The sequence below is a fragment of the Andrographis paniculata genome, unplaced genomic scaffold (genome assembly GCF_009805555.1).
Source record: "Andrographis paniculata isolate CXL003 unplaced genomic scaffold, ASM980555v1 Contig60END, whole genome shotgun sequence".
Lineage (NCBI taxonomy): Eukaryota > Viridiplantae > Streptophyta > Magnoliopsida > Lamiales > Acanthaceae > Andrographis > Andrographis paniculata.
In genome coordinates, this window is record NW_026137596.1 from 5,234,150 (window position 1) to 5,306,238 (window position 72,089).

At 31.5% G+C, this 72,089-nt stretch overlaps 6 protein-coding genes across 6 annotated transcripts; 1 reads left to right on the plus strand and 5 right to left on the minus strand.

The window, feature by feature from the left end:
• The first annotated feature begins 12,213 nt into the window (after positions 1–12,213).
• Positions 12,214–17,145, plus strand: LOC127259913 (uricase). Its single transcript, XM_051287529.1, has 8 exons — positions 12,214–12,536; positions 13,206–13,298; positions 13,903–13,978; positions 14,156–14,265; positions 15,761–15,852; positions 16,021–16,194; positions 16,305–16,398; positions 16,929–17,145. Exons 1-8 carry the CDS (start codon positions 12,345–12,347, stop codon positions 17,016–17,018), a joined length of 921 nt encoding a protein of 306 aa, XP_051143486.1. The 5' UTR covers positions 12,214–12,344; the 3' UTR covers positions 17,019–17,145.
• A 1,421-nt stretch (positions 17,146–18,566) lies between these two features.
• Positions 18,567–21,415, minus strand: LOC127260019 (uncharacterized). Its single transcript, XM_051287652.1, has 3 exons — positions 20,987–21,415; positions 20,436–20,597; positions 18,567–20,310 (listed from the first exon to the last, which is right to left on the minus strand). The coding sequence occupies exons 1-3, from the start codon at positions 21,332–21,334 to the stop codon at positions 18,670–18,672; spliced, it is 2,151 nt and encodes a 716-aa protein (XP_051143609.1). The 5' UTR covers positions 21,335–21,415; the 3' UTR covers positions 18,567–18,669.
• A 4,805-nt stretch (positions 21,416–26,220) lies between these two features.
• Positions 26,221–31,743, minus strand: LOC127259251 (mitochondrial acidic protein mam33). Its single transcript, XM_051286446.1, has 3 exons — positions 31,480–31,743; positions 30,335–30,663; positions 26,221–26,575 (listed from the first exon to the last, which is right to left on the minus strand). The coding sequence occupies exons 1-3, from the start codon at positions 31,654–31,656 to the stop codon at positions 26,389–26,391; spliced, it is 693 nt and encodes a 230-aa protein (XP_051142403.1). The 5' UTR covers positions 31,657–31,743; the 3' UTR covers positions 26,221–26,388.
• A 4,257-nt stretch (positions 31,744–36,000) lies between these two features.
• LOC127259530 (uncharacterized) lies at positions 36,001–36,780 on the minus strand. Its single transcript, XM_051286909.1, has one exon. It carries the CDS (start codon positions 36,778–36,780, stop codon positions 36,001–36,003), a length of 780 nt encoding a protein of 259 aa, XP_051142866.1.
• Positions 36,781–39,707: 2,927 nt separating this feature from the next.
• LOC127259436 (nuclear pore complex protein NUP1) lies at positions 39,708–48,067 on the minus strand. The gene is made up of 9 exons (XM_051286783.1): positions 47,673–48,067; positions 46,932–46,978; positions 45,314–45,426; positions 44,520–44,709; positions 44,099–44,398; positions 43,901–43,999; positions 43,123–43,821; positions 42,462–42,790; positions 39,708–41,704 (listed from the first exon to the last, which is right to left on the minus strand). The coding sequence occupies exons 1-9, from the start codon at positions 47,968–47,970 to the stop codon at positions 39,991–39,993; spliced, it is 3,789 nt and encodes a 1,262-aa protein (XP_051142740.1). The 5' UTR covers positions 47,971–48,067; the 3' UTR covers positions 39,708–39,990.
• Positions 48,068–63,309: 15,242 nt separating this feature from the next.
• Positions 63,310–68,181, minus strand: LOC127259567 (calcium-dependent protein kinase 1-like). Its single transcript, XM_051286958.1, has 7 exons — positions 66,439–68,181; positions 65,267–65,410; positions 64,995–65,147; positions 64,464–64,579; positions 64,169–64,336; positions 63,769–63,993; positions 63,310–63,644 (listed from the first exon to the last, which is right to left on the minus strand). Exons 1-7 carry the CDS (start codon positions 67,271–67,273, stop codon positions 63,519–63,521), a joined length of 1,767 nt encoding a protein of 588 aa, XP_051142915.1. The 5' UTR covers positions 67,274–68,181; the 3' UTR covers positions 63,310–63,518.
• Positions 68,182–72,089: the final 3,908 nt, after the last annotated feature.

The following is a 72,089-nucleotide window of genomic DNA, read 5'->3' on the forward strand; positions in this document are numbered from 1 at the left end:
ATTTAGCGATCCTAATATTAATCTATAATTATTTATATTATATCATAATTTTTTTTATTAATATACTTTTTAATTACTTACTAATTATATAATATTTAAAACTCTGTGCCTCAGCTGAGGTGGACAAATTTTTACAAATTTTTTGGGACGAAGGGAGTAATATTTTTATATAATATATATAGATAAGTGTATAATTCATTAATACTATTTTTAAAGAATGATTTAATAATTTATGCTAACCCTTGTGTGTTTGTGGTAGGTTTTTATAGATTTTTTTATTATTATTTCTATAAATTTTTTTATAATAAAAATATTAAATCAAATATATACTTTTAATTTATACTCTATATGTCCTTCAATTTTATCAACGATTTTTTTTTTTTATTTATTTATATAGAAACTAAGCATAAAATTGACGGATAAAAAGAGAATATTATATTAAAATTTAATTTAGTGTCGTAATATTACATAAATTTAAGAAAAAATTATTTATTTTAATATTTTTGATAGAAAAATTTGGGTAAATGATAAGAGATCATATGAAAACCTACAACCAAACACAATTAATAATTTACCTTTTTTATATAACATAAATTTATAATTAAGATATTATCAATAAATAATTAATGTACTGAATTAATATTTAAACTATTAAAATAAAATTTATTTTTAAATTTAATTAATATACTCATATATGGGAACTCATATATATACAATTTATTTTTATATCCAAATAATGAACTCATGGTATATGTATATAATATAATTTGCTTCCTCGTAGAAATATTTTTGTCACCTCGTATAATTGATATTTTTGTTCTTAAGTTGCCTTACTAAATGAATGTTTAACGGTCATTATAATGACTTTTTTCCTCAAATAAAAATACAAACAAAAAATGAGTTTAGACTTAGTAACCATATCATATAATCTATAATAAAGGCTCAAATTTAAAATGAATATTCCATAATAAATTTCTATTATTGTAATAATAAAATTTTAACTATTTGCATTACACCAATTTTTTTTAGAAATAAATTAAAATTTTAATATATTACACAAACGTCAATCAAACTCAACTCTCCCAAATATCCTTAAAGTGTCCTCAACGTTCTCTAATTTTTTTTCCTCCCCCCCCTCTCTTGCTTCATGGTCTGACGATGATGTCGAAATTTATTTTGGTCACCCTCTCTTACTGGTCAATTGTAAGTAGTACTGAAGCTGTTAGCCAAATAAAAAAATAAAAATTCTTGTCACCCTATTTAAAAGAAAACTATTGGAAGAAAACACATTATCAATCTTTTCTTTAGCAAGATCAATTAAGGGTGTGTTCGTTTGTAAGATTTGTGCAAAATTTTACTATTTATCCAATTTTTTTCCCCCAAAAACATCAAATCAAACACTTATTTTTCATTTTTTATATTATACTAAAAATCAATTTTACATTCAAAACATCACATCAACACCTATTTATATCACATCGTACAACTATTCAAATTCAAAATTTTTACTATTCAAATCCCAACTCAAAATCTAAACCCCAAACAAACGCACCCTAACTTTATCAAACAAACCTCATAAAAGAATAAACAAATTTAATTAGTAGAAGCAAAATTTGAGAAGCAAAATTTGAATAATAAGGATCAAATTAAACCAAATCCAATTAAAATGAGTTTATCAATTAGTACTGTAAAGAAATCTAGAAATTAGGAATGCCTAACAAACTTGACCTTTCTTCAACTAAGAAATTTGTCTTTCTGTTCGTCATTAATTTAAAATTGGGGAAGAATGACGAACAATGATTTCTGTCGACAAAATCAGATGAGTGACGGACTCCAACCGAAGACGAAGCAACACCAGCGAAGGTAGCAGTCGACGGCGCCTCCAGACAACAGGGGTGACAATTATTTTCCGAAGTACACATAGCACATCCAGAAAACTTCTCAATTCCCTATGTACTTTGTTGGGAGTGTCTTCACCTATGCAGGTACATTTACAGTAAATCCTTTGAGGGTGTGTTTGTCTGGGGGATTGGATTGAATTTACACTATTTATCTCATTTTTTCCCCCCAAAAACATCAAATCAAATATCTATTTTTTTATTTTTTATATTATACTAAAAATCAATTTTACATTCAAAACATCACATCAACACCTATTTATATCATATCATACAACTGTTCAAATTCAAAATTTTTACTATTCAAATCCCAACTCAAAATCTAAATTCCCAAACAAACACAACCTGAGTGTTACTGAGTGGATAATGGACACAGGTGCCTCTTGTCATCTGTGTTCCAATCTGTCCATCATGACAGATACAAAGCTTGTTGATACATCTAATGATATACTTTTGCCAGATGGTTCATCTAAAATGCCAACACTTACTGAACATATTTAGTTGAACTCATTTGTGAGGCTTGCAGGGGTGTTTTAAATGTCTGATTTGGTTTTAAATATGGTATCTATCAACAAACTTATTATGGATCTTAAATGTAAAGCGATATTTGAATCAAAGCATTGTTTATTGCAGGACTTGAAGACTAAACAAACTCTCTACATTTCACTTTATATCTCTATGATACAATTCTACGTACATTCTTCTTGGAAGGTTATGAAATATATTGAAATTTATTTGTCTTCTACTAAACTTGTATTCCATGTGATACTTGTTTTTGTTCAAAATTTCATATATTACCTTTTAATGAGTGTGAATCTCATGCTAGTGAATTATTTGATCTAGTGCATATGGATCTTTAGGGTCATGTTTCTCATCCCAATACTACAAATTTTACTTATATGCTTACCATTGTTGATGAGTATTTCAGAGGACTTTGGGTGTATCTCTCTAACTACAAATATAAAACAACAACCACTCTCACCAAGTTCTTTACTCACGTTGAAACTTAGTTCTCCAGAAATGTTAAGGTGGTGAGGACAGACAATGGGATAGAATTTTGCAATCATAATTGTGAAGAACTCTTTCATCAATTGAGAATTCTTCATCAACAGACATGTGTTTATACATCTCAACAAAATGGCAGGGTTGAGAAGAAATATAGACACCTTATTGAAGTGGCTAGAAGCTTGTTGTATCATTCCAAGATTCCAAAATTTTACTGGAATAAAGCCATCTTGACAACAGTATATCTCATCAATAGAACTCCTTCCAGAAAACTGGGGTGAAAATAATCTTATTCTTTGATTTACAACAAAGACCCTGATGTATTCAATCTACATGACTTTGGTTGTTTGTATTATATGAAAGATTTCAGTTCCAAGTTGGGAAAACTAGATTCTAGAGGTGTTACAGGGATCTTCTTGGGTTACAACAACACCTAAAGGGGATATAAGATTCTTGATTGGATCTCTCATAAGATATGTATTTCAACATATATGCTATTTCATAATTCAATTTATCCTTTCCTGAGTTCTTCTTCAGACGTGGCTTCCACTCTCAAATCTCCTATAACGCTAAGGTTCTTTTTCCAATAATACCTCTTAACCTTCATGAATCAGTCTCTTTTCCTATTGCAGCAGGATCTTCTCCCATGGTTGTTGATTGTGTTGCACCATCACTTGATTTTATATATGGTTCTTCCTCAGTCAGTCAATCAGATCTTTCTCCATCTGCTAAAGATCAGGAACCATTGTGAAAACCTATACCGACAAAAAAATTACCTACAAAATTTTCAAATTATGTAATACAGGCTTTCCAACTTGCCCTGCCCCAAAGTTACAATAACAAATGTAAATATGTTGTTTGGTAGCAAGAAATGAATGAAGAGCTTTTAATACCCTTGTCTCTAATCACACTTGGGATTTGCTTGACACTTTTGGATCCAAGAAACAAATTGGTTGTCGATGGATTTACAGAATTAAATTATGGAGAAGATTTCCATGAGTCCTTCGCTCTTGTTGCCAATATGTTACGATCATATTAATTATTTCTCTTGCAATAGCCTTGAAGTGGAACCTACACCAATTGGATGTTAACAATTCATTTTTACGCAGTGACATTAATGAGGAACTCTACATATACGGTCCTTCTGGTCTATTTTCTTCTTCTAGTCAAGTTTGCAAATTGAGGAAGTCCATATATGAACTCAAGTAAGCGCCTAGACAATGGTACAAAATCTTAACTGATTTTGTTTATACTATTGGTTTTACTCGAACTCCCTATGATCAAAGCCTCTTTGTGAAGTTTACCAATGTTGATACCACAATTATGGTTGTCTATGTGGATGATAATCTTCTATAGGCGTTTGCAGCCATAGTCATAATATATTAAATAAAAATAAAATTATATTATAATTATACTATTCATAATTGCTCTGTAAATATAAATAATTCTTTAATATAATTAAATTCTTAAAAAAATTTATGTATAATGTTTTGGATTTTATATTATCATTTTATTTCGAGTTTAATTAATAAATAAAAAATTTAAATTTAATTTATTTGTTTAAAATATATTGAATACTATTTAAAATCAATTAATTTTTTTGATTGATATGACTATTTATTCATAAAAATAAATTATGATATAATATTTTATAAAAAAAATAATATAATTTTAGTGAAAATATATTTGTTGATTTTGATTTAAAATACTAAAAATCAGAAAAATGTATAAATATTATAAATATATGTACACGTATGCAGCACACATGCAAACAATATGCATAGTGCATACATCGCCAACATGTGGATGCCTAATATTCTTTAATTGTGTCTGTATACAAGACTATGTAATTTGAGTTGAATATATAGAAATGAAATCAATCACACTCATTCTGGTCTCTCTCTCTCTCCGCTTCGAATTCTTTATCTATCTATGTATTACTTATATTTATCCATAATCATCATTACAATTTCTATATGTATACTAACACACAATATCCATATATGTGGGAATGGTTAGGGTATTGAATTAAAAAAATCAGCACCTTTAACATATACAAATAGCACACATTTTTAATGTGTATAATAAAGACATGTATTGTTGATTCATAATTATAAGTGTCATAAGTGTGTTGTATAACAATATATGGTGTCCTAAAATCAACTATTTGTATTGTGTAAAACTATAGCATGTATTATTAGTTTATGTGTTGTGTTTGTGTTGTTGATTCATAATTACAAGTGTAATGTATAACAATATGTGGTGTGCTGTAATCAAATATTATTTGTGTTATATAAGACTATAGTATCTGCTGTTAGTTTATTTGTTGTGTTTGTGTTGTTGATTCATAATTACAAGTGTAATGTATAACAGTATGTGGTGTGCTGAAATCAAATATTATTTGTGTTGTATAAGACTATAACATGTGTTGTTAGTTTATGTGTTGTATTTGTATTATATGAATGCACATGGTGTGTTGCTTGTAGCAATACCGTGTATTGCAGTGTGCTGTCAGCATGGTGCTGAATTTTAAAGTTCAGCACCGTAGCCGCCGCCCCATATATATATATATATATTACATATTATATTATATTATATTGTATACAATATATAAAATAGTGGTTAGTGGTATAAATAATTAATATTTCTATTGGGTAATTCTATATTAATATTACAACACGTTATCAACACAATTGTATATTTTAATTTTCGCAGGGTAATATTTTATACTTTATTTGTTTATTATGAATAACCTTGTTTAACATAAATTTCTCTCTCTTCTTGTTTCTGGCTAAAATTATATGGTATGGGCTTGCGATGTTAAAATAAGTCTAACATCCATGGGCTTGGAAAATACTATTGCCCGGGATAAAAATTTTGCGAGCCAAGATTGTGCAAATGCCATGATCTTTTTGTGTCATTACATCGATGATGCATTGAAAATGCAATATGTGACGTTGGAATCTCCACTTGAATTGTGGGAGAGATAGAAAGAAATATACGATCACATGAGGCTGACTTTGTTGCTAAGGGCGCGAAGCGAATGACAAACCCTTCGACTTCAAGACTTTAAAACAATATAAGGATATAATTCTGTCATATTTAAAATAACATCACAGCTGCGAAACTGTAGCGAAAATATATCTAAACTGATATGATGGAGAAAATTTTCTCCACTTTTCTTGCCTCTAACATGGTTATGCAATAGAAGTATTGCAAAAGAGACTTCTAGAAATATTTTTAGTTGATCACCTATATTTTGTTGGCCGAACAAAATAATGATTTGATGTTGAAAAATGATCTCTAACTCTACTATTGCTATCAATAGAAGAAATCAAAATGGAACTTGAGGATTGGGATTCCCCACATCAGGCACCTGTGGGTGGTAGATGGAATGACATGCCAGGAATCAAAGAATTGATCTCGATTGAAATTGGAATCACGGATAGGTCCATGCTAACTCAAACAGTCACAATAATTACCAAAATATGCGCCATTATGTGCCGAATCGGCATTATAATGATAGACGGTCGTATAGAGCTCAATAAAGGTTTAACACCAAGAGAAACATAAACAATGATGAGGAATGCACCCGGTGTGGAATCAAATGTCATTGGGCCCATGTTTGTTGCACAACCAGTCACTTTATTGAAATGTATCGGGCCCAAAAAGAAAGACAGGGAAGAGTTTCCGCCAAATCAAATCACGCTATCCATGATGACACATTCGATGATGTGCTTAATGAAAATATAATGCACCTGGATGCTGATGATCTGCTTGATATAGCTAATGATGTTAAATGATAAAATATTCTTATATATTTTTTTTTGTTATTTTGATGTTTTTTGCCATATCTTTGTAATATCCCATATAATATAAGTCTATTTTGATTATATTATTAATACACGTATTTTATTATTTTTATATTCTTCCAAATATATGGATGCCAAATATTTTGGAGCCGATGACAATATATGTCTTATCAACAGTGCTACGTCTCACAACATTTTGAAAAACAAAAATTATTTATCCGATATGAATATGAAAAAGACCACTATTGTTACTATCAGTAGTGCATTGAAAATGATTAACGGCTTAGGAAAAGCTACTGTATTTCTCCCTAAAGGGTCAAAAATGATATTTTAAAATGTGTTGTTCTCGAGCAAAGGTCGAAGGAATTTACTGAGCTTCAATGATATTTGGAAAAATGAGCATAACATTGAAACATTGAATGAATTGAATGAGACAGAAAATGAGTATTTCCTGATAATTCATATTGTAAATGGCAATAGAATTGTGTATTTTTATTGGAAACACCGAATCTACCAAGTTTTTTGCACTGTTGCTGGGGATTGACGTTTGATTTATGTCGTATTTTGTCATTTAATTATATTATATATTATATATTTCAATTGTTTATGCTCCTTTCTTTTTGCACAAGAAATTAAATGTACGAAACTGATTCGCATGATCTTTCTCGCTAGAAAAATACACAAATATATTAGGTAAAATTGTTTATAACTCTCATGTGGTTTCGAAATTCAGCGTAAAATCTCCCTATACTTTAAAAATTGCATTGTACCCCCTTATACTTTAAAAAATGTTGCATGAAACCCCACTACCAAGAAACTTTTCTCATGTGATAAAAAGATGATTTCCTATCTATATGTTTTGCATGACAGAGGGATTTCATGCAATATTTTTGAAAGTATAAGGGAGCGTCATGCAATTCTTTAAAATAAAGTGGGGATTTATGCTAAGTTTCGAAACCACAGAGTGGTTTCATGCAACATCTTTTAAAGTATAAGGCGGCGTCATGCAATTTTTAAAGTAGAGGGGAGATTTAAACTGAGTTTAGAAACCACAAAGGAGTTATGGACAATTTTGCCAATATATTATTGATGAAAACTACAACAAACTTATCTAAATATGGTTTGAAGACTCCATTCATCAATTCTGTGAAGGAATGAGAGCATTCGTCAACCCAAATGACATCACCATAAACTCATAGAGCCCTTAACAAGTTTAAAATATTGTTATCGGAATATCACCATCTGAAATATGAAACTGATGGTATTCCTATCTCAAATCTATTTTAAAAAACATAAAAATCTTGTTTTTTTTAGTTGATAAAAAAAGTCGTCAATCCTTGGGAGATGATACTTTTTCTTAATAGTAACTTGATTCGATAATCAATTTTTTAAAAATATTATTTCTTCTGTCTTAACTCAAAGTATTATTTTTACCATTTTCGTATATTCGATTTAAAATATCTATTTCATAGTTTAGTAAAAGTAATTATTATCCACCAAAATTAAAATGAAAACCCAAAAGCATTCAATGGTCAAAATAGTAGGAGAGACATAGAAAGCTACGTGGAAAGAAAAATTGTCATCATTGTCTTCCAGCTTGTACTACTCAAAAGTCAGTTTCGTTGAAATATATTACCTAGTAGGCCAAATGACTACTAGCAAATTTAAAACTTGGGATGATCGACTTGGACATTCTGGCAATGTAATGGTGAGACGAATTGTTGAAAATTCCAATGACCACTTATTGAAAAATAAAAATATTTTTAGTTCAAATAAATTTGCTTGTGTTGTCTATTTCCAAGGGAAGTTAATAATTAGGTCACTCCAACAAATGTTGGAACTAAATCCCTATGAGAAGAATTTAGGGTGATATTTGTGGACTCATAGATCCACTATGTGGATCATTCAAGTACTTTATGGTACCTATTGACGCGTCAACGCGATAGTCACATGTACGCTTGTTATCTACTCACAATCTAGCTTTTGCTAAACTACTTGCACAAATAATTATATTGTGAGCACAATTTCTCGATCACCCGATAACGAAAATACGTTTAGATAATACTTGAGAGTATTCATCACGTATATTTGATGATTACTGCATGTCAATTGAGATTACTATGGAACATCTTATTCCCTATGTACATACACAAAATGGCATGACTAAGTCCCTTATCAAAAGAAACAATTAATCGCTAGACCATTGTTAATGAGGTCTAAGCTTCTCGTATCAACTTGGGGACATGCTATATTACTTGCAGCACCCTCGTGAAAATAAGACCGACTAGTTATTACTATTATTCCACTACACAATTGGTATCTGACAATATACAAAATATATCTCACATGCGAATTTTGGGGTGTGCTGTTTATGTGTCAATTGCGCCACCGCAATGCATGAAAACGATACCTCAAAGAAGGTTGGGCATATATGTCGGGTATGAATCACCATCGATTGCAAAATATCTTGAACAAAAAACGGGTGATTTATTTACTGCAAGATTTACAAACTGTTATTTTGATAAATCTCATTTTCCTACATTAGGGGGAGAAATAATCAACTGAAAAAATAAATTTCGTGGAAATACCACTTGACTTTGGTGATCTTCGTACGAAACATAGTGAACTTGAAGTTCAAATAATTGTGCATTTGCAGAAAACTGCAAATTAGTTGTCTGCTATTTTTAATGATGTTGCTAGAGTCACAAAATCATATATTGCAACAGTAAATGCATCAGCTAAAATAAATATCTCAAAATGGAAACTACCGAGTTCTAGTGTACATACTGCCCGCGTAAAACGTGACAAACCGTTAGGTTCTAAGAATAAAAATCCACAAAAGAAGAAAATTGTTAGTATTGGTGAAGAGATCAATAATGATCAAATACTTGAAAAGGTTAGTACAACCCCTAAAAATATTGATACTAAAAATTCTAATGAAAGTGAAAATGAAGTCATTGAAACTTCTGTTAATTATACCACCAGTGGAAAATATTGGAACCGAAAGATATAAATATTGATAATGTATTTCCATATTCTGTAGCACTCGATATAATAAAAAAGTACGAGGATTATGAACCAAAATTAGTTGATGAATGCCGGAAAAGAGATGACTCAGCAAAATAGAAAGACGCAATTCATTCTAAATTGGACCCATTAAACGAAAAGTATTTGGCCTTATAGTCCAAATACCTGAAAATGCGAAACCTATCAACTACAGGTAGATGTTTGTGAGAAAAATAAATGAAAATAATGATATCACAATATATAAAGTAATACCTGTAGCCCAGGGTTTTTCTCAAAGACCGGACATTGATTTTGAAGAAACATATTCACCGATCATGGTGGAATAACATTCAGGTATTTGGTGAACTTGACAGTACGAGAAAATCTTGATATGTGATTAATTGATGTGGTTACTGTCTATCTTTATAACTCTTTAGACAATGATGTCTACATGAAAATTCCAAAAGGGTTTAACATACTCTAATCATACAAATTAAAACTAAAAGAATCATATTCCATCAAATTACAAAAATCTTTGTATAGACTGAAGCAATAATGCCGAATATGGTACAATTGTCTCAGCGAAAGCCTAACAAAAGAAAGTTATATAAATGACCCTATTTGTCCATGTGTTTTTATAAAGAAAATTGAGTTAGAATTTGTAATCATCGTTGTATATATTGATAATCTCAATTTATTTAGAACTCCTAATGAAATCTAGAAAGTTGTTGAATATCTGAAAAACGAGTTTGAGGTAAAAGATTTTGGAAAAGGCAAATTTTGCATCGGTTTGCAAATTGAACATTTGAAATGTGAAATCTTTATCCACAAACCAAATTATACCAAAATAGTACCGAAATTATTTTTTTATGGATAATCACATCCGCTAAGTACTCCAATGATCGTCAGAGCACTCGATCCAATAAAGAATCCATTTAAATCAAAAGAGAAAAATAAAGGAACACTTGGCTCAAAAGTGTCATATATAAGTGTCATATGCACATTAATGTACCTTGCCAACAGCACTCGATCTAACATATTATTTGCAGTAAATTTATTGTCAAGATTCAGTTTATCGCTTACTCGACAATATTGGAATGTGATTAAACACAATTTACGCTATCACCAATGAACAATTGATCTCAGGTTATTTTACTCGAAAGATTTTCGACATGAATTGATTAGTTTTGCCGATGCAGGATATTTATTTGATCTTTATAAAGCCAAGTCTCAAACTGGCTATATATTTACTTATGGCGAGACTGTGATCTTTTGGAGATCAATGAAACAAAATTTAACTGTCACTTATTCAAATCATGTTGAAATATTTACAATATATAAAGCTAGTCGAGAATGTGTTTGGTTGAGGTCGATGACTTATATTTTGAAACATTGCGGGTTAATACCTGACGAAAAAATTTCTCCAACTACATTGCATGAAGATAATATAACTTGTATAGCCTAATTGAAAGAGAGTTACATTAAAGGAGATAGAACAAAATATATTTCACAAAAAAAAAAATTCACTCATAATTCTCAACAAAATAGTTGAATCAATGTGCAACAAATTCGATCAGATAATATTTTGACGGATATATTAACCTAGGCATTACCAATTGCAACATTTGAAAAATTGGTAAAAAAATTGAAATTGGTTAAGGATCTCAAATAATGCTCAGATTATGGTAACAAATTAATACTCCCTCTATCCCAACTAAATTGTCTCATTTAGCTTAGGCACGGATTTTAAGAATTGTATTAGTAAAAATAATAATGATTTAATAAAAATAATTATAGATTAGGATAGATGACTAAATAGTTTAATTAACATAAAAAAAATTATAAATTATGAATTTTAAAATATGATTAAAATGTATAATTATATTTTTTTAAAAAATGACAAATTAGGTAAAACGAATAGAAATAGAATAATAGAACAAATTAAGTGAGACGGAAGAGTTTAAAAATATTATACTTTTTTTTTTCACTATATATGTTTTTTCTTACAAAATTTTTTCCTTTCGTAAAATTTTAACCACATGCACATTCTTTATATAAAGCATAAAGGAGAAGGGCTATAGATATATTCAGCTTATACTCTCTCCGTCCGTCTCTAACGTCACATTTATGTTTTAGGTCATTGTACTTAATATTAAAAATATCTTTATATTTGTATAATTTTTTTTAGATATCCTTTTATTAGTATTATAAGATATATATTTACAATTTTTTTCTTAATTTATACTATATTTTATATTTTAATATAATAATTAATATTTAAATATTAATACTTAAAAAATAAATGGTACTCGTAGAGTCGAAGATAATATAATACGACATACAAACAATGCGAAGAGTACATAAGGTCGACAACTTATGAATACCTAATGTTCATTTATTACCTAATACCTTGAATTGAGCTAAGGCTATGTAATACTATTATTAATAAATAAATATACAACAATAAATACATTAATAAATAAAATTAGCTCTATATGGATTTTCTAAACCACGTAATCACCCATTTAATCACAGTCGCATTCCTTGTCACCGCGATTCTGAATCGGTGGTGATTCAGTCTAGATTAGAGCAGAGCTACTTGGAGAAGAAGAGCTGAGCAGCTATGGATGGGCTGAAGTTGGAGCAGAGGCACGGCAAGGGGAGGGTCAGGGTAGGGAGGGTGTGGAGGGAGCCCAGCGGACGGCATCATATCGTCGAGTGGAACGTCAGCATCAGCCTTCTCTCCGATTGTCTGACCGCTTACACACATGGAGATAATTCCGATATTGTTGCTACGGATACCATGAAAAATACGGTGAGCGGGATTATTAATGTTTGATGGCTTTTAATCGGTGTGTTAAGCTCTGATTCAAGGAGTTTTTGAGGTTTAAGGCGTGCGGATGGATCTGTTGATGTGTTTACTTGTGCTTCGATTATGCTGCTGCTGAAATGATTCTTCTTCTTCTTCTTCTTTTTGCCTAAAGTCATGGGGTATCTTATCTTGAAGAATTTCTGGTGCTGTAATTTCTTTGTCGAGACCCTTTTTTTATTTGTTGCTATTTAACATATTCATCGAAAGTTGGTTGGTTCGTTAGATAACTGCAGAAGATGACCTTTATTTTAATTTCCGGATCTGATGTGTTGCATTATTAGTTTTCCCCTGAAATTTCGTAGTACTTTTCTGTTTAGTCTCATGAAATACTTTCAACATACCGTGAGAAAATTCACAGTTTATGGGCTATTCATGAGTGTTCCAAAATAAGTATTTCTGAATGGTCGGATAGGTGAATTTGTAGCGTTACCAGTTCGTGTGTGTTTGGCATATTAAGTGTGCATTTAACTTGTAATCTTGGTTTAATGTAAACCCACAATCTTGTGATAGCTAATGGGTGGTGTAATTTCATGTTTCATAATGGCTGTCATGTCTTGTCTTGATTGGTGTCACCTGAATCCTGTTCATTGACATTGGTTGGGTTTGGTGCAGGTGTATGCTAAAGCTAAAGAATGTAAGGTTCCACTCTCAGTAGAGGATTTTGCCATCATTCTTGGCAGGCACTTCACATCATTTTATCCAAAGGTAATAGTTTAAGTATTGTGGGAATCATGCGGTTGGGTGTTTGAGGTTAAACATAGCATAGCTTAAATTGAAGTAACCTCACTAAAAATTTATAAGTATTTGGAAAACCTTATATTGCTTTCAATGGCTAAGGATTCAATCTACAGGGTAAAGAAAAATTGAACAAATTTGTTGCCTGTCACATTGAGGATACCAACTATCAATCTACAGGGGAAGAAAACTGCATCAAAGACTGTGGAACTGATATCTGAATTATCTCTTTAAGTTTCTCTCTATCTTCTTATTGATGTCGTTAATGTTAGTGTGATGAATGAGTTTGCTGGTTTTCTACCCTTTAACATATATTTAATGGAGGACAAGTTGACGTTTATAATTTAAGGTAGCTTATTTGATCTACCAACTTAGACCTATGGTGTAACTCTTACTTTTATTTAGTGAAAAAGTGGTTTACATGTTTCTAATTGATAACACACTAAGTTAGGTTCATTGGTACAAAGTGAGTTGAATAATAAACTGAATTTCTACTTGCTTGTCCCAAGGGATTCTACCTTGTTTTTATTAGCAACTATGGTAAGCGAACATTGATTTCATTATCCCTTCTTAGGTTACTGCTGCAATAATCAATATAGTTGAGAAACCATGGGAGCGTATTCACATGAATGATCGACCACATGACCATGGTAACTGCGTATCACCCTTTGTATTCTGAATTATTCTTGACTGATAACTTCTTGTTTTGAATGATGTTGTCACTTTGTTCTTCATCTTTCTGGGTTGTTTGAGCCAGGGGGATTGTTGTTGACAAGAGGTGAAGTAGATTGTGTGATTTCTTACAATGATTCTTATGTCCTCTAAAGGTTTCAAGCTTGGAACTGAGAAGCACACAACTGAAGTCACAGTGCAGAAATCTGGAGGTCTGAAGATTCTATCGGGTGTTGAAGGATTGGCAGTGCTGAAGACAACCCAAGTTAGTTGATGCTAAATTCTCTGATTCTTTTTTTGTTACTTGTAGATCATTCTGGCATCGTTTTGCTTGAGCTGGTCTTGTCAGTTTATGACTTTATCTACTTGAGTATTTTTCTATCTATAGGCATATCAATGCCCGCATTTCCATACACTCCAGAAGGCACCATTGAGACAGCTCAATGTCTTTCTCATCTCTTTTGTAATTCATTTGAGTTTCATATCAATTATGTTGGTGTTTGCAATTTGTGGGTTTTGAAGTTAAGTTGATTTTTTAGATTATTAAGGGTTTGTTTGTTTAGTGATTTGGTTTGAGGTATATATTTTTATGTGAGGTGTATGAAATTGTGTAAGTAATATAAAAAATAATATTTTAGATTGAGTGTTGATTTTTTGTGAGATGATAAATATAGTATGTTATATATATATTGAGAATCGTGTCGAGGAAGAAATGGTGGAAGAACAAAGCCCTAAGTTCTTCATGTCCTTTTCTTATCCCTATAGGGGACTGGTCTTGCAAATTGCTTCAGTTTGTCTGAAAGGCTGTTCTCAATTAATTAATTTTTTATCTTATATTTTGAAGAAAAAAATGATGACTTCTTAGGACCAAAATTTATATCAATGCAGTAATAATGTGTTCCTTTCAACACATATGCCAAGCGTCCTTCAAAGTAAGTATATTTCAGAGCTAGTGGCATTATTTTATTTATGTAAGGTATATAACTAGGCAGCATAAGAATGGTATTTAAATAGTTTAATGGAGCCCAACATAGTGCAAGAAGTACGCGGAGTGGCCTTAGTACATTTTATGATAGCATGTCACTTGTCTTCAATCTGGATTGCCTAAGGCATATGCTAGTGCCTTTTCCATTGGCACTGTGGCATGCCAGATTGAAGAACAAAGCTTTATGTTCCTTGCTTACAAGAAAAGGCAGCACTTTTTCTTGAAGGAGAGAGGCTTTTCTTTTTGTTCACGGTTGAGGAAACATAGAATTCTTCCAAGAAGGGCTTCCACTTCTACCACCTACTGTAAATGATTTTAGTATCTACTCCTTGGCTGTGGTCGTTGTTGGCAACTCACCATCTATTTATCCTTCTTCCTCTGGCAGAGTGGCAATGCTTTATAATTTTATAGGGTTATTTTTAATTATTTATTTTCTACAGGGTTATGTTTACACTACCTGTTATTATTTCATTGTTTGCTTTTTGAATTCAGCTGTATTATTTTCACCTTTTGTGTGTGCGTTTATATGATTTATGTTTCCACCTCCTATACCTTCGCGCCCAGATACTTTATGTGTCATAACATGAAAAGATATATTATGCCCAACTAAAATATTATATATGCCTCAATATCCAAGTTTATTTTTTGTTATATTATTATGCTTAATTTATCGTATATGTAACATGATATATCAAATATGTGCCCTACTTTGATCCACTTGCCAGTTACAACTTTGAAATATTAGTATAAACACTGGAGTATATACTGTTGGCAGTCTGGTTTTGAAGGATTCATCAGGGATAGGTATACAATGTTGCCTGAAACACGAGAGAGAATCCTGGCAACAGAGATCAGTGCATCGTGGAGGTAACTTTATTTATTTGTTGCATTTGTTTTCTTCTCTCTGCAGTAAAGATTGGGGAAAAATTGTTAGTATTCTTGATAAATGACGTCCTCATGTCAGATGATGAATTTGGTTTTGCACTGAAGCTGAAGATGGTTTCCTGTTTCACATAAGATTAAATTTTGATGTAGATACCCTTTTGAAAGTCTTGCAAGCCTTCCGGAAAAACAATTATATTTCATGGAGAAATATACTGATGTGAAGAAAACTTTAATCGATACTTTCTATGGCCCTACGAAAGGCGGAGTATACAGTCCATCTGTTCAAACTACACTCTATCTCATGGCACAGGCCGTACTTGCCAGGTACTTGTTTTTCTTAAACTCTAGACATGTATGTCTGCCAATGATATAACTCTTCCACATTTCAATGTGTTGTTTAGAGAGGTATCTTAATACTCTTCCACTTATTCCAGGGTTCCGGATGTGTCATCGGTTCGGTTGAAAATGCCTAATCTTCACTTTCTGCCGGTTAACTTGTCAAGCAAAGATAATCCAGCTATTGTTAAGGTACATTCTTGTAGTTCTTCTCCAACTACGTAGTTTAATTATAAGGTAAATTATATAACACTTACTTATATTTTTAGTAAAAATGCACAAGGTATTTTATTTATTGCGTAAAACTCTCTTGTGTTAATGTAAATTTTGCACAATACATCCTCATTGTCAAAAATAGATATTTGCTTCTAAATAAAGACCTAAATTATGCAATGTTTTATACAAATAAAAATACGCAAAATATTTTAAATAATTTTTTTGAATACAATAAATAATTAAATAAAACTTGTACAAAACTTGCATTTTGGGCCTTTATTTAACAAAGAGAGTATTTCGTGCAAACTTTACATTAACACAAGGGGTTTAACGCAGTAAATAAAACGCATGACGCTTTGTGTATTTTTACTAAAAACATAAGGGGTAGGGGTGTAATATAATTTACCCTTAATTATATATCTGCTGACATGGATGAGCATGAGCATTGTCTAAATTAGTGTTTTTGGTTGTATATGTATATAAATTTAACCGGATAACTCTTACAGTTTGAAGACGATGTGTATCTGCCGACAGACGAGCCACATGGAACTATAGAAGCAACTGTGAGCCGTGGGGGCTTACCGTCGAGGATGTGAAAGTTGTGAATAGAGAGAGAGGTATGTAAAATAAGCAGCCCCAACCCCTTTGTTATGGAGATAGTCTGTGTTTCGAGTGGGGGGACAATTGCTTGGCAATAAAAGATTTGGTAAATCCAGCAACTAACTAACTCCATATATATATATATATATATATCAAAATGGCAATCACAACTCGAAGTCCTCGAACACCATATCTGTTTATGTTGGAATACTCTTTCATCAAACAAGAATAAACTCGATCTTTTATTTTTTTAAAAAAATTAGAATGAACACTGGATAAACTTTGTGATTACTACTCACCCATCCTTTCTTATTTTCCTACTCCTAATTTTATATGTGTATGTGTGTGCATATATATAGGTGAATTCATCAGATAGTGAATGTTGTTATATTATATAAGAACCTCGGGCGAGGTTCGCGTATGGTTAGCTTCTTGTCATCCATCATCATAGGGTTGTTCATTGTCATCATCTTCGTCTTTCCAGTATAGTCATTGTTGCAGAGATTCCACCGGTAATACAATATGCTCGGATTGTTTACACTTGTTGAATTTTTATAGTATCCTCTCTTCCACACAGACGTCTGGAAGAATACCAACTTGTTTATTATTTTACATGATGTCCATCGCCAAACACGATTTATATTAATAAGAATGTGTTCAAATACTAAAAATAAAGCGAAAAACTAAAATATGCTAATTTAATTTCGGAATTAAAAAAAACATTCGAGGAAATAGAGATCTAAAACTTTTTGTGCAAATAGATCTACTAAAATTTATCCAAGAAAATTTAAACAATAAAAATTTGAACATCAATAGTTATTTATATCATATCATTATTCTAATTCAAATTTTTTACTATTGAAATCTCGATTCAAAATTCAATCTTCCAAACAAACAAGCCCTACGAAAAAAGAAAGAATACAGGTGTGTTTGATAAGAGGCTTTTATTTTATGCATTTGGCCATACTGTAAATACTCTCAAGGAACTTGTGTCCCAGGCTCTTGACAAAGTGGAGATCGGAGTAAATGTAATACTCACTTATGAGGTCTAGGTAGGTAGCTAGACCCTCATTTTACTAGAGAGTTGTTCAGGCCCATTCTCTCAAACAACACACTATATATTGGCTCTATCCGGCTTTAAGAATCTTATTTACCTTTTGCTTCATTATATTTAATATTACGAATATTTTTATACGCAAAAAGTAAATAGAAACTTGTATTATTGAACCCAACGCGAAACAAGCAACCAAAGCAAGCCCTTTTAAGGATGGATTCTGAGCTAGCTATAAATTTATCGGTCATGTCACACGATTTTATTATGATGAGTAAGAAAGATAATTCACCCCATACATCACCGGACTTATTTTTTTTTTTATAACATGAAAACCCACAGCCGCTACCCGAAAGTGCGCACTGGATAAACCCCCAGCCAAACTTAATACTTTGCAAACTAGACTCGATAGGCAAGTCACACTAAGCGAACCATATTTGACAGGTGATTTGAGGCGTCGAAAATTTGAACTCATAACAGGTCACAAGTCCAATAACAAAAGTGGTTATTGTTATTATATTATTGTTTGGTATATATGGTTAGTGGGGAGGGTTGGTTTTGTGTTTGGTTTGGTTATCATTATCAACCAGGTTAGGTTAAGGGATTGTGTTTGTTTGTGTGTAATGAAACTCTATCTGCAGGCGACGGTGATGCAGCTGGCTAAGAAGTAGAGGCATTTCCAATTCCATTTCCCTTTCCCTTTCCCTTTCCCTTTTCTTCTTGAGGATATCCTCCTGCACTTCCCTAATCGGAATTGCCGCCATAAACTTCTTCATGTACTCTCTGCACGTCTCTTTCCCCTTAACACTACTTGTCCTTCTTCTTGCTATTGGTATTACCCTTTTCTCGTCCTTGTCGTTTTCGATTTCGTTTTCCTCCATTGCTGGAGCTTCATCATCCTCTTCAATTGTAGTCGTCGTCATCATCGTCGTATCTTTATCGAACTTCAAGATGAAGGCTTGCCTCCCGCCCTCCTCAAGCCTCTCCCCCAACGTCTCGATTACGTAATACCTATCCCATTCCACCTTCACCACAAAAAAATGGTCGTTCCAGCTCACTATGTACACCAACGCCTCACTCCGCGCGCACATCTCCGACGCCCGCCCGCTGATCTCATCCCAAATGCCGTCGAACGTCATCGCACCTTCCAAGAAATCCAACCCGTCCGGCTCGAAGAACCCCACAAACGATTTCTCGGGGACTAGCGACACCGGCCGCACTCTAGCCTCCTCGAGGATCGTCTCGAGATCGAAATGCTTGTCCGGGAATTTTCCCGCGTAAACCTCGTCCTCGCAGAGATTCCTCCACTCCAGCGAACCGTCGCGTATAAGAGCGTCGAATTGGGACTTGACGGGCATCACGCCGGGGTTGGAGTGGAGCCAATGAGCAACAAGGGCCACGAGAGCCGTGCATGCGCCTTCGCCCGCGGCTCGTTCGCTCCTCTGGTCGATCGAAGCCAAGAAAACTTGCGTTTTTAATTTCGTTACTCCGTCGCGGCTCGTTATCTCCTTCTGCTCCCATTCACCCACCGTGAAACTATCCTCGTCAAATTCACCGACGTACGCTTCATCGTTTGCGTTCCGATCCGAGAAGCTCAGCTGCCTGCGGTCGTGATCAATGTCGTCTCCGCCTTCTTCCCCGTAATATTTCTTCAATAACGGCTCTCCTTTACGGGAACTGAAACCTAGTTTCCTTTTTCTCCATGGGAGAAGTCCGCGCTTCGGATTGGACGAAACGGGACAATCCAAAACCGAGATAGGGGAGGCATCCGATCGGCGGTGGCTGAAATAAACAAAATCATCGTCCTCGCTGCTACCGCTCGTGTTCGTGTAACCGGCTGCTCCTCCAACATGATTTGCATATGCCAAAGTCTCGTAACTTAATGATTTCCCGACAGAAGGGTTCTGCTCATTTGGTTCCTCCAAGACTGCTGCTTCGTATGAGCCATCCGACGAATCTGTGTCGAGTGTGGAATTGAAATCTGTGTCAGAGATGTTCCTTCCGTCACTGCCCTCGTCGTGGCTTGGCCGCTTAGCCCTCAGGGAATACAACCCCTTCAAGATGTTATTCACATTCACACCTCTCGGGCTTGTTTTGCGAGCCGGGATGTTTTCTGATTTCTCAGTAGAAAGAACTTCTCCGTAACAAGGAGACCGTGGGAACGATAGAACAGGTGGTTTTGGCGTTGTACCAGATGGCCCATCAGGATTTCTCCATTTTACAAGATCAATCGATAGCTGCATTCATAGGCAAAATAGTGTGTGATTAATGATACAGTTTTTTCTATATAGTTGAACTTTTAAGTAAAATAGCTGTTTTATAAAATAAGAACAAGATATGGTAAGAGCTAGGTACTGCATACATGGAGGATGGGAGTGCTGCTACCAATAGGAGGATCATCAAGTATAGACAATGGAATGTCGATTTCCTGGCTGTGTTTATCGGATTCGGATGCAAACTCTGCTAGATTCAAGGATGCAGTGCCGATCACCGGGACTATATCGGCAGCCCCTTGCTTTGAAGCCTGTCATTGCATAGTGAGTATACTTGAATTGAATGGCTAAGTGTAAAAAACAAAGGCAAAATAATCACACAACTCAACATCAACAATAGCCAGACTCAAATTGAATGAGACTTTCTCATGAGAGAGATCACAGAGATGCTATCATGTTCGACAATCAACGCAGTGAAGTATATACATAAATCTGTTAGGAAAAAGCTTGGTGTTCTCGAAGAATCCGAGACGTCATCGTAATCGACCAAAGTTTCGGAAAAAAAGGCAATAATCAACATCAAATTTTGCATACGAATAAACAACTAATACGCAGTTTTAGGTCAGACAATGGAAACAAATCGAAAGAATTGCAGGTTAAAATCAGAAGCTAAAAGAAGGTTGAAGAGAAAAAAACTCACAGCGAAAACCGTAAACGAAACCTCCCATGGATGAAAGGCGCCTTCCTTGTACGCGGAAAAGTTGCAGAGAGAGCAAAAATGTTCTTCCCAATCGACAATCCCGTCGTCGTTTAGAAGCTCTTCCTTGGTGAAATTCCTTCTCACTGTTCGCTGAAAAAGGAAACCGATTCGGATTCCCTTGGAACTGCCTTTCCACTTGATACCAACCGAATAAAAGGATTTCTGAGAATCCTCGTTTGGTTGGGGAAGGCCTCGGAGGTGATGGACGGTGATTTTGGTCTGGAATTTCTCGGAGCAGAGGGATGGCTGCTGCCATGGCGGCCTCCATTTGATCATCCTCACCACCATTGTTTGTGCTGTTGACTTTGGAACAATTAATTGAACGAAAAACACGTCTCCTTCTCGACTTATGACCCATTTATATACACCAGCCAAATTTGTTTCATTTCACCCTTTTGTTGTTTTGCTCGCCGGGTTTTGGCTTTGGCTTTTATTATTTTAACACTTTATTTTCAAAAATATTAAATTAGACATTAATTTCTTATTTATTACTCATACGGTTAAACATACATATTTTTATTTTAGAATTTCAAATTATAAAATAATCATTTTAATTAAATATTTTATTTTTTTTCTTTTCACATATACATTTACTTTACCTTTACTTTACTTTTATTTTACACCACATTATTATTTTTATAACGTAAAAATATTATTACACTTACTTTTAATTATCAATTATAATTAAAATATTACTCCCTCCGTCCCAAACAAAGTGGAAATATTTACTTTTACAAGGAGTTCTTAGGTGGGTAGTAGTAAGTAGGATAATTTAGAAATTAGGTGATGCGACAGAAAGAGAAATATATATTTTAATTTAGGTGATGTGATGGAAAGAGAAATATATATTTTATTTTTTTTATTTGGATGATACCAGGGGATAAAGTGTGGGGTAGAGATTAAGTATAATTAATTAATTATTTTCTATTTTAAAAATATTGTAGAGTATTTGAGACATACAAAAGAGAAATGTAACAGGGTGTTTGAGACGTAGATTTCTTGACCGTAAGGAAGAAGTATATTATACTTGGTTTAAAATGACCTTTTTTTTTTTACACTATAATTTAAATAATATAAATTAATTAAGATAATAAAAAATAATTATTTAATAACGGTATATAATAAAAATATATTATCCTATATAATTAAAAAAATTAAAATATACATTTAAATATTTTTAATATAATATTTCAATAAAATATATATAATATAAATATCATTATATAGAAAATAAAATTATATATAATACTATTATTACCATAAATTATATTTATAAAAAAATTAGAAGTTTTAAAGATATATAAAAATATTTGTTAATTGAATAAATAAATAAAATTAAAAGAATTTTGAGTTGATCATATATACAAAATATTAAATTTAATTTTATATTTAAAGTATTATATTACTAATATATTTATATCATATCAAACAATTTTATTATGTTAAACTCAAGGGTATTTGACAAATAGTTTTTTGAAGAGCTTTTAGCTTATTGAACAGCTTTTAGCTGTTTGACCAGTCAAAAAGTTAATTTAGGTGTTTGATAAATTAGTTTTTTGGAATAGCTTTTTGAACCCAAAAAGCTAACTTACCCAACGTTTTGAAATAGTTTTTTCTGTAAAATTTTTTTTTTATTCTTTATATGCCCTTAAAAATTTATTATATATTTTACACAAATAAATATATTTTGATTATTTATTAATTATATTAGAATATTTTATTATATTATAGTTTTACTTTTATAAATTTAAAATAATTAATTTTTATATAAAAATTATTTTAATTGTAAAATATATAAATTTATTAAATCAACATAAAATAAAAAATATAAATATTAATAATTTATTTTTTTATTAAAATTACATATATAAATTTTATACTAAAAATAAATTAAATAAATTAAATTTATTGAAAATTATAAATATAATGAACTAATCGATAACTAACATAATAAATATATACACAAAAAATTTATTATTTTATATTTTACATCATTTTCAATAAAAAAAAACTATTTATATATTTTAATAAAAATATAATATTTTTTAAATCTAACAGTAATAAAAATAAATACTTTTATAACACTTTTACAATTTTCAATAACTAATAATAAAAAATTTTAAACATTCTAAACTCATAAAAACATAATTGAATATATTAGAAACAAAAATAAAATAGAAATATCCTCAATTGTCATTTTATGTATAAACAGCTACTATCAAACAATTGTTTTACCAAACATTTTAATACAAACAGCTAATCGAATCAGCTAGTCAAACCAGCTAATTGAATCAGCTAACAACTAACAGCTATCGACTAATTGTCAAGCTCGCCCTCAATAAAAAAAAACTAAAACAACCCCAAACAAATACAAATATTTTTATTTATCTATGTTACTAGTGGCTCCATATTATTGTTAATAATAAAAATATTTATTTAGACGTAGATAATATAAAATTTTAAAAATTTTAAAAAAATTAAAAAAATAAAAATCATGATTTGATATTTTATAAAAAATATATATTTGATATAGTATTTTAAAATATTATCAAATAAATAATGTAAAATTTTCAAAAATATTTAGATATAAACAAAATTGTTTTTTTTTTTTTCTTTTTTGCGTGTGTCTAATAAAAACTTAGACAAATTGAAATAGCTGTTTGGGAGAGGGTTAAAATAGTAAAATCGCAATGGGATAGACTTTGGTCTTTGGGGCTACAAACTCAACGCAGAGTGGGCCGGCAATAAAGCAATGAATGAATAATTAATTAATTAAATAAATAATTAATTAATTAACTGTATCTTTCTGCAATGAAAGCAACACCCACTAACCTAACATCAGAACCAACGTTACTTTCATCATCGCCATTATCATTATTACTCAAATTATCATTTTTTATTACCGCCAAGCCCATTTCTTAATTGTATTTTTTAATAGGCTCTTTTTAGTACATACTCTTTCCGTTCGCTTCTAAAAGTATAATTTATCTTTTACATTATTATATTAATATTAAAAATATTTTATATTAATATTCCTTCTGTTTTATGTACGTAATTTTAGAAATATTAGTATTATATTGGGATATAGTAGGAATAAAGTAGTAATGACTAAAATACCTGTATGTGTGATATAATAGTAATGACATTTGTGTAATATATTGTAAATTATAAAGGTATTTGTAATGTTAGGTAGATAGTACAGTTACTTAATAAAAAAAATAAAATACTTTATTATGGGATGGATTAAAATAGAAAAAATAATACTTTGTTATGGGACGAATGAAGTATAATTATTTATTTATTTTTTTTATAAATATTATTATATTAGTATCATAAAACACGCAAGTATTTTTAAAATTATTTGCAAGAAACGGTATTAATTCAATTGAGAATCTTAAATTCATTCTTGCGTTTATATATGTAGTGCGAAAAAATAGAACTAATTATTTTGCTTTATTTTAAAAAATTCATTCTCGTGTTCTTTCATAGTAGCGTCTATGCTATCGCCCCTATATTAAGTGTTTGTCAAGACATAATATTACTTTCACTTAATGGTTATTAAGGAAATTATAAAATTAATTGTGCATATCATCAACCATAAAGGCGGATCCAGTATTAGGCAAAGTGGGTTAATTGATTCAGAAAAAAAAATTTAAAAATAATACTAATTATCACTAAATTACAAATATATTTTTAAATATTAATTTTATTTTTATTTTATAAATCAGTTTCAGTATTTGACAAGACTCACCGAAAGAAGTATTGATGTCTTGTTTATTTCTCTCAAATCGACTTTCCTCTTTTAATAAAAAGATATTGCAACTACGTGCATAATTATATTCTACAGAATTATCAGAAGCAAAATTAATGAATTTAGAATTATTATTAGATAATTTCATTATTGATATTTAATGTGATAAATTATTTTGGGATTTAAAGAATTTAAATGAACAATTTATGAAACTTGTTGAGAAAAAGAAAAATAGCAACTGCAAACGTAAAAAGATCATTTTCAACTATAAGTATCATCAAGAAAAAATTACGGAACAACATGGAAGAGTAACTATTAAATGATTGTTTCGTTACTTTTCAAGAAATAAACGTGTTTACGAAAGTTAGTATAAATATTATTGTTAGCCTATACCAAAATATAAGATATAACTATTTTCATGTATAAGTGATTATTAATTTCAAATTTCGTATTTTTCTAATATAAATTTTTGTTGATATATTTATTTATTTTAATTTTAATTTATCGACCACTGTCGAAAATTTGTACCCTCTATCCGAACTGAACTGATGAACATGTAGAGAAATTTAACTAATTGCTGCTGTAAATTTTAACGTCGTAAAGGTGTGTTGTTTGGAAGATTCTCTCCAAATTTTACTATTCATCAAAAAAATTTCTCCCAAAAATATTGAATAAAAAACACCTATTTTTCAATTTTTTATATTAGTCTACCTCCGTTCCGCTCCAAAGAATTTCGTATTGATATTTAAATATTAATTATTATATCAAAGCTAAATACAAATTATAAAAATTGCAAAAATACTTTCATTGGTGTTTTATAATATTAATAGAATGACATTTGTAAAAAAAATTATACAAATATAAAAATATTTTTAATATTAAGTAAAAAGCGCAAAAAGTAAATATAACCCTTAGACGCGGACGGAGGGAGTATTAAAAATCAATTTTATATTTCAAACATCGTATCAACACCTATTTATATTAGGTTGTACAACTATTTAAATTTAAAATTTTTTCCGTTCAAATCCCAACTCAAAATCCAAACCCGCAAACAAACATACCTAAAAGATTAGATTATTACAATGGTATGATTCTACGCCCAGCCCACAATATAAGACCTAATCTCACGCACAAAGATTTGACCTAATCTTAAAAATAACGAATGAATAGAAGAGCATAAATATGAATGACTTCCATCACCTAAAACAAATTGAACCAATTCTAATTTATTTTATTTTTTTTTTCAAGAATGATCATGTCATCGTACGGCGGTTCAATTCAATTACACAAACTTTACCATATGGTAAGAACTTTATCTTCTGAATTTCCAAGTATTAAATTTAGTAATTCAATAAGCATGCAATTGAAATTTAAATAGGCTAGCATAAAATTAAATTCCCCCAAACTCCATAGCATTCATGCCTGAATGGAAAGTGCAAACTATATATATGCCACAATTTTTATGTTAACCATAAATTTTATGATGTATTAGTGTAGAGAACAGCTAAATTTTGATTAAAATTGTAGTCTCAAAACTCATGCGTACCTAGAAACATAACCAAGCTCCGCCGGCAAGATAGTTCATTCGATTTTAAGCCTGCACGGTTCCTCTGTCACTACTCTGGCTAACAAAAGTGCCGACAGTTTTGAACCAGCGCATGAGATCCCTGTGATCTTTCACATACAACCAAGCCTGTAAAAACGGGAAGAGGCTCTCGTTTATCCCGCGCTCGTCTATATAACCATGGAGGGTATCTCGAAGCTTCTCATCCACCTCCCTGCAAATTGTACAACAAAATTGTTAGGTTGTGTTTTTTTGTGAATTTTACCACAGACCTTTTATTATTCAGATTTTTTTCTTCCTAAAAAAATATCACATCAAACAATTATTTTTCTTTTTTTTATATTATACTATAAATTTATTTTACATTCAAAACATCACATCAGCCTCTATTTATATCACATCAAACCACTATTTAAATTCAACTTTTTACTATTCAAAAATCCAAACCCCAAAACTAAAATCCACAAACAAAATTAGATACTACTAGAAAGAAAGCCAGTATTGGAAATATCACCATGGAAAACAAGAGTTAAAAGTGTGCAAAGATGAAAGTAACACCAGAAACACCAATCTTGCATTGAGGTTACAACAAACCCATTACTGGAAATTTCACCATGTAAAACAAGAGCATAGAGTTGTGCAAAGATGAAGTAACATCAGAATCACCGATCTTGCATTGTTATTACAACAAACATACTGCTGAAAATTAGCGTAAGTGTTCAAATAAGACTTGTGGTGCAAAAACTTCAACAAGAACACTGACAAAATCCCAGGTCTACAAGAAGGAAGTCATGGGCTCTACATCTTTCTCCATCCTTGAGTTGGTCTGAGCAGACAGTAACCGGACCAAATTCAATTATCCAGACCCGAACGGGATTAGAATTGAGGGTGTGTTCACTTGTTTTTTTTTTTTTTTCGTCCAATTTTTTACTATTCAATCTATCATTTCCCTGAAAAACTAAATCACATCTAATACTAATTTTCATTCAGAACATCACACATCCAATTGCTGTTTCACCTCAAAAACATAAGAAATAAAACATACAAAACAAAAGGAAAAACACAAATGAATACACTGGATGTAGACATGCAAACTGGAATAGTTTGTTAAAAACAAAAGTGAGAAAACCAGTGTGAGCATTATGGAAAATGCAGCAAAATCAGTACAAGAATACCAATAAAAAAATATGTAACATGCAATAAAAACCTTTAAAAAATATGTGACATGCAAATATAATTGTTTACAAGGTGAAAATGATTGTTGGATGTGGTATTTTATATGGAAAATAAGTGTTGGTTGTGATGGTTTTGAAAGGTTAATAAAAAGATTGAATAGTAAAAAAATAGAGGGAAAAACATGAAAGAACAAAGCCTGGATTTTAAAGTCTCTAAGCTAATTACTAATTCTGCAGTTGTAAATAGCACATACAGCAAAGCACCAGCCATAAGAATTAATATATATAAAACTATATTTAAGATACAGGCACACACATATATGCAATGAATATAACAAAGTTTCAACAAGCAAAATTAATCATTCAAACACCTCAATTTCAAAAATAAATTAAAAGGCACAATAGTCTTAAACTAAGACAACTATGCATATTTCAAAACAAAAAGTTGTGCTCCGATTAAATAAAAAACAAAAAACAAAAAACAAAACAAAGAAAAAGAAAAGAAAAAACATAAGGGTGTGTTAGTTTGTGGGGTTGGGTTTTAAATAGTAAAATTTGAAATTGAAACAATTTCTTTGTTGTATAAATAGATATTGATGTGATAATTTAAATATAAAATTATTTTATAGTGTAGTATAGAGAAAAAAAAAAAAATAGGTATTTCATTTGATATTTTTTAAGAGAAAAAAAAATAAAAAATAAAAATCTATGCATAGCAAAGACCTTATAAATCCTACAACCAAGCAATAAGTCTTGATCATCAAATTTTATATTATCTCATTCTCACCATCAAGTTTATAGTTGTCATTGTTATCTTCACCAAACACTTCAATCTTGGAGTGTGTTCCCTTGTGTTTCCATTTCCGACTTTTTACTTTTCAAACTACCATTTTTCCTTCTAAAAATATAACATCCAGCACCCATTTTCCGTACAAAAATTTTCATCCAACAACAATTTTGACTTCAAAAACATTAAAATTAAAAACAAAACCAAAACAAGTGAACACACCCTTATTATTATTTTCAACAATAATAATAATGATAATAATGTGTATACCAAAGTTCAATCTTAAGCAATTCAATGTTATACTTAATATTTTTTTACTTGCCAAAAAGATTCTAGCATGGATATTCATCCGGAGCAGGAGAAATGAGCAGCTAAGAAAAAGAGGATGTCACCTACTGCTATGAATTTCATTATGGACACAAATGTTTCAAAACATAAAAAATGAAGACAACTACTTAAGTATGATTGAACACTTAAAAATAAAGCAGAAAATGGTTGTTCAGCTTTCTGCATTGTGGATGCACAGTGCAGGGTTGTCATTCAATTGTGTTGCAATGAGAATATCGCTCCCATGATCGAAGTTTTCAAGGTATGTAAGCATGGAACAAAGCCACTTACATTTCACAAAGTGAGGGTGAACTATTTGAAAAAGGAGTTAGATCACATCACACAACTCAACTCAACTGCTAAAGAGCAAGATTTACATGGATGTTCTGTGAAGGCAGATGGCTGGACAAACAGAAAAAACAGAACAATGATTAATGATTTAGTGAACTGTTCAAGAAGCTCAAGATTTGCTGAGTTGATTGATGCTTTATATTATACACATACTGAGGAGAAAATATTTGAACTTTAGAAAACTTCTGTCGAATTTGTTCATCAAAGGCAGGTTTCAAGTAATTACTAATTAGTTGTGGTGCCAATCCTATGAGTAAAAATGTTTAAATGAAGTATTAATTAAATTTGTAATTTTTAGAAATATACATGTATTACTGATTTTGTTAACATAGATATATATTTTCAATATATGGGGACAAAATCTTTAGGAGGAATTCCAACATTTGCATTGGACTCCTTACACAACACATAGCATTCATTTGACTTCTGAAGCTATATTAATGTCCCTTCTCTTTAGAGAACAGATGATAGGCCTCAAATCTTGCAAAAGATAGTTTGAGTTGCTAAATCTTGATTCATTACAGCATTTTTCACTCTAAAATGCTATCTTGAGAAAGCAGATTCGAGAAAGATATTCACCTCTGAAGCATAGGCCAAAGAAAAATTTTTGATGTGGGTGTCATTCTTTTGAAGAGCTCTTTTTGGAATCATGTATAGCTTATACCTTGAAAATTGGTGAACTTTTGTTAGGAGTTCTTCACTTGGTGAAAGGTTATATAATTAGAACCTGATTCTCAATGAGGTACCCGATAGTTAATTTAATTTCAAAGTTCAATAAAATATATCATAATATTAATATAAATTGTATAATGTGATTTTAACATATACTATTGATATATAAACATGAATTCTATAATATACGTATATGTTTCTAGGCTCTATAGTTTTGCTGCTATTAGTATTAATATTTTTTGTTGGATATTCCATCATGCATGCAACATGTTTTCTTAAATTCAATAATATTTTTAGCTAGTGAATTATTCATGAAAAAAAGTCAAGAGGAGTATATGTTTGTTGTTAGAATTTAGAAAGAACAGATTATGTTGATGTTATATTATATTAAATGTTTTGCTTTTATGTATTACATTGAAGCGAAAAAATCTAGCCATGTAAAGAAATAAAGTTCCAGATAAACACACCCGTGCTATCATTTCCCAACAAAAATGTCATAGAAATAACAATTAGAAAAGAAAGTCAGCAGCTATCAATAAAATAAAGTTGCATTTAAAAGCATGTTAAAGGAAATAAATCAACTACGACAGCTTCCTTATGCATCTCCACATAATCATCACAAATAACTTTAGGTGACTCATAAGAAGACAAGTATACTTACTCAAAAACTGGACCAGTGTACTTCTTTGGAACCTCAAGAAACCCTGATGACTCTGACTTTTGCCTTAGTGAAACTGAATGAATGCCTAAAGCATCTGGATACAGTCCACACAGGAAATGGAGTGAATCTTTCAAGCCTGGCTTTGAAATATCGACATGAACAAATAACTGATTAATGCTTTCATTGATATTGTCATCTGAAGGTACAAGATCAACCAATCTCATTACTGATATGTTGATCTCCTCATCCTTGAAGTGGCGGTTCAGAACAGGACCCCCACTATCGAGTGCTCCCTTTACAACTGTGTATGGAGAAGGAGGGCTGATTTTCTGCAAAATGTTAAATAGCATTAACTACAAGTAAGCAATAAAACAGGACTCATTCAACCCTCCATCATAAGCATCTCAAAAACCACTGGTTTTAATTAGTGTTCCAATAAGAAAATTTAGCAAGAGATGGTACAAGTAAATTAATATCTCCACCAAATTTTGAAGAAAAAAAAGCCAACATAGTTGAAGTTACTAGAACACAGGGTATTAAAATGTCCTTTACTGATTGATATCTATCAGCAACAGAAGCAGGGCAGGCATGATCAGCCAAGCTGGAGCAACCACCAGTTGGACCTGCGACAAGCCCGAGACCACCAGTAGTCTACACGCAGCGAGACAACAGGACAGGCCCAGTTTCGATTTCTTGTGCAACCCACCGCAAGAACAAAGTTCTTAATGCATAAGCCCCTAACAGTACATATGCGTTTGATGGAGGAACAAAGAAACAGCATCTACACACACAAATAATTATTCATTGAAAAAAATCCCTTATTTGACAAACTGTTTCATCTATTATATTGTAATATTAACTAATTAGATCCGAAGGACATTAAAATACGCATACATTCACATACTGAAAATGAAAATACACAAGAACAAAAACAATCTACAGAAAAATCACAGTAAATACCCAACATATATCACAAAGCTTATAAGAATTAAGCTCTTGTACACCAAAACATTATTCGCAACACAAAGCGCACTGGACACTTCCACGCAAACGGCATCTCACACGCGATGATACACGCTGCTCATTATCGACGGTTAAATCACGAGACAAAAAATAAAAATACACAAATACGTGAAGTAACTCACAGGAGGAGGGGTCATTTTGGAAATTTCTTGGTAATGGTCTTTAAGGGAGCGGAGGATGATATTGTTCACCGCGTACGAGGCTGTGGACGAAGATGGTAGGGATGCCATCGCGCGCCGGACCTGCAACGTCTGCCTAGCAATTGCGCCACCGGCGCAAACGAGAGTCTTCCGCCACATGGTGTAGGGCACCGCCGCTTTGCATCCCCACGCCGGGTTTTATCTGAGGTTTTACCTTCAGGCTTGTTCGAGATGGTGGGAGTAACTGAATTCCAACCCGACCCGAAACTATTATATTCAAGTTTAATTTCATTAAATAATTAATATAATTAAAATTAAAAAATATAAATTAATTTTTTTTTAAATAAAATTAAAGTGTATAATATTTTTTTAAAAAAATAAAAGTAATATAATAAGTTGGACAGACGGAAATGGAAAAGTGGACACGACAAGTGAAACGGAGGGAGTATAATTTTTTCAAAAAGTATCTGGTGTATTTACTTGTGCGATTTTAGTTTTATTATTCTAATTTTTTTTCATAAAAATATTTAATCAAACACTTATTTTTTATTTATTATATACATTAAAATTTAATTTTACAGTCAATACATATTAATATCACATCAAGCTATTATTTCAATTTAAAATTTTATTATTCAAAACCAAAACTTAAAACCAAAATTCCACAAATAAAATACTCTCTCATTCACACCGAAATACTCGTATCCGTCCTTTAAAACAAAGTATTTATTTCTATTTTTAGAGGGTGTTTGACTTAACTGTTTGGTAAATTAGCTTTAATCTATAAAAAATTAACTAGCATTTTGAAATAATTTTTTCAGTTTAAATTTTTTTATTTTTTATTTGCCCTTAAAAATTAAGCATGCATTTTACACAAATAAATATATTTTGATTATTTATTAATTATATTAAAATATTTTATTATATTATACTTTTACTTTTATAAATTTAAAATAATTAATTTTTATATATAAATTATTTTAATTATAAAATATATAAATTTATTAAAATCAATACAAAATAAAAAATATAAATATTAATAATTTATTTTTATATTAAAATTACATTATATAAACTTTATACAAAAAATAAATTAAATTTATTGAAAATTATAAATATAATGAACTAATCAATAATTAACATAATAAATATATACACGAAAAAATTATTATTTTATATTTTACATCATTTTTAATTAAAAAAAAATATTTATATTTTTCAATAAAAAAATATTATTTTTTAAATCTAACTATAATAAAAACAAATACTAGTAATTTTATAACACTTTTACAATTATCAATAACTAATAACAAAAAATTTCAAACATTCTAAACTTAAAAGAACACAATTGAATATATTATAAAAAAAAATAAAATAAAAATGTCCTCAATTGTCATTTTACGTATAAACAGCTAATATCAAACAATTATTTTACCATACATTTTAATATAAACAGCTAATCGAATCAGCTAGTCAAAACAGCTAATTCAATAAGCTAACAACTATCAAGTAATTGAATAAGCTAACGGCTAACAACTATCAGTTAATTGTCAAACGCACTCTTAGTAATTGTACTATCTACCTAATATTACAAATACTCTTTCAATTTACAATATATTACACAAATATCATTACTTTTATATCATACAATATTAATAAGAAGGTTAGTTTAATCTTTTACATTTATTTCTACTACATTCCAATATAATACTAATATGGATAAATTATATTACACTCATTTGTATTTTAGTAAAAATGTACAAAACACCATATGTTCTATTTATTGCGTGAAATCCCATTGTGTTAATGTAAAATTTGCACGAAACACATTCCTTGTTCAAAACTGATATTTGGTTTTAAATGAACAGATACATTACGGAAGTTTTATACAAATAAAAAATATAAAAAAATCTTAAATAATTTTTCTAATAAAATAAATAAATAATCAATCATTTATTTTTATAATTTTTGTAAAAATTAGATAACTATTTATCTGAAAAAATTACATAATAAATGATTAATCAATTATTTATTTGCAAATTATGATTCCGGTTGATAACCAACGACACCTTTCCGGCAGATCTATGAAGATCTCTCTATATGCCTCTCAATCGCACTATCGATGGTCTTTTCCCAATCAAATATTGGGCGAACATCATTTCTCGCATAATGTACTTATTCTGAAAGTCACTTATGTGTTTACTCGTGAGATTTTGGTTTTTGGTTTTGGTTTTGAATAGTAAAATTTTGAATTGAAATGGTTGTTTGATGCGATATAAATATATATTGACGTGATATTTTGAATATAAAATTTAATTTTAGTATAATATAATAAATAAAAAATAAGTTTTTGATTTGACGTTACATTGATCCCAAAACTCAGCCAATATTGTAAATGGGTGTCTGATTGATGCCGTTGAGAAAAATAAGAACTTATATATTGTTGGCAGTTTAAAATGGATAACCAAGAGTTAAAATTGCATATAGAGGTGTTAATTTTAGCTATTCAATCACTAATTTAAATATTTGCTAAATTAATTTTTTTAAAGTCCTTGTTGGACTATAATATTTAAAAGTACTTATCTATTTGATGGGTTCGGATCTCCTATCCAGCACATCTCCCTATCGCTCCTGTCCATCGGATTGCAGAGCGACAGGTGTTTCCTTACCCTTTTTTGTTTTAAATAAAAATTAAATTTTTATTACAATTTACAATTTTACAATAGTCATTTTATTTCTCTTTCAATCCTAAATATAATTTTTATTTTGTTTGAACGACGCAGCAATTCCATCGCCTCGCTCGCCGCCTGCCGCTGGTCACTAACTAGGCCGTCGCCGCCGCTCTCTTCTTTCGGCCATCGTTGGAAAATTTCTCAAGAGGAAGCACCATAGAGGAACTAAACAATATATTTATATGCATTCAACATTTTTCATTTATTTGTAAAATAAATTTATGTTAATTATAAAAAAGTAAATTATTTTTTATTTATTTGGATTATATATATAAAATTTTTTTATAGAATAGTATATATTTTAATAAAAATATAGTTATTAAAATAACTAAACACATATTTTAATTTTCTAAAATTTTATATATTACATCATAAATAAAATTTAATTAAATCAATTACTTCCAACTGAATGATCAAATCGGTAACTATGTTTCAATGTTTCACAATAGTTTTTTATTCTTGTTTTCTCTATTTATTACTTGTACTTGTACAATAATCCTCTGATTTACATACATATTAATATACTTTTTACTATATTATTTATTAATTATTTTAATATATTTATATTTTTACTAAATTATTAATTTACTTTTATAAATTGAAAGTAATTACAATCATTAATTTCATGTAAATTATTTTATTTATAAAATAATCAAATTTGTTAAAATTAAGGAAAAATAATATATATAAATATAGAAATATTTTTATTTTTTATATATATTTTTTTTTTTATCACATATTTATATTAAAAATATATAAAATAGAATAAATTTACTTGAATTTATATAAGTTCAGTGAAATATTGATGGTGTGTTCATTTTGCAATTAAATACATGTTTTCTTTAAAAAATATATATTACAAAAGTGAATTATTTTCCATATTAGTTATATCTAATGTAAAAAAATATCATTTAAACAATTTCACAAAACAATTATACCCGGAGATTATCAATACCTAATAACAAAAAAAAATACTAAACAAAACTAAATATTTTCAAAATAAAATATAAAAAATATACATATAAATATTTAGTATTAAAATTTTATTTGATCAAATACTTTAACACAAATGTTTATTATATCTATTTAGTCAAATCAGTTGACATCTACTAGTTAATTGAATCATCTAAAAATTAACAACTAATGACTAACTATTATCAAATACTCCCATCAATCCAATTTAGCCATCTTTATTCTTGTTTTTCTTGATCTTTATTTATTCATGTTCTTAATATTTATTCAGATTACTTGGCTCGAATTTTATATCATTATTGTTTATGCTTTAATTTTTTAAATATTATTTAAATTCAATAATTAAATCATAAACGCAAGTTCATGTTATTTTTTTCTTATATTATTACACAATTTCAAATAATTTCTAAAAAAATAGTGGAGGATTTATTTGATTTTTGACTGACTTAGATCGGTAAGCAGTCAACAAATTATTTTGAACGACAATAAAAATATTTTAAAAATAAAATTTGAAATTCTATCACTTAATTTAAAAATAAATAAGGCAAGAGACTATGGACAAATATTATCATTACACTTCTTATTTTTCTATCAACTGGTCTAACATATCGGAGTTTAAACCCGTCATCATAGTAGCAACACAATCAACAAAATAGTGACGGTATAAACTTGAAGCCGGTCAGACCAAGAAAGAGAATTTGAAGGTGAATAGCACCAAACCTAACAAAAATTTACTTGACTTCTATCTCAACACAATAAGCCTAAAGATAATAGATTGGAAATTGACTTGACTTTTATTTTATAGCAATTTGCTGAGGTTTTGTTTTTGAGAAGTTGGAAGGTCTGTAGTCTCGACTGCTAATTGATCATCTTGTTCTTGATTGGTTGTTTGAGCGGCATTCATGTGTTGAGTGTCACTTTTGCAAATTTTCTGATGATGACCCTTTTTGTTGCATTTCTCACACTTTTGATCTGATCGTTTCCAACATTTGAAAGGTGGATACCCTTTCTTTCCACAATGATTGCAAGGGGGAAATTCAGACGGCTGGTCTTGCCGTTTCCAGCACTTGAAGGGTGGATGTCCCTTCCTTCCACAATGTTTGCAATGAGGAAAATTAGGCTTTGTACCCTTTAGTGTATTGTGAGAATCAAAATTTGAATTTCCTTTCTTAGCTTGAGTACTCTGATTTTTTGCAACTAATGCCCCTTCAACTGATTCTTCAGATCTCATCAACCTTATTTGCTTTTGTGATTGCAATGCTTGCGTCAATTCTGTCAAGCTCATTCTTGACATATCTTTAGTATTTTCAAGTGGAGATATAGTGGCTTCAAACCTTTCAGGAACAGTTACTATAATTTTTTGAACTATTCGAGAATCTGAAAGTTGAGAACCAAGAAGTCTTACTTTGTTTGCAATTACGAGCAATCGGTCAGAGTACTCTTTCACAGTTTCAGATTCCTTCATCCTTTGAAGCTCAAACTCTCTCAGAAGGTTCATAACTTTCATTCCTTTGATCCTTTCATCTCCTTCGTACTCTTTAAAAAATTCCCAGACTTCATACGCTGATTTCAATGTCATGATTTTGACAAAAATTTCTTGTGAGACAGCGGAAAAGAGTGTTGCCTTTGCCTTTTACTTTCTTGTTTTCTTCTGGGTGTGATTCCGAATTTGCGCCATAGTTGGATTTTCAGGTAATTGAGGAACTTCGTAGTCCTCTTCTACTGCTTCCCATAAATCATTTGCCTCCAAATGAGCCTGTATACGTGCAGCCCAGATTTGGTATCCTTCCCCGTTGAACACTGGCGGTGCCAGCGCATTGAAGGTAACTTCTAAATCCATAGTGACTTCGAGTCGATCAAAGGTCCCTTAAAAAGTAAGCTCTGATACCAGATTGTTGGTTTATTTTAGGAATTAGAAGGAGAAAAAAATTGAGAAACTGAAACTTGATCTATTGTTTATTCGCTTGAGGAGAGGCTATATAAATAGAAATAAAAAACTGAATCACCCTAACTAAAAGCTAGGAACAACCCTAACTAAGTTATTTGAAATAGTCCACAAATTTTAAAAAACTGAAACATAAATAAAATAAATAAAATAAAGTTGACGCAGCAGATTAAAGCACGATTTCAACAATCGCATTGAATTACATTGGTGATGAAACCAACGTAGATTTAGTTGTATTAATACAATCATATTTTAGAATGATAAGATTGAAAAACCGGTAAGTAATGTGTCATGGTAAAAATTTGGACGAGCTCTGATCTTGCTATTAAATAGGAAAGATGACATCTGATATTTTTGTATCGATTACAAAAAGTTAAATAAAGTAATAATTCCAGACAAACATTCTACTGCAAATAGTAGGAGCATCGAAAGCCTTAACACAAGTTGAATGCAGTTATACATACGACATTATGGCCCGCCCGACCACTTAATACATTAGTAAAAATAACCCTTGATCTGGCCTAGTGTAATTTGTCTTGTCGAAACTAGTTTACAGGATATTAGATTCGGCAGAAAATTTACCCAATATGCACTTTCGAATAACGATTTCGTATTTTCACGTCATAAAGAAAAGACCCTCGATCCGAGTTTAAACTTTCATTAATAATATATGTTTTCACAATTCTTTTATTGTGTCTCCGATCATTATCTTTTTCTTATTAAATAAACTTATTCTATTTATAAGTAAGGCCTGTTGCTATTATTATTATTATTATTATTACTCTCTGACCCTTTAAAAAAGTAAAGCCTAGTAAAAATAATGTTAGAATGACAAAAATAATATTATTAGTGTTGTATAATATAAAAGTAATATCATTTGTATAATGTATCATAAATTGTAAAAGGTTGTTTGATTCATGGACTTTTTTAGTGGGATTGAGATTTCACAGTAGAATTTACATGCGATGGGAATTATTATATTTAGGATTTGGAATCCCATACTAGGTTTGGTTGGTAAAATGTGGTGGGATTTATATTTTGTAGATTTGGATTTTTTATATTCTAAATGACATAATTGTCCTCTTATTAATTTTATTTATTTTGACAAATTAAACCTCTAATTCATTATTAATATAAATTGAAAAGATATCAATTATAGAATGACAATAGATTCGCGTAAACTCGAGACCCGACCGAGCCCTACCTATTTATTTGAAGTTGAGTTCAATTATTTGAGTATCAGGCCTGGATCTGCATCATGATTAGGGTAATATAATAATAATATATCAACCAAACATATCAAAAAATAATTTCGAATAATATAGTTATATTAAAAATATTTTTTGAGTTTAACGTATTCATTATTTTATTATAATATTTTTCTAATTAAATACATAAATTTTAATATACATTGGATCCGGTACATGTGTAATTTTAAATTAAAATTTAAGAATTGTAAAAAAATGGATTTTTCGGATCCATCAAGTCTTACCGAGTATAGTCTCGGTCAGATCTAGTATAATCGGATCCAATTTGAATATCGGATTTAACAATATATATTTGAGATGAATATCAGTTCCGACTGAACTTGACTTATGGTCGTCCCTATAATTTTATAATTCAAATAAAATTCATAATAAATAATAATTTAAACAATGAATTTATTAATTTATTTAAAAAATATTGTATAATAAAAAATAATATAAATTTAATTAAGTATATAATTCAAATAATAACTAATGTTAAAATTATTTAATTTTTTATATAAATATAATACTATTATTTTTTTTATAAGAGGATATAAATGTAAAAATTAAAATTTTAAGAATAGAATTTAAAATTATCAGGAGTATCCCATTACAAAAAAAATTCTTTATTTGAAGGATTTTAGACCTATTTTTCAAATTCCATCGTTTTAAATTACACCCTTTTTTTTTTTTCTTAACGAAACATGAATTTCATAGAATTTTAAAATCCAAATCTCATTCTTGAAACAAACAGCCCTAAGAGTATTTCTAATATTAAATATAATACAATTACTTAAAAAAAATAAAAAAAATGATATTTTATTATATAATACAGAGCAAAATAAAAATAATAATAATAATAATAATTTGTTAAAGAATAAAAGAAATACTATTATTTTTCCTTTGAGTCTTGTTAAGTACTTATAAGGGCAACTAGGCTTCGAAAATTTCACCCCCTCATTTTGAAAGAAAGGAAGGAGCTGGAGGTGGAGGTGGAGGCGGTTATTGAGCAAACGGTAAACCTACCTTTTTTACTAGTGTTGTAATTTCATAAATCCTGCTTTCTTCTATAAAACCAACAACATTTACAAGAAATGAAAATCGAACCACACTTGACACTAGCAAACAATCCTCCAACTAGGACTATACCTTAAATTTACAAATTACTATCATAACAATAAGAGGACTAAGTAACATGTCGTAAATTATATACTCAATTCATCCAAGACTTGCTTACCCTTTTTCACTATGATGTTACTTACACACACTAAGAAATGAAATACATAAACAAACAAACAAACAAACAATCAGCCATGGCAGAACTCAATTACACTATTACAAGGCAGGCAGGGCAGGGCAGCTATTATCATGCGGCGGATGCATATTACAAATGACAAACAACTATTCACTCCAACAATCCAACAGACAACATCACAACATAGGCAATGTCCAAAATTGAGACACTGTTTGTCTTCGCAAACATTCGACTAAAATAATTAATCAGGAAAAAAGGAAAAAATTTCAAGAGAGCAGCACTAGTAGTATATCATAGCAATGGCTTCAATCTTACCTGTGCCTGCAGTTAATATGATGCTCCTCACCTCTTTTTGTATTTGCTTCTATTCACTTTCACTATCCTCCGCCCCGACTTGTCGCCAGCTCCACTTCCCAAGGAGAAGCTTCCGCCAGCAGTTAATTCCAGACTACCTGTTCCTTGAAAAGATGATGGATTCGGTGGAGCAGCTTGATTTTGTTGGCTGGCAAACATGAAGGGATTATTAGGTTGTGATGGAGCAGTCGATCCAAATGTGAAGCCTGAGGAAGGAGCTGCTGGGGAGACAGATGGTTGACCAAATAAGGATGACTGCACGGGATCCTCAGCCATGCTGTCTTCGGCGTTCATCTGATCATTTCCTAGAGTGGATCCAAAAGCATTGACCGGGGGATTACCAAATACAGGTGGGCTGGCAGCAGGTAATGATGGTGATGCAGTGGCTGCCGCGTTAAATGAAAAGAAGGGGCTTTGCGTGGCACCAGCATGCGAGTTAAAAGACATCGGTGCAGTACTTGCAGCAGCAGACGCGGATGATGCCCCAAAAGAAAATCCTGATGTGGTAGAACTGGAACCAAAATTCGAAGATCCACTGCTCTGCCAACCGGAGCCAAAGACATTAGCAGCAGAACTGGAGCTACCTGTGTTGACTGCTGCAGAAGCAGTGGAAGAACTCCCGCCAAAAGTAAATATCCCAGAAGTTGCAGAAGTGGAAGAGCCGGCGAGAACTGAAGAGTTGCCACCGAAGTTGAACTTCGGGAGAGCTGTAGCGCTGTTTATTAAAGCTGAATCAGTCGTTGAAGTAGAAGAAGTGCCCGAACCAGAACCAGAACCAGAACCAAAGCCAAAACCAAAACTAGGAGTGGACGCACTGCTTGAGCTGACCACATTTCCTTCAGTGACAGGACTACCACCAAATTTGAACACACTTGCTGATTGCCCGCTGCCAGGGGCAACAGTGGTGGTAGATGATGCGGCCGAAGAACTAAAGCTAAAAGCAGGTGATACTTTCGGATTGGAAAATGAGGAACCAGAGGCATTACCATTCATACTGAACAATGGAGCTGATGCCGAAGAAACTGATAAAACCGGTGTTCCTTGAGAGACAGTTCCAGGTGATAATGTAGGAGGAGTAAATGAAAGAGATGCACCTTGAGAGAGAGTTCCAGCACCAGACTCGGTAGATTTAGAAGCACTGCTGAATAGTGAACCCGGAACACTTGTAGTATTAACAGATGAACCAAGCCCAAAAGTTATGCTTTTTTCAGGATTTGCTGCCGGTTGAGCTGTAACACTGGAATTTGGGATGACTGTGCTACCAGGACTTGGGTTTGTGTCAACTTTGGGTTTTACTTCTGCCGGTTCAGTGATATTAGATACTGATGCCACTGGAGCTGAAGTTGTAGGATCCACTGATGTGCCAAACTTGAAATTTTGACCTTCTAAATTAGAAGGCTTAGCAGACAACCCCAAAATGCTTCCACTGGAGGTCGTCGTAGAGGTACTGGAGCTGAGACCAGATGGGGCTATGTTAGAAATGCTGGGAGTGGATGCAAAGAAGAAACCACTTCCTGTAGATGCCTGATTTATATGATCAAAAGCGGCGGAAGAGAATCCTGTAACATGTTCCCCCTTTCCATGTAAAACAGTATCGGATTTGTTATTTGTATCTCCTGCCTTCGGAGGGCTTAGATGACCAGATTTGTCCAAGTCAGGAATTTTTAGTTGAGATCCAGCTGATGTAGAAACATTGAACAACCTGGATAGACATAAAAGTTGAACAAAAGGGAAGTCAAAAATCAAGAAAACTTAACAAGACAAATTGTATTTTGGAATGAAAATTTATCATTCTACTATGATCAAATTGAGAAGGGTGAAGTTTAGTACACTTTGTCCACCAAATTTGTGCCATCACATTCATGCCTGTTTCTCTTGTTTGTTTGTCCATAGAAAATATGCACTTTCCACTAATAGTAAAAAATTCTTACTTGAATTCAACAATGCACTTATTTACAAATATGGCACAACATTTTATACACTCAATTAATCTAAAATTTTCGCTCACGTCATTAATTCACTCGTATACTTCACAAAATACCCTTAATATCACAATCAACCAATATAATATTATCTTCATTAAAATCCGTGTCCAGCTCCAACGAGCATATGATTGGTGAATGAAGGAGTAACAAATAACTCATAACATAAACATCAGACTGTAAGAAAGTAGTTCAGAACCTGAAGTAAAGAGTTAGAGAACTCAAAATGAAAATTATTGATTTGAAGTCCATATAGGGATTCCCAAATGTGTGCTCAAAGATCTCAAAGTAATGGTTACTTGTCATACTCAAAGTCGAGAAGTTTAAAATGATTAATAAAAGTAAGCAACCAAACAGTGATGTGAAATCAGCGCCTATAGAAAGGTGCACATATGCAAATTCCTTGAAAACATAAAAAGTCTTAGCAAGCAGAAGAAAATAAATTCCACAATTCTTCAAAAATGACAAGCAACTAACCTGCTGGAGCTCTCCACAGCAGATTCTTTCGTATTGGATTCAGAGGGCAAGGCAGGGAACTTATCAGAAAATTTTGAGCTAGGGCTGAATACTGGAGAACTAGTTGATTCCACAGGTTTTTCAGAAGTAGCAAACTTGAAAGGAGGAATTGCTGAGTGGGAAACCACAGCAACTTCTGATGCTTGGATTGCCGTTTCTACCGACTTGGATACTTCTGGAGGTGCAGGCTTGCTGTCTGTTACAGGGGCTTTCACAGGTTCTATCTTTTCAGAGAACAGAGTAGGTGCAAGCCCATTACTATGCACTTCATCATCCGGCTCCAAGGAATCCTATAAAATCACAGGAGCATCTCAGAAGTTCAGAAATTTTCATCCTATTCATTGTCAGGTATGAAAAAGCACACATGGAAATCATAATTAATGCAGAGGAAAATTGCAGCAATAGGTACAACTCGGATCAGTGAAGTGGGGAAATACACACTATGTAGTCACAACTCACAACCAGTACAGAGAAGCATCACAGGATAAGGTATGCCAATGAAACGAAACTTCTGATAGCAAGATAGTATACCTGTAATGATTAGACAGGCAAATGCAATGTACAGGATACTTCAACATTGCCTACCTACAGAGACAATATATAAAAAATATCACCACCTTACCTCTTGTGCGCTCATTCGAAATGCTCTCTTCTTTGGAGGAGGTTGAGTTGTCCCATGTTCAACATACTCAATTGTTTTGTTGGCACCGAAAGAAGTCTGAAGCGATCCTGCAGAATCATTCTTCATTACAGGATTCCAAATGCCAGAAGGAACAACAGGTTCCTTAGGGCCATTTTCTTCAATGTTCCTTGCCTTTTGAGAAGAAAAATTGCGAGTGACAGGTAAGGTGGCAGTGGAAGTGTCACCTAATTTATGATCATGTGGGTCACCCATTAGCAACTTCGACGGATCCACATCCTCCATGCTCCTAGAAGTCTGTCCTGTAAGCATCCCTGATGTCAATTTCATTTGTGACTTCTCGCGTGCAGAACCTAACTTGGATTCTGAAGATTTTTCCTTTGGAGTCAACTTTTCAAGGTGCTGAAATATTCTGGCAGCCACCTCAGTAGATTTGGAAGGTACACAAGCACGACTAGTAGTCAGGATACTTTCACTTTCAGTTTCCCTGCCTGCTTGCAAGACCTTATGACTTGGTTCACCAATCAATTGAAGCTTCTGATTTGTATGAGAATTAAACCCCATTCCATGAGTAATCTCATGGTTTTTTGATGCTAAGAGATTTGATTTCTGTCTAGTTCTCCGTACGGAACCAAATAAGCCAATTTCATCATTTAAGACTGAGCTCCTGCGCTTTAAGGTCTAAACATGCAAAAGATGTGTCATAAAAAAGCTGAAGATTACAAAAATGAAAATAGAAAATTTACAGATTGGCATGTACCATTGGCTGGGACTCAAGCTTTTCTCCATTCACCAGAGGCGAAAGTGTCGATGAAGACAGTGATGGCCCAGTATTACCACTACTGTTACTTCTACTTCCCTGATAAACAAAAATAAAGTGAAAGAAAAGTAAATAAGCACATGACAAAAAAATTTACAGGACATTGTTTTTTTCATAATATAAATCAAGTAAAAGAACCTTGAAAATGGAAGTAGGATGAGCTCTAGAATAAGGAGTGCGAGCCATGTTGTAAATAGCAGATCTGCCTCGAGATCTAGGGGTTATAAGAACATTTTCTGAAGCAGCAAGGCCAACAGGAGTTTTATTGGTCAAGGAATTGAGAGGCATTTTTGGTGTGAATGGAGCATTACTATGCAATCCAGTATCCTCTGTTCCACCTTGATGTCGAACTCCGAGCACGGATGAGCCTTTTGAAGGCCTGCTACCCATATAAGCTTTAGCCAGCTCAGCAGGAGTTGCAATATCATCCTCAAGGACCTGAGATATTCTTACAGCAATTTCAAGATCATTGTGCTTTCATATAAGAAGAAATATAAGAGAACAAGTGACTAGAAACACCACCAGTATCAGAGTGCGCAGAGCATTTACAAAGACTTACTTTTGAGTTACGAACATGGGCCGTAGCAGATCTAATCCCAAAATTTCTGTTTTCATCCAAAGGACTGGCCTTAAGTTGGTCATGCCCATTAATATCAGAAGCAGTCACTTCATTCCTTTGATCATCATCCCCAGCAGGCGCTTCCAGAGCTTTTGACTGAAGTAACTTTGTCAGATGAGAGATTTCTGACCTGAAAAAACAGGATACCATTTGTGAAACCAATTGAAAAAAGAATCAGACGAGAGTCTATTGTGTACTTAAAAAAGTAAACAAAAAAATAAAAAAATAAACGAAACATAATGCCATACAACAAAATAATCAGGGAGTGGTTTCACAAAATGTAGTTGCAGATTCTGCATTTAAAGCTGATTCCTGTAGGTTGAGAGAGTAAATTTAGACTATTCAGAAAATCTCAAGACATCAAACTTAATCAGACTAGAACAGCAAAGCGGCAATACAGGAGGTATTTGATTTGGTACAAGAATATGAGAATTAAGAATTGGGGTTATCTGCAAGCCTGTTGTCCTGCTCGTAAGGATAACATAATCGATGGAATAATCAAAACACTCCCATGGAGTTTGGATGTCGGAAGCATAGCAAGTCCCAATCAAGAATTCAAGATTGGTACAATTCTGATTTTTATAAACAAACTAAACATTGGCATTATTATTTAAAAAGCGCAACCATATAACCTATAAAGTACAGTTTTTCAGCAAAGCCACACAGTTTCATTGAGGTGCACGAAGCAGAAATTTGAGGCAAATTTATCCCTCTGAAGACTTTTAGAGTATTACCTGGAGAAGGTCTTTTGTTTTAATAACTGCTCAAGCTCATGCATTTCATTGCTCCTGGGCTTACTTGGGACACTAAATGTTCCATCTGCTGGCTCTTGAAGACTTTCCTGAACCTTCAGCCATTTTCAAAAGCAAATAAGAAATCATTTCCATCAAATTTGAGGTTAAAAACACACCACTACATTGCTCAAAACAGTAGACAGACATCGTAGGATTATAAACAATATTCTACACAAGTTTGCAAGCTATATTACCCAAAATCAAAGGTTCAATCTAGTGCAGAACGAATAACCTTGCTTGAATAGCTGTCCCATTCTCACCACACTGTTAATGGGATATAATGTGTTGCAGTGCATAGTCTAACTAAAACCATGCAGCACAACACATGATGCAGGCACAATTATGGGACAATAGTGAAAAATGAAAAATAAGAATCATCTATCATATTAATATTTTTCAACTTCTCAAATTATAGAACTCCACATCATAAATAATCACCACTTTTTTTTTAACGTGAAACATTACATGAAAAAATAATGAAATTGTAACCAATTATAAAGGGTTAAGAAAAGGAACAAAAATATAAAAATTAAAAATAGATCCCACATAGATTTAGCACCATAAAATAAAAGCCTACGATTCCACAATATCCCTATTCTACCACCCACCCTCACCCCTAAAGCAAGCACACTTTCCAAAACCATGTGAGTAGCTATTAAACACCTCATATAAAGACAGTGGCAAGATATAATGAAAGGGAGAAAATAATAAACAAAACCCACATCAAGATTTTAGAAATCTTCCTAGAAGAGAGGAAAAGGCGAGGAATAGAAAAGATCTACTTAGGATACAAATGAGCCAAAAAAAAAAAAAAAAAGAAAGAAAAGTAACACAACTAGGATTGAAGAAAAATGTCGCATAGAAATGAAGGAACTCCCTAGAACCAAGAAGCGAATGAGGAGTTAAAAGGAATATAGAAACTGATACAGAAAGTTATGAAATGAATATTTTACCTCTTTAAAAATTATTTTAAAAATAAATAACTGGGCTTCGTTAAAACAGAGGGGGGAAAAGAAAAGAAATCCTAAAAGAACTTCCGTTAATTTAGAAAAGATAGCTCATAGATAGACACCAGCATCTTTCTCGAAGAGAGGAAAAATATTGAAACATGTTTCTACAGTCATTGATTCAATTCATAACATGCCTATATGGTAGCACAGTAACATCCAATAGCAACTGAATCTAGAATTGCTTATTTCTTCTGTTCGATATAGTCATCCCACTCCAGTACACAACTTTTTCTGGGTGGAAAAAGATATGCTTATAAAAGATACATCCAATTTCACCATTAACGCTTCTCCAACCCAGTACAAGGTAAATCCACTCATTATTTCAATCTTTTTATATAGACAAAAAAACGTAACGGTCTGCTAGCATAAGAGTTAGCTATTATGATATTTTTATGATCTAACAAAATAGTACACAGATGCATTTGGGTAAGGCATACATCACAATGTTACGTAAGAATAATAGGCAGCAGAACAAATATCAACTGGGCATCATTTTGATATATAAATAGTAACATAAATTTATATACGATAAACATTATTAAACTTACATTAAGAACCGTCCCTTGAACCCCATCAGTCACATCATTGTTCACCTCTGTTCACATAAAAAAATTATACATTATAAACTACCCAAGAAAATAAATCATATAATTCATATAAAGAAAGCAAGTGCAAAATGTGCTGCTCAGAGCATCCAGTTCTCATTCCAATGATGGATAAGCATACCAAGAAACATTTCTGCATTTGGATCATTGCATTAGACATGAATGACTGACCCAATCCAGTAACAAAGACTGGATTGGCTAATTTTACTATCATTAAAATCAAGACCTTGAGTTTGTTTGTTTTGTGAAATGATTTGAAGGGAATTTTATAGCAGACTCCACATATGACTTGAAAAACAATATATAGATGCACTAGCAGAAAGCAAATACATAATATGTTCGTATTAATATTGCAATTAGTGTTAGAATAACAAATGCATCTAGGACCCAATAAAACATCTGAGATAGTAGATATCAAAAACACATAAAAATAAATAAACGACTTATTCGCCAAATAAGAAAAAGCAGTGCCAAAATCAAAGCTGCCAGCAACCAACTATACAGATCAAAACAAAATTTCAATTTCACCCCAATTATCAACTACTCCAAGCAAAGCACTGAAATGAATAAATTTAAAAAAGTAAAAACCCTAAATGATATCACAATACACAAACTTGCTATAACCAACTAAGTCATAAACAACTAAAGAATAACCATTTACAAACGCAGAAACAAACATATAACCTGGCGGCTGGGGAGGCGGCGGCGGTGGGGGGAGGCGTTTGCGGAAAACAGACGAGAAGAAACGGTTCGCACCATAGGAGATAAGCTTCGACGCGGGTGCAACAAAAAGCTTCGTCATCCAGCCGCTGCTCGTGTTCCCGTTGTTATTGGCTCCTCCTCGGTAGGCGGTTGGTGGACGGTCATACGGCGTCGGTTGCTTCCGAGAGAGCTTCTTCCGAAACTTTCCCCCCACCCCTCCGCCACCGTAGGAGGAAGCCATGTTGTTGGAAGGGGATCCGCCTTCTTCCGCCGTCGCCATTGATTCAATTTTGGAGAAAAATCGCGTGAGAGGGAAAGAGCGAAAGTGAAAATTAGGGTTTTTATTTTGGGCAGAGAGACTCACGGAAAGCGATGTCGTTCTATTAATAATAATATAAATAAATAGAAAATTATGGGCACCGAATATAGGGTTAAAAATTCAACCTTGTCCCGGCTTCCTTTCATCCTTGTTTGGTCCGTTTAAAAATATTTTAACTTTCACCGTTATAAAAAATATATTGGTATATTTTTTTTAGATGAGTGTAAAAAAAAATTGATTTAAATTTGATATTAAAATAATGTACGATAAAATATTATGTGAAAAATATATATATATTTTTTAAAAAAAATATATAGCTCAAATAGTAAAAATTTGGATTTTAGCAAAAGAAACATACCATATATATATATTTTAACTTTTAAATAAAAATAAAAAATATTCATTTTCTAAAAAATTTTCACTAATTATTTTACATAAAATATCATCTTTAACTAATTACTTAAATAAAAGAATTAAAATTAAGCTTTTAAATAACATAATCAAGTTAGGACGGAAAAAATTATATAGATACAGTAAATGAGATTTATTTGTGTGGTGTTATAAATGTTCTGGCTAAACCTATTGAGGATAGAGGTGAAATTTTTACTCTCAAACTATAATATATTACCTTCGTCATATTTATCATGTTCATATTTTTTCATTTACATTCGTTTCACTTTTTTTTTTCACTTTTTTTTCTTAGAAAATAATTATATACTTTAATGTTATTTTAATCTTTTAAATTTTAATTTATAATGTTATTTTTATGATTTTAATATAGACTAATTAGCTTCCGGCCCAAAGAATGAAAATTTTCAATCTTTTTTTATTTCAAAATTCTATTTGGATTAGACAATAAAAAAGAACTTGAGACTCCCCAATATATATATATATATATTGTGCACTTTGAGTTTGGCTTGATGTGATTTTTGATTTTATGATCTTTGGGTGCTTGTCATGGCTTTTTATTTTTATTTTTTCAATTATACCAGGTGTGGATCTAAATATACTCTTTATTAGTATATACATACTTTGATCTTTCCGAGAAAAAAAAATATATATATGGGTGGTCATTTGTAATTTTGGATTGATGTATTTTCTATATTAGGTACGAAAAATTGTATTATTAATATAAAAATTAATTTTTTGTGTTGGATTGTTAAATTTTTTAAACGAATAAAATAATATATATTATATATATTATGTCATTTTGTATATTTATTATTATTATTATTATTTATAGGAAATTGTCAAATTAAAAAAAAAAAAACAAAGTAAACAAACCCAAAATTTTTTATCGATTCAAAAACAATTTAAGTTTGTTTGTTTTGTCAAAAAAAAAAAAATTCAATACATTTTTCCCCCAAAAAATTATATATATGTATATATATATATACTACACACTAATTATATTTATATTACCTATATAATTACTTATCCCTAACATAAAAAAACAAAAAAATAAATAAAAAAAAATTCAAACCAAAATACAAAACAAAAATACATTGACATTACCTGAAATTTAATATGAATTATATATCTACTTTTAGTGAGATGCAAATATTTTTTAATGTAAAAAATAATTTTAAAATATAGATGTATTTCCATTATAAGTCAGCTCTTATATCCCATATTTTAATGGTCATTTAAAAACTAATACGATAAAATTAAAAAAATATATTAGTTAATAGATCTCCTTTAAATATTTAGAATTGCTCGATAAACTTTGAGTGTTTGTGTATATTTTTTTTTAAAGTATTTACTCTCTTCGTCTTAGATATTTTGTCTCTATTACTATAGATACGAGAATTTAGGTGAGGGTATAATTAGTAAATATAGGAATATGTTTAATGGTATAACATTTCACTTGGGAGTTTATCACAGCAAAAATGACACATCATTTTCCCACCAATTATACACCTAAAAATAATTTCTCAAAATTAACACAAGCCACAAGATTACTAAACGTTGAAATTAATATCACACATATTCTCTTACCAAAACACAACCTAAAATTATTCTCTCCCAAACAAAATTACCCCTTAAAAAAAATCTCATTTTTTCGAAGCTGCAAGGAAATTTAATTACAGTTATAGAACTATTTCAAGGCATTGGAAATCAGCCGAAGAGAATAAAGGTAAAGGAGAGGATATTTTTTCGTATAGAAAAAAAATATTGTCAGAAAAGACAAGATCATACCCAATTTGGCGAAAATCGAGAGATTGTTCGTGCTGTAGCAATCCTCAATCAGAACCCTAGCAAAGGGAATGCAATGCTCAAAGTCAATTGTGCATAGACGGGTTAAAGAAAAACAAATTCGAGCTTATACAAGTGCAATTACGCCAGAACTTACCGAGACCAACAAATTTGCAAGGTTATATTTTTCTTTACAAGCTCTAGATTGTTTTCGGTGCATTGAAATGCACAATTTCAAAGTATGGAAAACATAGTTCATATCGATAAAAAATGGTTTTATATATCCAAGGCTAGCCATCGATTTTATTTGACCACACTAGAAAATGAACCACACGGAACATGCAAAGGTAAAAAGTTCATTTGTAAGATTATGTTTATGTGTGTTGTTTCACGACCAATATGGAACAATGATGGATCTATTTTGTTCGATGGAAAAATTGGGATATTTCCATTTACTGAAAAAGTCCCAGCAATGCGGTCAAGCAAGAATCGTGTTGTTGGCACATTGAAAACAAAACCAATACAATCTAAACAAAAGAATTTATAAGAAGTTGTTTGATTACTCAGATTAGCAAATATTTTTAGTTTTTAACATTATTAAATGTAATAAAATAAAATGTAGAAGTATTCTACTCTCTTAATTAGAGTGGAAGACCCAACATTTTCTTGTCATTATTGTGGCATCTAATTCGATGGATATTTACAGCTCAAAAGATCTAATTAGTCTCTGTTTTATTATTTTGCAGATTATCCCAGCAATCAAAGAAAAGTGGCCACTTAAAAAATCTAAATATATTTTTATCCAGCAAGACAATGCGAAGCCACACATTAAGGGGGTGATGCAGAATTCTTAAATGCTGCAACTACAAATGGTTTTCATATTTTTTACATTCAACAACCTTCTAATTCTCCAGATATGAATGTTAACGATTTAGGATGGTTTCGAGCGATTCAAAGTTTACAAATAGAAAAGACATGCAAGAATGTGGAAGAACTTGTTGAAGCAATTCTAACAAGTTACAACGAATTGACACCGGAAACGTTGAATAATGTATTTTTAAGTTTGCAAAATGGTTTGATTGAAGTAATGAAGATAAAATGAGATAATTCGTATAAACTGTCACATTAAAAAAAAGATAGTTTAGTCAGAAAAAGAAATATGCTAACACAGTTCACTGTTCCAATGAAGTTGGTTCACGAATGCATTCAATATCTGTTGGAAAATGGATATGTGAATGGGATTGAAAAGGTAATGATTGATTTAGAAAATTAGAGATAGGAATATGGCTTAAACATATTTCTTTGTAAATGTTTATACTTTAGTAAGCCTATAAAACAAATGTACAGGCTTACAGTGTAAACATATCGGATGGCTTAAATGAAAACATTTTGATTTTTTTTTTCTGATTCATTAATGTAGCTGTAAATATCAAAAGTATTTAGCATTGAATGAAATGCAATGAAAAGTATGTTTCCCCAATTTACCCAATTTGGTACTTAACAAAGTGAGTTGGTATGTGAAAATAATTTTCTATGAGTAGATGCTGAAAAACAACGAATTTGTGCCCAAACAGAATACAAAACAAAGGAATAGCCACGGCGTAATTTGCAAAACAAAGCACTGAGCATCACTGACATTTTTGCATTTATAAGTATAATTTTGAATCTAAAAATACTACCAAGGCATCGAAAAACTAATTCATGCTCAAAACACTTAATGAAGTCACGAATTGCATATCTACTCATTTTTGTAACCCACAGATAATAGATAACCCACATATAAGTTCAACCAGTTTAGGTTTTAGGAAGGATCTCACCAACGTCCTTATGAATGACATAAATGCAATGGTAGCTGGAATCGGGAAGGGGTAGGGATGTAATTTTCATCATGCTCGTCCTCTGAATCGGGAACATAGCCCAACTTCTCCCAAATATCTCTATTTTCTGGTGACATCGAAGGACCGCATTCACCGTCAACATCCTTCTCCGATTGGAAAAGTGGACGCCGAGGAGTTGTTGGCCTCTGTCTATGAAGTCCACTGGAGAAATCAACATCCAAGCCCAAGTCGAACGGTTCCTCCATATCCGGCACCCAACCTCCGTCGTCGTCACTCACCACTAGCTCATACCCGGAGTTGCGATACAGATCGGAGGCAACTTCAACTCCGACTAACGGGGGTGAATTGATCTCCCCTCTGATGGCCTCGTTCTGGACAGATCCATGGTCAGGAGGATAAACCACAGTGAAAGAAAAGCCACAGTTAGGGCAAAGAAGACATTACACACATTTAGGGTTTATGAGGGACGGTGGTGAGAGAGCGACGGAGTACGGTGGAAGGGGAAGAGGGCGACGGTAAGCGTCGGCGAGAGGGTGACGGATTCCGACGGCCTTATCCATGGCGGATTAAGGAGACGACAATAGACTATAACAGGTTTAAGGGATCGAAGAAAATTAGAAGAGGGTTTTTAGAGAGAGAAAGAAGATTGATGTATATGGGTGAGAGAATGAAAGTGTGTAAAATTTGTGGTGGGGTGGGTGTGTAGGTTGGGGTAAATTAGTATAATTAGGAATTTTAATTTTAAGATTAGTAGATATGAATATAATTAATGAGTGTCCAAAAAATAGAATGGACATATTATGTGGGACATCCCAAGAAGGAAAATAAGGTCAAATTATGTGGAACGGAGGAAGTATTATTTTAGGCGTTTTAATTGTAAAATATATGAAATTATGAAAATATATAGAAAATAATATTATGGGTGTGTTTGTCAATTAGCTGATAGCGGTTAGCTGTTAGCTCATTCGATTAGCTTTTAATTGTTAGCTTATTCGATTAGCTTTTAACTGTTAGCTGGTTTGACTAGCTGATTCGATTAGCGATTTGTATTAAAATATTTGGTAAATAGTGGTTTAATATTATCTGTTTACACGTAAAATAACAATTAAGGACCATTTGTATTTTAATTTTATAATATTTAGTTGTGTTCTTAATTGTACAGGATTTTTTAGAATTTTTATTATTACATATTGAAATTATGAAAATTTTATTAAAATATTTGTTTTTGTTATTTTAAAAATATTTTGTACAAAATTGTATATATATTTTTATTAAGTAAATTTTTTCTTTATTTTTTACAATTTTTAATAAATTTATTCTAATATATTTATAAGTAATAAACAAATTTATGTGACAAAAAATATATAGCATATATAAATAAATTAATAATAATTCCAATTATGTCAAACTTTAAAGTTAACTTAAAAATATATTAACATAATTAATAATAGTACAATGAAAATATATTAATATGCGTAAAATGAATAATTTATTTTTAAGCTCAAATAAGGAATAAAATAAATTAAAGTAAAACAACTATTGTAAAACATTGGGATATACAAAATCTCAAAAATTAGTTTTTTAGGACCAATAACCTATTTCAAAAAGTTAATTTATTAAATACTTAAATTAGTTTTTTTTCGCTTCACTTCACGTAATTCTCATCCTTTGATTTCAAATGCAAAAGATATCTCAATTTGACAACGAGATAGGCTGGCATGTGACTTTTTCAAAGTATTCTCCATGCAAACTAAATTTTCCACTTTATGCCTTCAAATGCGAATGAAATTCTCAAAATATCAAAGTATATCAAATGATACAAAAGAGATTAAAAACACATTTGCAAGATATTTTTGGTTTTATTAAGCACAACTTTAGCTAGAAATTACGATATATGAGTATGAAAATCATTAAGAGAATATACCCGAAACCAGTGTTATCATTCATGAACTCAGACATCTCCATATTCGTGAGGCAATACAAATCATATTTTGAAAGAATCTTACATATTCCTAAAGGAAACTAATTAGCTGGATAGAACAATTAAGAGCTAACAACAATTATCATAGACCTGGACTATCCTATACAAATACATTTTCAGAAATAAAATCCGTAACAACGACACTAAAAATTTGAATATTAGCCTTTTGGTATGAACTTTAGAGATATGATTTGTCTTGATGGGAAATTAAAAATATATTGTCTTGTAGCCCAAAAAACATATTCAAATAATAATTTCTCATGTTAACTAATGTGTGCAGGATATGAATTAAATTGGATTTTTGAACTAAAACTACACTCAGGAAAGTAAATTCCAAAAATGATTTAATGATGAACGAGTGTGGGTGAATTGCGGATGAAGAACATTGTGAATATGTGAATTGATGGAAGGGTGGATATTGATGAATAAATTTTGCAAATCACAAACATAGTGAATTAATGTTTAATGAAGGCAATATGTAATTAAATGGCGGATGTCAGATAAAAATGCTCCTCGGTGAATGAAGGTGGTCACAGTATAAGTATAAGACTTCGTATGTGAAAGTAATCATATATGGACATGATCACAGTAATTTGTTTTAGTCTATAGATACTTATGTAAAGATAAAAACTAGTATTCAATTATTGAGCTAATATTCATTTATAAAGCTTCCAAGATCTTCCAGCTTCTTTGGTGATTCCTCTTTGAATATGGCACTACACTTCCTTGTTACTTGAATTTTCGTTTTTGCATCTAGGAGTATTCACGACTTTGCTGTAATATTTTTCAAAAGTTTAGAATACCCAGGAATCTACAACAACGGATCAACAAAAGGAATAGTAATATGTAATTGTTAAAAATAATTTTGAAATTTTGATGAATTATTTATTTGTTTTCTTTCGCTTGAGTAGTCAGGGGTATGAGATTCGGGAAACAACTAGAGAATGGGTTTTTGAATCTCGAGCCTTCTTTCTTATACTCTCAGTTTTTGTTTTCTCCTGATGCTTGCAATTCGTCTCTGCGGCTGTGAATGGTTATTGGGGTGCCATGGGTTGAAGAAGGAGTTTATATAGGAAAAGAGAATAATAAAAGTTTGGCAGTGAATAGTAACTTCCTTACTGTGTATGCGACAACTTCGTTTGAAAATGTGGTGGTTGATGGAAATAAGGGAGGTTAGGCTGATGGGAAGGATGCGATTTTTAAAACTATTGTCAGCCATTTGGTGGTCTCTTAAATATTTGAGGTGGAGGTTGATGGGAGGAACCTACGAAACAAACTGTTGCAGGGTTGGGTGGGGATTGAACTTGATATTCTTATAGCATTTAAAGCTCGCAATCACTGGCCTCTCTGGCCTTTTTCTCTTCGGTCTCAAAAAATTGATTTTTTTTAGGTTGGCCCAATATATCATGCTTGATCAACCTTGTGATTTCCTTTACTTGCACATTTTTGTCAATGCTTACCTCTTGTGAGATTGTGCTAGGTATATCATTATTTCTTTGTGCCTACGGGTTGGTCTTTTGATTCCTGTTTTGATTTCTTTAAGGTTGCAGTGGAATATTAATATTAGCATTCTCAAAAGGAGCTAGGCCTTGGTGAAATGCCTATTTTTGAAGGACTTAAGCATGCTCCACCATATGGACATGCTCTTTTAGCTCAATTATGTTATGTTGCATGGTTTGTAAAGTTTGAATTAAGATGACATCAATACCTGGCAGGATAGAACAACCTCAAGTTGTGGGATGAATTGCGCTTAAGGTTAGGGAACATCAACATTTTTTTAGTGTCTTTAATGGCTTCATTCTTTGCATTTCTGTTTAAGTGGCGTTAAGCGTGAGCACATGATTCTTGCAGTGCTTCTTTTCTCAAGGTCCCTTCTTAAGCCAACAAAAGCGAAGTTAACATTTTGAATTAAGGAAAGAGGATGAGCTAAGCTAAAATAATTATCATAAAGCTCACTATCTATCTCAATACATCCTAAAAAATAAATGCCCCAGAAAAGGCGACAAAACTCTTATGCTTTAAAATAGGCTTTTGGTATAGAATTATTGAGAGTGTGCAGACTGTGCAGTAGAAATATGTCATTTCGTAGCCCAAAATTATTTTAACAAATAATAGATTTTTCTTATGTTAAACGATGAGTTTCGAGCCAAACTTAGAGCATTCATGTAAGGGTAAATTGGAATAGACATAAGTGTGAGTTTATGATTTTGTAGACAAAATTGAATATTATGGAAAATAAATCTATGCTATTAGAATTGAGATACAAATGTGAAATTAAAGAATAAAGAAAGAATGGAATGCGTTTGAAGTGTGTTGTGGGATTATGTCTTAAGACGTTATGGAAGTTGGCATATGAGTATGGATGGCGGGTATGTGCGATTTAATGAATAATGTTTATGCTAGTTAGGTAGGGATGCAAAAAGGGAAAAGGGATGCCTGCCAGCTGGGTAGAGGTAAATTCAATATACGTATATGTTTCGTGCATGAGAGTGTTGTGTGAGAGTGATTACATGAGATATTCACTTGCTAATACACTTTGCGATTCCCCAAGTCCTTTTTAGCCTATAGCTAATGTGGAATGATAAACAAATCCTTGATTATAAACAAATCCTTGCTATATTATTTCTTGTTAATTATTTGGTTTATATGTTTATTCTAAATTTTTTTGTTGATTTTTTTTATTCTATTTATCCTTCATTTAGATATATGTTTGAATGATATTTTTTATTTTTGTTATTCTAATATATTTTACTTTTTGCAGATGAATTATAAAGGAGCTGATAATTCTATTCCAGCGATTAGTCGGGAAAGTATGAATATAAATACAACTTCCGAAGAAAATATTAACAATGATAGCTTGAGAACTAATGACTTCACAGATTGTAAAAGGAAAAAAAGGACATCAGAATGGTGGGATCACTTTGTAAAAAAAAAAGATTGATGATGTGATTTATGTTGAATGCAACTACTGCAAAGTCCATTTCAAAACATCAAATGGTTATGGAACAACAAATTTAAAGAAGCACGTTGAAAAAGCTTGGAAAGAGAGACCGAGAAAGATGGATATTTCGGCAAAGTGTTATGATGATAGGAACAAAAACACTTGGTTGAGATCAAACACTTGAAACTTAAGTATTTAATCAAGAAGATTCAAGGCATGATCTCTCATCAATGGTTATTTTACATGATTATCCTCTAACAATGGTCGATCACATTGGGTTTCGATGTTGGTAATCGTCAACCGTACTTTAACATTATTACAAGAAATACGTTGAAAGGCGATATTTTCAAGATTTATGAAGTTGAGAAGGCGAAATGTTACGATATATTAGATAAGATTAATAGTCGAATTGCTATTACAACGGACATGTGGACATCAAACAATAACAATAAAGGATTTATGTCAGTTACTGGACATCTTATTGATGACTCTTGGATTTTGCATAATGTCATTTTAAGGTATATTTATTTAAAAATATTTTTTTATTTGTATATAATTGAAAGCTACTAACAAAATAATTTTTTTATAGGTTGTTTAATGTACCAGCTCCTCATACCGCCGAAATCTTATCCAATGTCCTTGTTGAGTCGTTGATGGATTGGAATATTGATAGAAAATTATCAACTATTACGGTTGATAATTGTACTACCAATGATTCCATGATTCAATATATTTTGGGGAAATTGTCATTGATTGATATGCTGATGGACGGAAAGGTACTTCATATGCGTTGTTTTGCACATATATTAAATTTGATTGTCAGGGATGGATTGGAAATAGTTAGTGGTGCCATTGAAAAAATGTCTGATAGTGTTATTTATTGGACTGCTTCGTCTTCTATAATTGAAAATTTTGAGGAAGATTTGTGCCAGTTGCATATTAATTGTAGTTACTGATTAGTTCTTGATTGCAAAACTCGTTGGAAATCTACGTATTTGATGTTAGAGATGGCTATAATATATAAGGATGTGTTTCCACGAGTTAAATGTTGGGAGAGAAATTACAATAGTGAACCAAGTAAGAAGGATTGAGAAATTGCAATAGAAATATATGGCAAGTGGTTGAAGGTTTTTTTTATCAAGTGACTGAGTTATTTTCTGGAACTCTTTATCCTACATCGAATTTTTATTTTGCACATATATGTGAGATCAAATCAAAATTTGATGAATGGATGAAGATTTCCAATTTTTGGTTTAAGAAATGACAAAGAAAATGCTTGCGAAGTATGAAAAATATTTGAGTGGTTTGTCACATTATGTTGAAGGTGGTTGTTGTATTGTATTCAAGGTACAAATTGAAGTTGGTTGAGTTTTACTTTAATAAGATATATGGTGATGGAGCTGAGGTGAAAATTAATCAAGTTCATCATAATTGTTATGACTTGTTGATTGACTATCAATCTAAAATCATGTCTTCTACGAATATGAGTTTGATGACTGATGTTGATACATTGGATTTGGGAAGTACATTTCCTCAAAATTAACTTATTTCTAATGACTCATTTGATCTTGATATGTTGAAAAAATATTACCAATTTATTGTATTAAGTTTGAATGATTCTTCTAAGATGTCTACGATGTCATAGTTGGATATATGTTTGGAAAAAAGTGTCTTACCACAGACACAAAATTTTGATAAATTGAATTGGTGACAAGCTCAAATTGATGTAATATGAAACCTATTAGTCCGAAAGCTCCATGCAGAGCAACAAAAGTCCACAGACCGCCTAATTGACACCAACGAGTAAAATCTTTTTGGGCTTCAGGACCCTATAGTAACAATAAAGAATGCGCTAAACTATTAGCATGAGTTAAAACTGCGGCTGTTAAGAAATTACACCATTAAAAATAGGAACTGGCTAATCCATAGGTATATCATGAAGTTACAAAGGTTGTACTTGTGAACCAACCCTCTAAAGCGAAATAGGCACCAGGAAAGAGCAACAGTCTGGACCAGCCTACAAAAACGAAACGGTCCCTCCGTAACCAGTCATCCATAATATAAAATAAATCATTTTCGTCTTTGGTAAATTTACCAAGGGCTAGAGTCATAGTGATCCTCCTATTCAAGTACTCTGACCATTTTCGAGCAGCTCATAGTATTTTCGGGGCGTCTGAAGATTCGATCATGTCTTTTGCACTGCCCTTTCCAACGGGTTTCGAATAGAAAAATTGTTTATTGGCACATAAATTGACCTAGGGAAATCCATGAACTTAATTTGATTCTTCTTTGTTACTAAGCAGATAAACCATGAATTGTCTTTTTATGGTAAGAGAACCTGACCCATGAAATTGAACTCTATCCGCTATTCTGATATTCAAATTCGATAGAGATGAAATTTGAATTACAACAGTCAACCGAGGACTTAGAAAGAATTTTTTGATATTTCCGATTCAATCTTCTTGTTCATAGATTTTTAGAGGAAAAAATTCTTATTCCCTCCCTCTACAGAGAAAATTTTCTTTCAAGTCAGAAGATACAAGATAAGAGTCATTTTCATTAATTTTTTTTTTTATTCCAGATCAAGATAAATTTTGATCTATCAAAGTCTCTATTTACATGTATAGCTATCAGATCCCATCTTCATATACCAAACATTTACTATAGTTTGGTTACCACAGTGTAATGGAGAATGGGTGCGAGAAAGATACTTTCATTTCCAGTCTTCCTATAATTTTGCACGTGAAGGGTGATTTCTTGGTTTCGTCCGGTCATTAATAACTTAATTTTTTTTAGATAATAGTAGATAGAAACAACGCTTAATGGGGTGAAGTATCCATATTTGCAAAAAATGGCAAAGGATATTTTGGTGATTTCAATTTTTACGGTTGCATCTGAATCCACATTTAGTAATAATGGAAGAATTATTAGCTTTCATCGTAGTAGGCTTAATCCTACTACCTTGGAAGCATTAGTATGTACTCAAAATTGGCTATGGAATGAAGCAAAAAGTAAGTTTATTTTAAAATATTTTTTTCACCACATTTAAATCATATGATATTGTTATTTTGTGACTTACATTATTTATTTGTTTATTTTTATGTGGCAATTTGATTTTCGGATGTTCAAAAACATGTTCAAGAGTATTTGATGAAGAATAGGAGAAAAAGATGATGATGATGAACAATAATTTCATGGATGTCCAAAGACAATGGTTTGTATCCATTCATACTTCACTTATCTTTTCAATACAAAATAATCTTATTTTTATATGATCTATTTAAAATCTCTAATTGATTGTTGAACTATGTAATTTTTCTTGTAGGTATGATTGTGGATTGCTAATTAGGCCCAGAGAAAATTGATTGGTTTTTTTTATTATGGTAATTTTGTATTACAATTAATGAATTAATGAGGTTAATGTGTACTTTTGATTTCTGATGATGAATGAACAAAACACAAATGCATTTTAGTGATTCCATAATGTGTAAGGATTGAGATATAATTTCAATATTATTATTATTATTATTCTCATTATTATTATTATTATTAGTGGTGGTGGTGGCGGCGGCGGCGGATGCGTGAAGATTTATATTTTTCGTATATATATTTTTAGTATATATGTATTTGTCGGGTTTGAGTCAAGCTTGTGTTGAAATTTTTTGAATTTGATGGGTCTGGCGGGTACATCACGGGTACGGTGCGAGTACAGTAGGGTCTAAGTAGGATCTTAGGTCCAGTAATATACATACGGGTACGGTCTCGGGTCCATCTATACTCGACCCATACCCTACCCATTGTCATCCATAATCCCACTAGGTAGTAACAAGCACGTCATGAAGATTTTGCCCTTTTCAGTGACGTCTTTTATGAATCCTCCTTTTTTGGGCATGGCTTGAGTGGAGCTTACCCATTTACTGTTATTTAGTATATAATACCTAAATCAAACAATGTAATTATTTTTTCTTACTACCTCTTACATGTTTTCATTGAGACGCTTTGAGGTTGTCTACATAGCTAAGTAGAATATTCCATAATGGTGTGGTGCATGCATATAGCAAGGTTGATTCCGTTAATATAAGATATGCTCCATGCAAAGGCTTTCTTCATTATTTTAAGAAGTGGGAGCATATGAGCTTCCTGATCGGGCAAAAAGGAACTTGATATGATCAAAGGTAATGTCTCCTCATGTCTAAATGTGATTTTGTCATCCAGGATGTTTATGTTAGCTTAGGAAGTAGCATAGTAAGGTCTTTCCAAAATGATTGAAATGTCACGATCTTCTTTCGTTTCCATTATAATAAAATATGCAAGAAAAATAAATTTATTTGCTTCGATCAGTATATCATGAATCTCCTTAGGGAGTCTTATTCATTTATCAGTCAATTGATTTATAATACGACATGGCTTTAGCTTATAACCCATTAGTTGTCTAAAAAACGATAAAGACATGATATTAATACTAGCTCATAAGTCACGCAATGCCTTAATCGATTTCAAATATTTCATAGTACGCAAAACAATTTAACTTTTGGAGTCGTTTAATTTCAAGGTCTTCATGAAATATCGCATTGTACACACCCTTCAGCTGAACATAAGCCAAATTTCAGCTGCAACACATGTTTTTCATTCAGCCTTAGCATTCCTTGCACATTATCCACAATTTTTTATTTTTTATTTTCATTCAATAACATAATTCCAACGTAGTTTTATGTGTTTAATTATTTATTATTCTCTTCTAATTGTGGCTTTGTTGATTTCCTATTGATTCATTTCATTTTCAACTTGAATTACATTAATAGTTCATTAATTTGGTGTACTTCTATTTCTATTAGGAGTTTTTTTATATCCAAAAAAATCTTTAAGATGAACTTTGTTCGCTAATAAAGGTGTAATTTAAACATCATCAAGAGATTATTCTACCTCATATGTATGGTGTTAGATTTTTATTAAAGAATTGAAGTATTACAATATAGAACAAATCTTAGAAGAGCTGATTAGAATATATAGAATAGTGAGGATTAAAGAGCTAATTCAATACTACATAGCTATAATTTAATAGAGTGGTGTACTATGTTAGGGCAAAAACATACAATTTTAAAATTACAACATGAACTTGAAAATTAAATTCTTTTATTTTATCGAAGAGAAAGGGAAAGGAAAAGAAAAAAAAAATAGTGAGTTGATATCATATCATATTGCTACTGTTAATAGCGTTGACTTAGTCAAATTAGCAGTGTTAGATTTGATTAGTATAGATAATATGTATTAACAAGTATATGATATTATAATATACAATACATAATTGTAGGCATAGCATAGTATACTATTTTTTTCTTCACCATTAATATATTTATCCAACACAATACAAAATATATATAATGCACAACATATATTTTTCTATAGGACTCTCCCTGTTATAATTTTTCTTTTTTTAAAAAAATGAACTTGCTTTCTTTATTTGTTTATTTTTTTTAATATTTTTAACAACTTTTTTTTTTTATTATAAAAGAAAAAAAAAATATTAAAACCGACTTTTACATGACGAAAAAAGTACTCCCTTCATTCCAAACACTCTGCAACATTTTATTTTTGGTACGTCTCAAATACTCTAATTTTCAAAATAAAAAATAATTAATTATAATTAATCTCTACTCTACACTTTATTCCATCACATCACCCCAATAAAAATAATAAAATTTATATTTCCTTTTCTATCACATCAATTAATTTCTAAATTATTTACTTAATACTATTTACCTAAAAATTCGTACCAAGCAAACGTTGCATCTGATACACGAAGAAAATATAATATATTATTATACTATACAAAAAATGTGGTATCCGTACAATCAAAACTGTACCAAGCAAATGTTGCACCTGATACGAAGAAAATATAATATATTATTATACTACACAAAAAATGCGCTATCCGCACTGGGTCAAAACTGCTGATTTGATCCAATGAGTATAATAACCATTTTATATCACATGGGAGAAGGGAGAAGAAAGGGAGGGTCACAAGTTTGTTACCTGTCATGTCCTCTCTGTGTCATAGACCTTCTTCTTCATCTTTTCCACATGCATACATAACATAAATGCTATTAGTTAGCACTTGTCGTTCGTAAGCCCCGACACTTCAGGTCACTTGCTACACATAGTTCGCCTAGTGTGACTTGTCTGTCGAACCTAGTTTGCAGAGTATTAAATTCGACCAAAATTTTACCCAATGCGTATTTTCGGATAGCAATTACGAATTTCCACATAATAATAATTAAAAAAAAAAAATTGTAGATTCATGATGCAACCGGACAACCCCTCGCCTTCTATACAATTCGATCCAATTCAATTTAATTCAATTCCATAACACAAAAGACCAAAAATTCTATTTAGGTACATATATATATTGGGTTCCCTAGTATACCAACCAATCAACCAGGTCGTACAAACACAAAGAGCAGATTGACATACAATCACAAGGATGAAAAAAACGCATGGCCAAACAAGAAAGTGAGAAAATTTGTATCTTTTTTTAATGGATTAGTTGTTACTGTCACAGTTTTAGTGCATCTCTAAAGTTTATACTGAAGCTGTTCTCCAAACCCCTCTTACCCCCGCCTGCCATCGGGTTCCCCTTCTGCATCATAGCAACAAACTCGTTGTAATCTATACGTCCATCCTGCAATGGATTCGGATATAATTATGTGTCAGTCATGACTTTTAAGCAACAGAGCATGCTTGCACTCACATGACAAGAATATTGTAGCGGAATTGATTTAAAGAGACAAACCACAAGGACTTACATTATCTTGATCAACTTCATGAATCATTTCTTCCAGTCGAGAATCATCAAAGCCAAACTCTTGACAAGCCTGTTGGAGCTCATCCGGGGTGATGTACCCGCTCCCATCTTTATCAAAGTATGTGAAAGCAGCGAACAGGTGATCCTCTCTCTCAATTTTGTTAAGATGCAGTGTTGCAGCTATGAACTCTCCATAGTCAATTGTCCCACTATTGTCGACATCGGCCTGAGGTTCAGAACATTCAACCCAACCATTACTTTATGGATGCGGGAAATGTCTAGAGAGATGGAAGGAATTTCGACACAACGTAAATCAGTAGTCAAATAATAAAGAATTGTGAAAGAGCCTTTGAGATGTGTCACTGCCAGCTGTAGGGTATGAGCGAAAAGTAGATAATTACTGCTTGCATTAGGTCATAAATTTCAGATTCCTTTAGGTTTGCACCGACTCTCTTCAGACCAGCTTTGAGCTCCTCAAAAGTGATTTGACCGCTGTTATCCGCATCAATCATATTGAACATTTCTTTTAGCCCTGCAATTTCGTCTTCAGATAGGGATTCTGCAATTACCTGCAGAAAAGAAGTTTAACATGAGTAATTGATTATATGTAAAAATATTAATTTTGCCATCTTCAATTTCTATTTTACTGCAGAAAAGATCCTGTAGATGTATATATACATGGATAGGAGGACTTACTCTAAGAGCCATTTTCTTGAGTCTATTCATTGCAGAAAACTGTTTCAAGCGACTTAAAACTGCAGAGTCGAGAGGTCTATCCGGTGCCACACCATCAACTTGAACCCAAGGGTGGCCTACGGGCAATTCAAGGTTCACATGAGAACAGGAGAGCTTTCAAGTTTCAATCACACACTCGTCAAACAAAATGTAAATGTAATAAATCTTCCACTAAATACATGTATGTCACAGCAAGCATGAGTATGGCTGCACAAATTCTATTGATTCATGACCTCCTCAACATTAAAGATCACTAAACACCTGAATATAATCTGGGCTGACGAATCCAATTACAACTGACAAACTGAAATCATACCATGAGTAGTTTCTAATGAATATTATTATGATACTCAAAGGTATGCTTTAACAATTATGTTATGCCATAAACAAACACTTGTCCATATACAGCCTGGTAAAAAAAATGAAAAGGTGAAATTGGAAAAGACGTTCTCACAAAAACAGGCACACATAAAGACAATGAGAAGTGCTTACACAGAACTTCATGGGCAGTTAAACGCTGTTTGGGGTCTCTGATCAGCATTTTTCTTACCAAGTCTTTTGCACTTTCAGATATACTAGGCCATGGATCTGATGAAAAGTCGAGATCACCATGCAAGACTTGCTCAAATATCCCTTGCTCAGTTTCTGCCATTGTTATTAAGAAAGAATAAGATATCACGCTTAAAAAACATAAAGCTTTCCCTCAGTGATGACAAGCTACAATTTATTCGATTTAGAAAGCATCCGACTGTCCATGTTCTCACCAGCCCAGAATGGAGGAACTCCACTGAGCAAAATGTAGACAATCACTCCAGCACTCCAGACATCAGCTTCAGGACCGTAACGCTTTCGAAGAACTTCAGGTGCAACATAATATGGACTGCCTACAACATCGTGGAATTTTTCCCCTGAAAATAGAAAATTGATGTTTCCTTAGTCATGTATTGACACAACCATTTTAACTCTGTTCTATTATCTAGAATGAAGATGAACTTAAAATATATCAACTGCATAGATCCTAATTTTTTTACCCTCCTCTCCCCTCTTCTTCCCTCGACCCAAACACAACCTAAGCTCATAATAAGTTTGATTTGTCTAAATGGATATATGGAACTGGTCAAACCCTAATTTCCATGGATAATTGATATGCGACCTGACTATTTCAACATTTTTCTTGGCAGGGGAGGCTGTCAAAGAAGCCAAAGAAAGGAATTAAAGATCATGATGCGTCCAAGGATCATAAGAGTGGAAAAGGGCATCATCATCTGAAAAGTCCCATTAGATCCTTTAATGTAGGAATTGAGATCTGCTATGAATCTATATCAGGACCTTTTGCTTTGTTGAATTCTAGATCTTATATTCATTTTAAAGTTAGTAACATTGAAGGGTTTGTTCACTACGGTTGATTATATAGTATTTGTTACATGACAACGAACACCAACCATAGTAAAATAGGCGGAAAAGTATTGAAATCTACATACAAGGATTTTTAAGCAGCTCATATTAAATCTTGGCATTTCTAAGTTACATTTTAAATATTCTCATATATCCAATCGTGATATACTTTATAACACAGCATCGGATTTATATATATATATATGCATATTTCCTCTGGTAGTGTTATCCAATGTATAACAATCCTAACACTCAACCAAAGATGTGGCAAAACAAATCTTACTCACAATCCTATCGATGTCAATCTATCACTTAACATCAGTGGTGTGCTTACTATCTTTAGTTTGTCTTATTTAATTGGACTAATTCTAAATATGAGTTTTCCGAAACTATGAGCGACTAAAAGTAAATTTGAAGCATTGGACTACAATGCAACCCAAAAAAACGAAAAAAAAAAAAAAAAAAAAGAACCAATGTAGTCAGAATGACATATAATACATAATCTGAAATAACAAGCTTGAATCATGGCCGAATGCTATACCTGGCTTGAAGAACATCGACAAACCGAAATCAATTGTCTTGAGAAGCGACTCTTCCTTCTGATCCACAAAGAGGAAATTCTCAGGCTTAAGGTCGCGGTGCATAACTCCCAATGAGTGACAAGCTTCCACAACGCCAACAATAGTCCTCGTCAGCTCAGCAGCCTTCCTCTCTGTGTAATGCCCACGCTGTATTATCCTGTCGAAAAGCTCACCCCCGGCACAGAGCTCCATCACCAGGTGGACTGCAATGGCATCCTCGTATGCCCCCTTGATGGATATCACATTGGGGTGCCCTGCCAGGTGGTGCATTATTTGAATCTCCCGCCGCACATCCTCCACGTCTTCATCGGAGAGCAGCTTCCGCTTGGCAATGGACTTGCATGCGTACTGCTTCCCCGTCTCCTTTTCGATGCAGAGGAACGTTGTCCCGAACTGCCCCTGCCCTAACTTCTTCCCAATGCTGAAAAACTCCTTCAGATTCCCAGTCCGCCGCTGCAGCACGGAGTCTGTCCGTAGGCCAGCGCTGGTGTTCCTCTTGAAATGCTTCTTCTCCTTCTCCTGTGCGGGCTTTTCCTTCTCCTGCGCGGGTTTTTCCTTCTCCGGCTCCGGCGTCTTCGGCGCTTCTGGCTTTGAGATTTTTACCGGCTCCGGCGGCGTGCTCTGAACAACTCCGGAAGATTCAGATTCAGATTCGGGTGGAGCTTCACTTTTGACGGAGTCTCCATTGGCGGATGAAGCATTATTTTCGGGGACAGAGGATCGCCACATCGCGGCGGAAACCGATTGGAAAATCCCATTCTTCGTTAAGCTGGGACCAACACAGGTGTTCCCCATCCCTCCAGGGCCAATCAATTCCTTGGAAACTTCAATAAAGTAAATCGAAGTACGCAATCGAGATCCACGCACCAATCGATCGATCGATCAGCAAAAAACCCAAGTCAACATAGCTTCCTTCCTGCTAAACCCTAAATCGCCGGCAACACAAGAACAAACAATTCGGTGCTGAATAAGCTGTTGCGAGTGCATCAGATCAGCAGGTCATCTCACAGCACTCGACTAGGCAGACAAAACGGCACTGCAAAGCCCAGCCCGAATCCGATTAAAAAGACGGCGTCAAACCCACAACAAAAAAGGGTCAAAGAAAAAGTAAAACAAAATGGTGAAGGATTCAAGGGGCCATGAGGAACAGATATAAGTGAGTAAGAAGAGGTTGAGACGGAGAAAGTGCAGAGAAGAGAAGAGACGAGAAGAGGTTATTTGTGGATTAAGTGAAGATCCGAAGGAGTAGGGAGGGGAGGGCTGCCCTGCCTGCCAGTGCCCGCGTCAATCATCATTCATTCGGCAATAAAATATTACTAGTAGAGAAATTAAGCAAGGATATGCATATGCATATGCATAACCTATGACCTATCTATGTATCTGTACCGCATCTGTTTGCGCTGCCGTACCTTGCCGTCCGATTGACTGATTCAGAAGGAAGTTAACGAAGACGACAGGACAAGGAGGATTCAAGCCCAACTCCAACTATAGAGCCTAGAGGGAGGAAGCGAGTGTCGTAGTCGTAGTCGTAGAATTTGATTTGGATGTTTGTCTTGAGCTGAGCTGAGCCGAGCCGAGCTAGCTGGCTTGCAAACGCATATTCTCCTTCGTTTCTTCCTTATTCATTCCGTGAATACTGCCTCTGCCTGCGGACAACCTGTAACCAAAGGAAAACGCGCTCATTTCCTCTCTCCAGTCTCAACTCCTCTATCTCCCTCAGTTGGATTACTTTATTATTATTATTATTATTATTATTTAAGGGTCTGTCCCGGATTGCATTTGATTTAGATTATTTATTCAATTTTTTTTTCCAAAAATATCAATCAAATACTTATTTTTCATTTTCTATATTATTTTATTTGAATTTTGAGATTAGTTTAAATTTTAATGTATTTTTTTGGGTTTGAATTTGGTTGGAATTTGAAGAGTTTTGATGTGTATTGATTTGATGGACATGAATATAATAATATAAATGTATAGTCATTCGTATAATTTAATTATAAATTTATATTATATTTATATATATTTTTAAAATTTTTTATTTATTTGTATTAAAAAAAAATTATTCTCTACCAAATGACATATATATAGTATATATTTTATTAAATTATAATTATTATAATTTTTTATATTTATAATTAAAAAAAGAGAAAAAAATCAATTTTGGTCCCAATATAACCAAAATTTATCAATTTTGATTCCAATATAAAAAAACTAATCAATTTTGGTATCAATATAACCAAAATTTATCAATTTTGGTCCGAATATAAAAAAAAAAAAAAAAAAAAAACTCATCAATTTTAGTCCCAATTTCAATCAATTTTTGTCTCACTATAAACAATTTTAATCAATTTTGGTCTCACAGTTAAAAAACTAACAGAAATTAATTGCTGACGTGGACATGATGGAGGTGTATAATTATACATGGTCATGTTATTACACAGTCATGTACAATTATATCATGTTGTTACAGGGTCATATATATATTTCAGTGTATAATTATACATGGTCATGTTGTCACGGCCATGTACAATTATACACAGTCGTACATAATCATGTTGTTACACGGCCATGTATAATTCTACACGGCCGTGTACCTTTCTTTTTTCGGTCTAAAATTTTAATTTTTGTTATATTTTAATTTTTTTTAAATTTAGAATAGTTGATATAATTAAAATGGAAAAAAACCCAATAATAATCATAATATAATTAAACTATATCAATTTTAGTTCAAATATAAGTATTTATCAGAGTATATTTTTTTAAGAAGATTTTGTCTAAAATTCTACTATTTAGCAAAAAAAAATTTCTTTTACAATCATCCAATTAATTAATGTATTGAAATAATAAATTAATTTTTAATACTACTATAATATATAAAATTAAAAAATAGTTATGTAATTTGATGTTTGTAAGAGAAATTTTTTTTATGAATAATAAAATTTTAAACCAAACATTTCAAAAGAATATATCTTATAAATTTTTATATTTGAATTAACATTGATAAATTTTAATTATATTATAATTACTATTGATTTTGTCCATTTTAACTATATCAACTATTTTAAATTCAAAATAATTTTTTTAAAAATATATATACAACAAGAAAATAAAATTTTAAACTAAAACAAAAATGTACATTGTCGTGTATAATTGTATATGACCGTGTAACAACATGGTCATGTATAATTATACACTGAAATATACATGGCCATGTAGCAACATGATCATGTATAATTGTACATGGCCGTGTACTTTCCAGGTCAACTGTTATGTCACCTCCGTCATGTTCACGTCAGCAATTTCCGTTAGTTTTTTAACGGTAGGACCAAAATTGATTGAAATTGTTTATAATTTGACCAAAATTGATTTAAATTGTTTATATTTAGACTAAAATTGATGAGTTTTTAATATTGAGACCAAAATTGATAAATTTTGATTATATTAGAACCAAAATTGATGAATTTTTTATATTAAGACTAAAATTGATTTTTTTCTTTCTATATATATAAAAAAAATAAAATAAAATAAAAAATAAAAAAATAAAAGAAGAAGAAGAAGAAGAAGATAGACTCATGAACGGACAGAGTCTCCCCAAATCCCCTCCACCTCCGGACCAGTTTTGGGCTGAATTATTATGCAAACTGATCCAGCCCAAAACTGGAGAAATAGACCTTATGTTCTTTCAATTATTTAATTATTTCTTTTTACTTATTTTGTCAATTTTTTTTTTTTATGAAAAAAAATTATATTTTAAATTTTAAATTTTTTAATATAATTTTTATTTTAATTAATTATTTTTATTTTAATTTAAAATTATTTTTATTATATCATAATTATTTTTATTAATATATTATTAATTATTTATTAATTATATCATTCATAAATTCTCATGTTTATTGTAAAGAGAACACCTGAACGAAAGAAATACTATTTTTAAAGTGTGATTCCTCAAAAATAATAATAAAAAATATACAAACTTTTCTACAAAAAGTTAAAGAGTAAAAAAAAAACTTTAAAGTTAAATACGTGAAAATATCAAATATTTAATTTAAAATAATATATTTTATACTTTTGACAATTATCTCTATACCAAAAATAAAAAATCCATTCATCTAAAAAATATTGGTAAACACAACATATGTTTCCGTCATCTTTTTTATTATTATATTTATTTAAAAATATATAGTTATTATACATTTATTATCTTTTATAAGAATTTATTGTCTAAAAAAAATAACTAAAAATTCAATTAATTAATTATTATTGAAATTAAATTAAAAAATTTTCAATGATTTTATTTATACAAATACAATTTCAAATTTATTTTAAAATATTATATTTATATATCTACATACTTTTCAATAATTTAATTTTATCTATCAAATTTCAATATTTAAATTTCTTTAAATTTTTATATACAACTTCAATGAAATAACTAATAAACATATAAATTTTTTTAACTAGTTTTTGAATTAAACTGTTGGATAAAAATAATAATTTATATGATACATCAACTTGAAAAAATTTTAATCATTTAATTTTTCAAATATCAAAATTTCACATCTTAGAATAATTTTAATAATTCAAGATTATTATAAAAATTATATAATATTATCACAATTTATATTCAAAATCAATCCCGTCACATATGATCTATTTATCTTATTTTTTATCCGTCCCACAGAAGATGACTCATTTATATTTTTAGTATATTTATCAATTTTAAATATATTTAACAAATATAAATCAATTTAATTAAATTTTTAACTTTAGATCCACTCAAAATATATTTTTTTATATCTCTCTTAAATTAACAAATATTTTATTTACCTTTAAAACTCTCAATTTTTTTAATTATAAAACTAATTTTTAAATAACTAATCTATACTATCTAAATTCTTATGCTCAAACAAAAGACGTCATTTTTGTCGGAACATAGTGAATATATATAATAAATTATACTGAATTTTATAAAATAATAAAAATAATGTGTTCGAAATAATTTAAATGTTAATATAGAAAAGAGATACATAAAATAATAAGGTTTAAGTAAACATTACAACAATATATGCTCTTATTTTTATTAATTCTTGATTGTAAAATATATAGTTGTAAATTTAATTGTATAGATATAGAATATTATTCAATCGTAAGTTGATTTATAGGTTTGTGTGATTGTAATTTTAAATTGATTTAAAATAAGTAATTATTTTAAATTTTGTTTAAACAATATATTTTAATATAATATTATATATATATTAAAAATTATTAATTTCTAACAATTTCAAATCAAAGTTATTTATGTTGTGAGGCGCGATAGTTGGTGAAGCAATAACTTACTAAGACAATGATTAGTAGCTGGTCCGAGAAGATTATCAACCACTGGGAATAAGACACTATCCAGACTCCTATGGGAGATGGCAGTAGGGAATTTTTCGCAATGGGCAAAAGCGTGACGGAGCAATTCCACGTGGTGGTAGAAAATCTATGCACTATTATTTATTTTTTAACGAGAAATGTGACTTTCTCAACGCCAAACTATGGCGTGAGTTTGTCATTGGTGATTTAAACAATTATACTCTGTTGTCCCATTGAAAGGGTGACATTT

Coding starts and splice junctions, on each gene's coding strand:
- LOC127259913 (XM_051287529.1), top strand. CDS start 12,345: ATGGATGGGCTGAAGTTGGAGCAGAGGCACGGCAAGGGGAGGGTCAGG. Junction 12,537..13,205: donor CGGATACCATGAAAAATACG/GTGAGCGGGATT, acceptor GGTTTGGTGCAG/GTGTATGCTAAAGCTAAAGA. Junction 15,853..16,020: donor GAGATCAGTGCATCGTGGAG/GTAACTTTATTT, acceptor ATTTTGATGTAG/ATACCCTTTTGAAAGTCTTG.
- LOC127260019 (XM_051287652.1), bottom strand. CDS start 21,334: ATGGTGGTGAGGATGATCAAATGGAGGCCGCCATGGCAGCAGCCATCC. Junction 20,598..20,986: donor TTTCGTTTACGGTTTTCGCT/GTGAGTTTTTTT, acceptor ATGCAATGACAG/GCTTCAAAGCAAGGGGCTGC. Junction 20,311..20,435: donor GCAGCACTCCCATCCTCCAT/GTATGCAGTACC, acceptor CTATGAATGCAG/CTATCGATTGATCTTGTAAA.
- LOC127259251 (XM_051286446.1), bottom strand. CDS start 31,656: ATGTGGCGGAAGACTCTCGTTTGCGCCGGTGGCGCAATTGCTAGGCAG. Junction 30,664..31,479: donor CCAAAATGACCCCTCCTCCT/GTGAGTTACTTC, acceptor AACATTTTGCAG/AAAATCAGCCCTCCTTCTCC. Junction 26,576..30,334: donor TACACTGGTCCAGTTTTTGA/GTAAGTATACTT, acceptor TACAATTTGCAG/GGAGGTGGATGAGAAGCTTC.
- LOC127259530 (XM_051286909.1), bottom strand. CDS start 36,780: ATGACATTGAAATCAGCGTATGAAGTCTGGGAATTTTTTAAAGAGTAC.
- LOC127259436 (XM_051286783.1), bottom strand. CDS start 47,970: ATGGCGACGGCGGAAGAAGGCGGATCCCCTTCCAACAACATGGCTTCC. Junction 44,710..45,313: donor AAACAAAAGACCTTCTCCAG/GTAATACTCTAA, acceptor CTGTTTTTTCAG/GTCAGAAATCTCTCATCTGA. Junction 41,705..42,461: donor GCTGTGGAGAGCTCCAGCAG/GTTAGTTGCTTG, acceptor ATGTCTATCCAG/GTTGTTCAATGTTTCTACAT.
- LOC127259567 (XM_051286958.1), bottom strand. CDS start 67,273: ATGGGGAACACCTGTGTTGGTCCCAGCTTAACGAAGAATGGGATTTTC. Junction 65,148..65,266: donor AGTTCCTCCATTCTGGGCTG/GTGAGAACATGG, acceptor TAACAATGGCAG/AAACTGAGCAAGGGATATTT. Junction 63,994..64,168: donor TTTATGACCTAATGCAAGCA/GTAATTATCTAC, acceptor TCTGAACCTCAG/GCCGATGTCGACAATAGTGG.